Below are 70,161 nucleotides of genomic sequence, written 5' to 3' on the forward strand. Positions count from 1 at the left end.
ATCCCTTCCTAGGGGAGACAACATTTCTTACTCATCCTCCTAAGGTCCTCACAACAGACAGTTCTGGGCAGTTCCACCAAAGTTCACTAGGGCACCAATGGATCTACTGGTCTGACATACAGAACACAGGTTACTTAGTGAGGCAAAAAGTCCACATTGGGAAGTCTTTACCCAGCAGGGATAAAGGCTGGCTTTCCCACAGGCAGGAAGATAGAGTGCCTCCACCAGCCCTCCCAGACTGTAGACTCTAGTCCCTCCCTGAGCTCATGTGTACATGTAACAGGCAGTGTGGCAGGGCGTGGTGGCGCATGCCTTTAATCCCAGCGCTCAGGAGGCAGAGGCAGGCGGATCGCTGTGAGTTCGAGGCCAGCCTGGTCTACAAAGTAAGTCTAGGACAGCCAAGGCTACACAGAGAAGCCTTGCCTTGAAAGAACCAAAACCTAAACCAACCAACCAACAACCAACCAACCAAACAAGCAAACCCAGGCAGTGTGGAGTGGCTGGGTGGCTGGATCCGCAGGCGAAGGTCCTGGGAGTCCCATGAGCCTCCCAACCTTTTGAGGGGAGGTATAAGCAGCCAACAAGCTCAGCGGAGAGGGGGGGTGTTGACCTTTGCGAGGGGGGCGGGTTGACCTTTGCAAGAAGAGGGCACAGCGGAACTTGAAGTTTGGGGTTCTTGGGCTCAGAGAATAGTGATACATGACAGCGTAAGGTGCCTTGGCTCCTGAGCAGCTCCTGAGGCCAGTCACGTCCCCCAGAACAAGTTCTCTATTACTACTGTGTAAGAGAGGGTTCGGATTTCGCCTGGGTCAGTGCTGGGTGGCCCTTGCTCTGCCACCCGCCCTGCAAAGTGAGCCAAACAACCCTCCAAGTATAGCAAAACGTGGGCAACCATCAGCATCACTTTTATTGCAAATTAGTTAACAAAAAGGATGAAAAAAATACATCATTTTCATTACCTACAGTTTTGCACGTAGATAATTTTTTTAAGTTTTTTTTTTTTTCTGTAAACTACACTTTCTTTTATAAAACACGGTAAGAATCAACATCTTAGGATATGTCTGGTCATATCTACTAGGAATGGCACAGACACTACCTCTCCCCCTGCAAAGGCCGGGAGGAGCTGCCCTGAGGAAGTGGGCAGCTGCCCCCGAGCGAGCCCCCCAGCACACACTGGTTGGGAGAGGGCTTGGTGGGCAGCAGATGAGCCATCCTGGGCTGTGCTCTCAGGAGCTACTGGTTCGGCAGCTGCAGGTCACGAGGCCTGGGTCACACTGAGCTGAGCCACGCGTTCTGACGTTCCTCATCAGCCTGACACAGGACAGACTTGTTCCTTTAGATTTTTTAAACAAAATCCACCTTTAAACATGTATTTACAGATACTTACTCTGCCACAGGCTTATACTTGATACTGCAAGAATCTGCTGAGCGCCACCCTGAACCGGGAAGGGTGGCCCAGGAGCAGGCTCCACCCACATTCCAGCACACTCAAGGCGTGTCCCCACCCAGGGCAGTTGTGGGATCAGAGGCCACACAGCCCAGATTTTCTTGAGGTCTCAGTGCAGGCTACTCTGGCAATTCCACAATGCACACTGGAGCCCTTTGGCGGTCAGGTCTTGGGAGCCCAGGTCCAGGCAGAACTGTCCATCCTTAGCTCCGTTTGCATGGTCCTGTTCAAGGAGTGATGGTGAGGCACCACAGGAACAGTCCAAGGAGGCACCATACCCTGCATGGCTCACTGGCTCAAGAAGTCAGGAAGAGGACAGTGGGGCCTGGCAGGGAGAAATACTCCCAAGTCCCATAAACACCACTGTGGAGCACTGAATCCGGAAGTTTCTTGACAGGCCCTGCGTAGCACATCTGCACATGCCAAGGACACTTCTTTAAACCCACACTGGTGGCTTTAGAAACAGTATAAACCACATCATTTTTACTTGTCTCCTGTTTTAGATACAAAACTAATCCATGTGCCTAAGGTTCAAGGTCTTGGCCTGTTTCTAAACACATCTACAACTCCCAGGTGACACAGGGAGGAGGGCAGTGGGTGTGGGGTGGCAGGCATCTGGGCAGTGGGGGAATTCAATTCGGGCCATGGCAGTTTCCAGCTTCCCTTCTCCTGTCAATTTTTTTTTTCAATTTTGGAAAGAAGCAATCAATAAATAAACAGCATTTACAAATCATGAATCCTTGTTCATATTTTACAAACACACAGGGAACTTCACCCTGACCAGGAAAATCAAGGCTCTGAGAACTAGTTTATTTTCTTGGAACAGATATGTTTTCCCTAGTGCCATAGAAAACAATACATATAAATAAAAAGGCAGTGTTTCTGTGGAAAATAAAAGTACATAAATAAATACTAAAAAAAAAAAAAAATGGAAATTCTTGTCCTCTTACTTCGTATAAAAACATTTTTTTAAAAAAAGGCTCCTTTGGTTGCCCCGGCATCCTGGAGCACTGGAAACAACTCCCAACAGGGCTTGGGAACGGAAGCTGGGGTCCCGCATCCCGCATCACTGTTTACTTAAATGCCTCTGGAATGTGGGTGATCTGGGACGGCATGCTGGTGGGCGGGCTGGAGATGCCCTCGGACCAATCAGAGATGTTGGAATGCGGGGAGGAGCTGGACCACTGGTCAGGGGACTCGGGGGATGGGGTGAGGAAGGGGTGCTCTGGCACCTGCAGCTGGTGGCTGGGGGTGTTGTCCACAGGCGAGGATGAGTAGCTGTGCTGGGAAGGAGGGGTCAGGAACTGGGTAGTGGTCATGGGTGGGACCATTGAGGATGGCAGTGATGTGGGCAGGGCCTGGCTCTCCTGGGGAAGGATGGTGTGCACAGGCAGACTGCTGGGGCCCAGGGGCTGCACGTCGGCCTGGCTTGGCTCCCCACCCAGGAAGCTCCGGCCCAGATGCCCATTGGCTGCCGAGCTCACACTGAGGTGTGGCTGAGATGGTGGTTGCAGGTTCGGAGGCTGGATCTGTAAGTTCTGTGGCTGCACCTGCTGGGTCTGCACCAGGTGTGGCTGTGTAGCCAGCCGAGTGTTGGGCAAGCCCTGGTAGATAATCGGGGACAAAGTATTGGTGGAGAGGCTGCTGTGTAGTGGGCCCATCATGCCATGTTGGAGACCAGCTGCCTGGGTGCTCAGCGTGCCCGATGTCACACCTGGCCGGAGAGGGTTGTACTGGCCAGGCACTATGCCGTTCTGCAGCCGGGGAAGCCACTCACACTGGCCATTCAAGCTTGCAGGCGCACCCACGGTGAAATTCATAGCCCCTGTGCCATTGGTACTCAGCACTGTGCTGGCGCTGGAGGCTACAGGCAGGTGGGAGAGGCGTGGTGGGGGTGGCTCAAAGGCCAGCCGGCTGCCTCCAGCCAGTGCTGCCATCTCAGGCTTGGCCGCCACATTCAAGTGGCTGATGCCCAGGTGGGTGTCGGGCATGCCAGGCAGGTGGCTGAGAGGCATGGACGGAGACTGCTGGAATGGGGAGGGGAGGAGGGGTGGCGAGGCCACATCTGACAAGTAGCCGTGGGGTGACTCGAGGGAGTCCACAGGCGACAGCATGCTCGAGCTGTCCAACAGGCAGCCCTTGCCATCCTGGGACTTCTTCCTCCGAGCCTTGAGGTCCTTAGCTTCCTTGCTGCCACAGGCCAGCCCTTTGGTGCTGGGCTTCCGGGCCTTCTTGCCCTGGGTGGCAGACTTGAGGTTGCCTAGGTAGCCGTTGGGCGAGCAGAGGGTGGGAGACAGGGTGGGCGTGCCACCCAGGGCAGTGCCGTGCAGCTGTGGGCTGCGCACCAGGTTGTACTCATCCAGTAGCCGCACGATATCATGGTGCATGCGCTCCTGCGCAATGTCCCGTGGCAACCGGTCCATGTGATCTGTGATGTCCCGGTTGGCAAAGTGGTCCAGCAACACCTTGGCAGTCTCATAGCTGCCCTCACGGGCCGCCAGGAACAGGGGTGTCTCCTCCTGTAGGACATGGACAGGAGGCACGTGAGGGAGCTGGGCCTGGTATATAGAACCTGCTCAGTCACTCAAGATGGACAACCCGGGAGGAGGTGCTAGGGAAGCAGCAGTTCCTCTTCCTCTTTTCACAGTGGGAGAGGCCTATCTAGATCCAAACATCCTAGCCAACCAGGCCTGGGGAGAGGAGGGTTTGTAGTGGGGCCTCCCTGTGTTGCTCAAGATGGCCTGGACCTCAGTATCATCCTGTCTCAGTTTCCTGGTGCTAAGATGTGTGAAAAGTGTCAGATCTTGGAGTTACAGACAGTTGTGAACTGCCATCTGGGTGCTGGGAATTGAACCCAGGTCCTCTGGAAGAGTAGTCAGTGCTCTTAACCACTGAGCCATCTCTCCAGCCTCCCTCCCCCTCCCTTTAAAAAAAAAAGATTTTATTTATTTATTATGTATACAGTGCTCTGCCTACATATACACCTGCACCCCCCTTTTTAAAAAACAGACCCTAGCTATATCACCTCACACCCCCAGAGAAGGTCTGTGGGACCCTCTGTGCTAAACCATAGGGCTTCCCCTGTGTGGGGTCAGACTGCCAAATTAACTGTGTGCCCTTTACCCTCCTCCCCAAAATGCAGGTGCAAATCATTACAACTTTAGGACTCAGGAGCCTTTAAGGCACTTCCTGTCCAAAGGGTCAGCAGTGGCTATGACATCTCAGCTCCTTCCGGGCCTGCTCTGCCTGGTGGACATAACCACGCCTCTCTGTGAGGACTATAAGGGCCCCAGGAGCCAAGAGAGCCATCCACCAGGCTCTGATTCTCTTTAGAACCACTGGGCCAGCCTGGACTGTGGAGAGCCTGTGTCCAGCAGCAATGCCCAGGAGCCTGACCCCTGATGCATTTCCCAATCTGGGGCGGAGCTGGTAAAGGAGGCACAAACCCTGCCCTCCTGAGCAGCTAAGCAGAGTCCTGAAGACATAACTAGCTGTAGACAAACAGAGACACTGGGAGGCAAGAAGGAGAGATGAAGCCCAGCTCAGCATAGTTTCTGTATCTCCAAAAAGGGAGGACAGCAGTCGTAGGCCAGGCCAGGGGCCTTGCAGGCCTTGAGAACAGAGCCATCCACCCCAGTCCCTGCGCCAATCCTGAACCCCTAGGGTCACCATTCCCCCTCCTCCCCCAGGGACAGAGAGGAACAGAAGACAAGATTCAAGTAACAGTGACGCAGGACAGCGACAGCTTGCTGTCTTATCATCTCCAGCAAGAGCATGAGTTACTTTATCTGCTGTTGTCCCAGCCCCTACACTTGGGAGGCATCAGAAAAATCAGCTGTGTCCCAGACACTCTGGTGGTCCACATTCGGCTGCCCGGGAGTCCCGGTCATGCCCCTGCAGCCGAGGCAGCCCCTCTGCTTACTTTGTTGTTCTGCATATCTTTGTTGGCTCCGTTCTTCAGGAGGACAACTGCAGCATCCACGTTGTTCACTGCGGCTGCCCAGTGCAAGGCCGACTTGCCTGGAAAGGGACGCAAGGAGAGCGGTCAGACCAGACCAGGGACTGGCTACGGTCCTCAGTGGCTGGGCTGTAGCTTGGGCCTACCTAGGTCATCCACAGCATTGACGTCAGCATGCGAGTTGATGAGGTCCTCTAGCATGCCTTCCACGGCCAAGCGCGCAGCCAGGATCAGTGGGGTTGTGCCATCATGCATCCGGGCATCCAGATCGGTGGCTCTGTTCCGGAGCAGGATCTGGAAGGCGGGGATGAATTCAGGCGGAGTGCTCCAAACACAAGCCCCCAAGCTCTAGGAACCAACACCTGGACTGGGTTCAGCTGTTCCCATGACTCGGATGAGCCCCTGGGGAAGATGGGCCGCTAGGGAGCTACCCTCAACGTGCAGGAGGGGCTAGGGTTCCTACCCCAGCCCCTGGTGACAGTGGGGACTCACTGGTACCACATGTGGCCTCGTCTTATGGTCATGGCTGTCAGAACCACCTCCAGGTTAAAGGAGTCAAACTTCTGCCTGGTGTGCGGGACGGAGGGGAGGGTAACCAGGCTGGGAATCCTGCTCACGGCCCATAGCCATACTTGGAACTGCTAAAAGTCCCAGCTTGGATCACAGGTGGGAGGAGTGGGATGGTGGCCCGGGTAAGGACTCTCAGCACTGCCTGGAGTCCTGCAAAGCAGGCATCTGAACATCTGTCTGTGCAAGCAAAGCAGGCCATGCTGAGAGCTGTACACCAGGCAGGGCCTGCTCTGGGTTCAATGTATCCTGTGGCTGATCTCAACCTCTCTCTGCTGTTTTTGAAATAGAGGTCTTTCTGTAAAGACCAGGCTAGCCTTGTGTTCACAATCCTCTCAGATTCCAATGTGCTGGGTTAAGTGTATACAGCCCTGTCTTGTTTAAATTTCATCTGCAGATTGATGATGTGTTGCTCAAGTTAAGAAATAGTTAAATGGGCCGGAGAGATGGCTCAGTGGTTAAGAGCGTCACCTGCTCTTCAAGAGGTCCTGAGTTCAATTCCCAGAAACCACATGGTGGCTCACAACCATCTATAATGAGATCTGCTGCCCTCTTCTGTAAAGCACTCATATGCAATAAATAAAATTAAAAAAAAAAAAAAAAAAAAAAAAAAGAAATAGTTAAATGGCAAGTTTTTTTAACACCTGGTCTATGCCCCCATTGGGCCTGCTCCAGGCTGGCATAGAGGATGGGGCCTGGTAGCAGGGGTCACTGCCTGGCAACACGCAGGAGCAACTACTAGGGATGGTCCCTGGAGACTCAGGCAGCTAAATCCCTAAATCCACTCTGGCTGGCTCCAGGCTTCCAGGCAAAGTCAGAAGATAGGTTTGCAGGCCAAGACCAGCGGCCTCTAAAGCTCTCTTCCTGCCGCCATGGGCTATGCCTGCAGCCACAGCTCAGTGGGCTGGGACTAGGCTGCAAAGGCTGCCGCACTCAGGTGGAGCCTTGGGACTGAAGGGTCTTACTGAGGGTAGGAAGGAGCCCCCCCACCCCCTCCGCCCATCAGCCAGGTTGCCCAGAAGCACACAGCTGGGGCTTGATGCCCTTCATAACCTGGACTTCTTTCAAAGCTCGGTTCCAATAAGGAGGTGCTAGCTATCCCTGCCCAGTCACACTTGAAATTAGGGCTCGCAGGGCCCATGCCATCCAGACCACTGCCCCAGACAAGGTCAACGGCCCCAAGGATGCAGTGCCACGTACCTGGAAGACACCCTGAGCATCCGCAGACACTGCTGCATGCAATGGGGTGCGTCCCATGTTGTCTTGGATGTTGGCATCTGCACTGGCCTCCAGCAAGCGCTTGGCAGCATCTGAACGAGAGTACCGGGCAGCCAGGTGCAGCGCGGTCTCCCCTGTGCGGTCTGTCTGGTTGTGCAAGCTGGCACCCTGGTAGATGAAATCGGAGATGACAGCAGGCGCATCTTCCTCTTCTTCTTCACTGTTGCCTGTCTCGAGGCCCCCTCCACTGCAGGAGGCGATCATGAGTGGGGTGAAACCATCTGCAGAGAGGACAGAGACACGCGTGGGTGTGGGCGGGGCAGGGGTCAGCCTCAGGGAGGGTCAGTACCCATCCATGGCGTGGCAGCCCTGGGACAGCTGTGTGGACAGATACGCCTCTCAGCACACAGCGGCTACTGGGGCTGTTGAAGGCACCCGGAGTTCCTGCAGGGCAGGACCCCCATCTAGCTGCCAACCTGCACTGATGGGGTGACCGAGACCCCCCCTCCAGTTTTACTCCCTGACCTGCCCAAGATACCTTTCATCAAAGACCTACTCAGGAAAAAAACAAGAAAAATGTACGTTGGGCAACAGTGGGCAAATGAGATGGCTCGCTCAGTAGGGGAAGGCCTTTGTTGCCAAGCCTGACGGCCTGACTCTGATCCCTGGGGTCCACATGGTAGAAGGAGAGAGCCAACTCAAGTATGCTGTCCTCTGACCTCCACATGTGCACTGTGGTACACGTGTGCCCCCTTGCACTCAAATGAATAAATGCTTAAAAATATAAAATAAAGGCTGGAGCGATGGCCCGGTGGTTAAGAGCAGTGGCTGCTCTTCCAGAGGACCTAAGTTCAATCTCCAGCACCCATATGGCTGCTAACAACCATCTGTAACTCCATTTCCAAGAGATCCAATGGCCTCTACGAATTTCCACAGGCACTAGGCAGGCACAGTACACACAGACATATGTAGGCGGAACCATGCACATAAAATATATCTTATATATATATATATATACACATATACTTATATATGCATATAATTTGGAAAGTCAACACTTTAGCCAGGCATGGAGGCCACACCTATAATCCCAGTATACTGGAAGCTGAGACAAAAAAATCATATTTGGGGCTGGCCTGGCCTATAGAGTAAGACTCTGTCTCAAAAACCAAAGGGAATGAACAAATAAACACTTTGACTTTCGCAAAGCAGCATTTCATGAAAGAGTATACTTTGGGGGTAGCGGGAGCCTGGCGGTCAGCTCAGGGGAGAGGGTGCTGCTTCGACAGGCAGAGCTATCCGGGGACCCAACCCTTCTCAAGTCCTACTGGCCTCTAAGTCCACGCTAGGGGACGTGTGAGTGTGTCTCTGGTGGCCTTACCTGGTCCCCGGACGTTGACATCCATGCAGTCAGCATCCACCTCACCCTGAGGCGGTGTTGGAGCCATGGCAGACATGCGCAGGTCAGCAGCGTCCAGGTGCTGCTGGGTCCACTGCCGATGGTCAGTCTGGTCATCCAGGTCAGGAAGAACCACTGGCTCCTCAAACTGAATTTGGACAGAGTAAGCGGAGCCTTGTCACTTGGGGCCCAAGTGGGAGGGGCCACCCAGGGAACCCTGGGAGCCCACTGGACTCACCCGGAACTTCTTGGTCTCCAGATCTTCGTCCCCCCATTCGTTCTGATTGTCGTCCATCAGGGCACCATCTGACGCATTTTTCAGGGGCCTGGTTGTGGGAGTAGGGAGGTGAGCCCAGGCCTGGATGGGCCTTTGGGCCTACGGGAGGTGCTGAGTATCCCCCACCGACCCTGCCAGTCACCGTCCCCAACACACACAAGGCGGGGGGGGGGGGGCGCGAGGAGCAGTATCTACTCACTTGAGGCCCACAGAGTCCTCCCCAAGGGGTTCTCTCCGCTTCTTCTTGCTGGCCTCTGACACTTTGAAACCCTCAGGGAACCAGAGCTGGCCATGCTGCCGCCGGCGCTTGCGGGACAGCAGCACCCCACAGCCCACAAAGAACAGGAGCACGAAGGCTGCCGCAGCCACGTACATGAGGTGCAGCTGCGAGGGCAGCGGAGGCTCCACCGTCTCACCTGCGGGCAGGGGAGGCAGGCAAGCACCCCACGTCAGGCGTGGTGATGCTGTGGGCCGGTGGGGGGCGGCGGACTGGCTCCACGGCCAGTGCCTCCTCACCCACTCGCCTCCATCCCACCCCCCAAAATAAGGTCATTTTCTACGTGATTAATCAGAATTGCAAACTATCGCTAAATTCTCTCCTGCACCAGCCCGATCTGTCTGGAGACAGCGCTCACTTCTCCCTTTCCGAGGAGGAGGATTAGTGAACTTCAAATCGCTGCGCTCGCATTGAGCTGTTAAGACAAAGGATTTAGGGGGATTTTCAAGATACAAACTTCAACACTTCACATGACACCGATCAATTTCTCTCTCTCTCTCTCTCTTAAAAAAAAAACCCACCAAAAAAAAAAAAAAACTGGTAATGATTTTGAAATAATACCCAACAAAGAAAAATCAGGGGTAAAGAGAAAAAAATTCCCCCCCACTTTCTGGTGTAGGCATACATCCAAGGGGACAGCTTTTACTTATGGCTGCCACCATCCACAAGGAGGGAAGGCCATCAAAAAAAAAAAATTCCAGAAGAGCACTTTCTGAGCTCTGGAGGGCAGCTGGCACGAGGAGAGACAGTCTGCCTGCCTGTGGCCCTCCCAGACAGACTCTCCCTCCTCCACCCAAGCAACCCATCCCTGAAGAAGCACGGCTGGGGGTGGGGGGAGGAGCCGTCACATCGAAACATTTAAAAAAATGTATATGGGTGTTTTGCTTGCATGTATGTCTGTGAACCCTGTGCATGCCTGGTGCCTACAGAGGTCAGAAGGTGTCGGATGCCCTGGAATTGGAGTTACGGATAGTTATGAAAAAAAAAAAAAAATGCCACGTGGGTAAGGGGACTTGAACCCAGGTCCTCTGCAAGAGCAGCCAGTGTTCTTAATCACTGAGCCATCTTTGCAACCACGATCACTCACTCTTTACGGCCTCGATCTTGTAGGGAATATTGAGGTTGCCAAGTGAGGCAAGCGCGCCCAGAAAGGCGGCCACATCGGTGGCACTCTGGAAACACTGCGAGGATGACTGGACACACTGCCGGTTGTCGATCTCCAGGTAGACGATGGAGCTGAGGACACACAGGACACAGTGAGGTCACACAGGACACAGTGAGGTCACAAACAACACAGTAAGATCACACGCGACACTGTGGTCACACATGACATAGTGAGGTCACAAACAACACAGTAAGATCATATGTGACACAGTGTGGTCACACACAACACAGTGTGGTCACACACAACACAGTGAGGACACATGTGACATAGTGAGGTCACATGCAACACAGTGAAGTCACACGTGACACAGTGTGGTCACACTCGACACAGTGTGGTCACACACAACAAAGTGAGATCACACGTGACACAGTGTGGTCACATGTGACACAGTGAGGACACATGTGACATAGTGAGGTCACACGTGACACAATGAGGACACACACAACACAGTGAGGTCAGATACCCTCCAGCATGCTGCCTGCACACCAGCTCTAACCCTGACCTACAGCTGAGGTCACACGTGACACAATGAGGACACACACAACACAGTGAGGTCAGATACCCTCCAGCATGCTGCCTGCACACCAGCTCTAACCCTGACCTACAGCTGAGAGCACACATGACACAGTGAGGTCACACACGACACAGTGAGGTCAGATACCCGCTAGCATGCTGCCTTCACACTGGCTCTGACCCTGACCTATCACCCTGACCCTCCAACATGCTGCCTGCGCACCAGCTCTGACCCTGACCTACAGCTGAGAGCACACATGACACAGTGAGGTCACACACGACACAGTGAGGTCAGATACCCGCTAGCATGCTGCCTTCACACCGGCTCTGACCCTGACCTATCACCCTGACCTTCCAACATGCTGCCTGCGCACCAGCTCTGACCTTGACCTATCACCCTGACCCAGCGAGCACACTGGACAGCAATCGCGCTGCAATGGGAACATCTCCCTGCAGCCCCAGTGTTTCACCCTCAGCAGGGGCTCGTCCTTCTGTCCTGCATCTGTCCAGCTTTGCCCCTTAGGTGCCGCAGCACCCGTTTCCTTCACCTCAGAGAACAGAGAATGTCTTTAGGCATCCAGGGCCCTCTTGAGAGCAGTGCCTGGTGCCCACAGGGATGCAATTGTGGCTTATTCCTCAGGACTCCCCAGGGAGTGGCCTGAGGCAACAGCAGCCTCAGATGCCAGACAGCCATGACTCTTCATGCCAACCAAGTCACCCACTCTCAGGCACTGGCCTCTCAGACATAGGGCTCTAATACAGCTTCCAGGGGACAATGCATTTCTGACCTTTACCAGAACCCATGCCAAGAAAACCAGGAGTAGGAACCGTTGAGGTCAGGAGATGTGTCACCAAGCTCAAAGATGCTCAAAGAGAAATAGGTGGCAGGCTCCCAGCACCTCCAAATGGAGGATGTGGAGGGTGACACACCAGGCCTGGCTAGTGCTTCTCTGCCCATCCCCAGATCGTTTTGTGCAGCATCCTAGAGATGCCCTTGTTTGTGCTTCCTCACTGCCACCTTCATCTCCTCGCCCTTCAAGGCTTAGCAACAGGTACCTGCGGCATCCCCCCAACTGCCTTCTCTGCACTATGGATAGGGGCTGTAGAGACTGAGGTGCAGAATCGGTCTAGGATGATTCAAACCCAGGGGGCACCCTAGAAGCTTTAATTAGCTTGGTCCTCAGCGCCTGGTACTGAGTGGCGCCTCAAAACCACATGCTGGAGAAATCAGTGCAGCCTGCCAGGTACCGGGAGATGGATGCTCTCAGCATCCCACGTCCTTTCTGACCATAAAGGAAGGTGAATGAATACCACTTTGTCAGAGGTCATCTCCAGGGTTGAGCTGATCAGAGGACCCAGGGAGACACTGGGGAACAGCTCACAGCCCCAGGATCTGGGTCTCACTCACCCACGGATGTCCATGGGGTCCAGCTCCCTGCGCCGGCGCCCACCACTGGTGCCAGGAAGCAGCGAAGAGGTGGCCCAACCCACCGCGGAACGCTTGATCGGGTGTTTGCGCAGCTCTTCCTCGCGACCGTAGTAGGGGAAGATCATCTGCTGGCCTTGCGCATCGCGCTTGAAGACCACATTGGTGTGCAGCACGTGGCTGAGCTCCCGCAGGAAGTGGAAGGAGTTGTTTCGTAGCTGTTCAGGCGGGAGCAGCACCACCAACACCAACGTGCCAGCCGCCAGCCGCTCGGGCACATGCTCCGCACAGTCTAGCCCGTCCCACTCGCACTCGGCACTGTTGCAGCCCTGGTCACAATGGCCGTCGCTGAAGTGGTCCTTGCAGTACTGGTCATACAGGGGGCTGAGGGGAGGCAGAGGACACACTCAGTCCCATCCCAGCTGGAGGGTCTCAAATACACCCTGACTGGACCAGACATGGGAAGCGTGCCTGGTGCACCACCCCTTTGGTGGGAATACACATCCTGATGTTCCGTTTGGTCCTCCCCCAGATGCCTGCTGAGCCCCGGGACCCTGAAGCTACCCAGCCTGACTTACTTGCACTGTCCCTCGGCGAGCTGGCAGTCGAAGCCATCAAAAAGGCAGCCGGCTGAGTTGCACTGGCTGTCACAGTGGCCATCACTGAAATACTTCCAGCACTGCAGGGACTGTGTGCAGTTCTTCCAAGGGTCATTGAAGTTGAGGGAGCAGTCTCCGCCGTCCCAGCCACATGCGTGATTGTTACACTGCAGGTTGCAGATCTTGTTGCCAGCTTCCTCCTGGCACTCGGGCAGCTCGCAGGCCTCCTCAATCTGCGGCGGGGGAATGTCGCGGCCAGCCCCACCTGTGAAGCTGTAGTCCAGGATGTGGCACAGCAGCCCGTTGAACTTGGCGGGGCACAGACAGCGGTAAAAAGGGCTCTCGGAGGTGGGCTCACAGGTACCCTGGTTGTAGCAAGGGTTGCTCCCCACACAGGGGCTGCTGGCCGGGAACTGACACTCAGGGCCGGTGAAGGAGCCCAGGCACAGGCAGGTGGGACTGCGTGGGCCTGAGATACATGTACCACCGTTGAGGCAGCGCAAGCTGCCACAAGTGCGGGCATCGTTCTCACAGGTGGCGCCCTCGAAGCCCTGGGGAGAGAGGATGGCGCACTGGATCAGGGTGCGTGGGTTCAGGGACACCGTGCACCCCAGCCTAGGCCTGGCTGCATCTCGTGACCTGTGAAACGTGACCCTAGCCTCTCCTCAGTCAGGCCCCCCGAGACATCCTCACCCTTAGAAAGTCAGGATTGCCAAGGGCTTCAAATCGGAGGAATGGCTGATCAGGCAGGTTTTAGAGCCATGAAACCCCAGGCTGACATTGGTATATTATATGTGTACAGAGCCCTGAGTGTCAAGACCCAGGGCAAATACTGCACATTAGTGCCAGCTCAGAGTGTGACCCTCAACCCTGTCCATGCAAGGTGGCAACCATAGGAAAGGGCAGGCAGGGCGGGGACCTGGCTTTCCTGCTAAGTCCTCAGGCAAATGTAAAACTGCTCTAAAATGAACATGTACTCAAGAAAGGTGGGCCGGCACTCAGTGGCGGAACATCTGCCTGGCGTTTGTGAGGACCTAGGTTTCCAACACAGCACAGCAGTAAATCATCTCTAAACAGGGTCTTGTTCTGTAGCCTAAGGTACCTGGAATACAGGGCAGTCTTTCAGCCTCGGCCTCCAGAGCACTGAGACTATAGGCATGGATGTGTCCTGCTCACTCAGGCTTTATGAATGGGTCAAGGGAGCGGACATGAGGAAGCATGGGACCTGGTCCCTAGCCTCTGCTAGAGGCCTTCAGGCTGAGCTGACCTACTCAGGGTGAGGGTGGGTGTGGGATAGGTCTACCCAACATAAGAGCCAGGGGCCCCAGGAACCCTCAGACCAGGAACCCTGGCAGCTGCACAGGGCCAGGGGCACCTACCGCAGGGCACCTGCAGATGAATCCGCGGGCGGTGTTGGAGGCCACGGCACAGACACCTCCATTCTTGCATGGCTTGCCCCTGCAGCCATTGATGACTGACTCGCAGCGGCGTCCTGTGTGAGGGCACAGTAAGGAGCCAGCCCTGCGGACGCCTGCCCGCCCACCCATTTGGCCCACCTGCCCAAGGCACCCACCAGTGTGGCCAGACCGGCACTCGCAGTGGAAGTCGTTAACACGCTGCACGCAGTTCTGGGTGCCACGTGGGTCGCAGGGGTTGGAGAGACACTCGTTGACATCACCCTCACACCGTTCCCCGACGAAGCCTGGTGGGCAGGTGCAGCTATAGCCACCCACCTGGTCCACACAGGTGCCATTGTTGAAGCACTTGGGGCTTCGGGAGGCGGGGTCGAGTGGGGGATGGCAGTCATCAACATTAATCTCACAGTGCACACCTGCAGAGTGACCAAAGACACTATCAGAAGATGGTACTAGCTACACACTGACCTGTGTGGCCCAGTCCAGCAATCAGGGAAGATGTCACAGTACCACCCACCCTACTAAGACTTTTGTTCCCTGGTCAGTTTTGCATTCCCTTAGCCCTCCAAGGCAAGATGGAGTAAGTGTTGGCTGCATCCTGCCCATGTCACCCAGACCTCCACGCTTACCCTGTGTGCCCCTGGGGCAGGAGCACTTGTAGGTGTTGGTCAGATCGATGCAGGTACCCCCATTCTGGCAGGGCTGGGACAGGCATTCGTTGATCTCCTCGGAGCAGTTAGGCCCGTGGTAGCCGGCCACACACTGTAGAAATGGGGTGGGCCACAGCTCAGCTGGGGTGGTGGTACCATGTCCCCCACCTGACATGCAGGCCCCTACACCCAGTTAGGCCTACACTGTCAGGCCTGAATGGGGGCCTCTACCCAGCAGAGCCCAGGCAGGACCTTAAAGTCACTGTCCAAGGTGGGAAGGGGACAACACCTGGTCCCACAGGGGACCCTATCTGGGAAAGGGGTACTGGAAGCCACTGCTCAGCATGTTCCTCCTCCTCCAGCACATCTGTAATGTGACTGGGTCCTGCACAGTTGTGTGACACCTTGCTCTCACAGGACAGTGGGCTCCGACTGCCATGATACACCAGCTCCCAGTCAAAAACCTTCTGGCTGCATCACTCATGCCTAACCCTAGTCCTTCCTGCCACCCCGGGACGGCCCACACCTTGCAGGAAAAGCCGCCAAGGTAGTCAGTGCAGGTGGCTCCGTTCTGGCAGGGGTTAGGTGAACACTCGTCCACCTCGTCCTCACAGTAGCTCCCGGTGTAGCCTGCCTGGCAGTGGCAGTAATGTTTGTCTTCCTCATCCACACAGAGCCCTCCATGCTGGCACAGGAGCGTGACATCAATACCTGTGGGGACAAGATGGGCAGGAACTGAGGCTAGGGCTCCAACCCTCAGGGACCACTGCCCATGCCACCCTGACCTCGGTAGGCACCGGGGCTTGAGCTGGGGCAAGGCCAGGCGGGCTGGGCTAGTTACCTCGCTTCTGTGCGGCCACCTCGCAGGACACGCTGAGCACGTCACAGTTGAAGCCAGTCCAGCCGCTGCGGCACTCACAGTGGTACTGTGTGTTGGTCTGCCAGCACTTGCCGCCGTTCTTGCAGGGAGCTGAGTCACACCAGCGCACGAGGTTCTGAGGAGATACGCAGGGGTCAGCCCCTTCCCTACCAACTCTAACGGCTAGGGCCACCCTCCTGCCCTGGTCCCGGCCAGCTCTGAGTAGGGCACTGTTCTCATCCTTTTGATTGCTGTGGCCTTTTAATACAGTTCCTCATGCAGTGATGACCCCCAACCATAAAACTACTTCATTGCTATTTCATAGCTGTAGTGTTGCTACCGTTACAAATTATAATGCAAATATCTGATATGCAGGATATCTGACATGTGACCCCTATTGGGGTCAGGACCCACAGGTTGAGAACCAGTGGAGTAGGACTTTCTATTTATCCCCTGCATCCCCCTCCCACCAGCTTGGAATGTCACCTAAGAACTCCCAGGCCCAGGGCTCACAAACACCCCCTCCCCTGGGAGCAACCTGGGACTGGGCCCCATGTCTCTTGTTGTCACTCAAGGCCCTTTGCAAATCCACCAGCTGCCTTTCCCTGGACATCCTCCAGTGGAGGTGAGCACTGTCCCCAGGCTGCTTCGTACAGACGCCACTCAACACACTCCACAGAAGCAAACACCTGGCATCCGTGTGCCCACCTGTCTCCCTCAGAAACGACCAATTTGGCGTTTCCCCCGGAGGCTGCGGATCCACTCTGGCTCCGCCAACTCATGAGGACACCTGGGAGCTCTCCCTGCTCCTGTGTCCCCTCGCCCCCTGAAGGCAGCATGGCCCAGGGCTGGACAGCAGCGACTCTGCAACCTCAGCTCACCTGGCAGTTGAGGCCAGTGTAGCCCTGTGGGCAGGTGCACTTGTAGGTACCATAGCTGTCTTGGCAGGTGCCACCATGCAGGCAGGGCCGCGAGTCACACTCATTGACATCGTACTGGCAGTAGCTGCCCGTGAAGCCAGGTGGACACAGACAAGTGAAGGAGTTGATTCCATCCACACAGGTGCCACCATTGAAGCAGGAGCTGGAGGCAACGGAAGGCAAGGGAGGGGGAGTGAGCACACCAGGCCCTTGCTGGGACACACAGCTCGCCACCAGCCTGGCTGCAACGCTCAGATCATGATCAGAGATTTTACAGCATATGGTACGTGATGGTTAAAAAAAAAAAAAACAAAAAAACAAAAATCAAGGACAAATTAAGAATACTATAGGAAACATATCACAGGCTGGGCTTGAGATTGACATTAACTCTAAGCTTCCTGGCAACCAAGGCAAAAAGGGAAATAGATGGACCACAGGCTCTTGTTTGATAGGAGGTTGGTTCACCAATTCCTCTGGATAAACTTCCTTGTTCTAAGTCACTGAAGGTCACAATGGTCCTTTTAGGAGGGACACTGCGTATAATGAACAATGCTGGGCTCAATTCAATTAGTGCTAAATGCCCACTGGGTCTGGGCAAGATGCCTGCTTGAGATGCCAAGCTATCAGACACTTGGGTCCTCCACCATCCATTTCTGTCCCTGCCTCAGTCGAGGCCGGGGTCCCACCAGGCCCCCTGTGAGGCCGGGAGACGGGACGCACCTCTCGGTACAGTCAGGTGTGTTGTTTTCACAGTGAATGCCATTGAAGCCTGCGGGGCAGGTGCATGTGTAGCTATCCACACAGTCGGTACAGTTGGCACCATTTCGGCACGGATTACTGGCACATTCGTTGATGTCCTCCTCACAGAAGGCACCCTGGAAGCCGGGCAGGCAGTCACAGAAGGCTGTGTTGATGCCATCGGTGCAGGAACCTCCATTGTGACAAGGGTCTGAAGGGACAGAAAGATGGGCCTTAGGGTGGCCACTGGCCAAGGCGAAGAAGGTGGTGTGGGATGGCCAGGACTCACAGCAAGCCTCTGGTGACACTAGTCAATGGAGCCACCCACTCCAAGCTGACCCCAGCTCTGAGTCTGTTCCACATGCATTCCCTCCCTCAGACCCCAAGGCAGTGGGGAGACAGGAATTCAGCGAGCACCCTGATGGTGCCAGGCAGACCTCCTTAAATTTCTGCCTTTAGCTTTGATTCGGGATGGGGACAGACTCAGAGCCCTACAAAACTCCGCGAGTCTTAGGAAGGGCCATGTGTCAAGGTTGCCTACAGCCAGGCCCTGTGCCACCACTGTGAAGTGCCTGGAGACTCTGTTCCATGTCACTCAACTGGTTGGCCAATCTAGCTGTAAAGCCTTTTGGAGTCACTCTGGTCAGCCCTGGTCAGGCACACAGTGGTATTCAACAGTCACCTCGTGGCTTGTCCCTAGCATCTGGCCTGCCACTGGGCACCAGGACTGTTTTCCCACCTCAGCCTCTCAGCGGCTTCCTGCCATGTATGCCTAGGGACAGAGGCACCCGAACGCAGGGTGGACAGAACCGGGTACCACTTACTGGGCCGGCAGTCATCAATGTCGCTCTCACAGTTGCGGCCCGTGTAGCCAGCCTGGCAGAGGCAGCGGTAGCTGCCATTGGTGTTCTGGCAGGAGGCACTGTGGCGACATGGGCTCTTCACACACTCATTGATGTCGATTTCACAGGTTTGACCTGGGAGGACAAGATTCATTCGGTTACCCTTACCCCCACCAACTGAGCCTTTGCCCCAGCTGGCCCATCTACAAACAGTGCTTCTCCCCTGACCTCTGGGGAACAGAAGGCCACTAAGTCAGGATGCGAAGGGCCACCCAAGGCCATCTCTTGCTTCTGCTCACCAGAGGAGGTGGCTCAGCACCTATGACCTATGACCTTATCTCTGGAGTCTGGCCTGGAGCTGGCTGGGCCATTGACTTCTTCCACCCCACTGTCCTTGTTCCAGTCCAGTGGGACCAGGTTAGTCTCACCTTGCCAGCCCGTGGGACAGACACAGGAAAAGCTCTCATAGTCCTCCGATTCCTTGCACACCCCACTGTTTTTGCAGGGGCTGGTGGCACATGGGGCCAACACCACCTCACACGTGGCTCCTAGGGAGAAAAATATGTAGTAGAACCCAATGGGCCGAGCCCATGGCATCTCCCACGGGGTGGGGGTGGGGTGTAGGGACCCTGTATGCTTGGCTAGCCGGCTTCTGATCCTGGGAGGAGTGACAATCAGAGACAGGAAGTCAGAGACAAAGCAGAAACAAGTCTCTCTCTGAAAGTCACTTTTCAAAAAAAAAGCGAGCCAGGGTGTGGTGGTGGGGGTGGTGCGTGTCTTTAATCTCAGCACTCCGGGTGGCAGAGGCAGGTGGATCGCTGTGAGCTCAAGGCCAGCCTGGTCTACAAGGTGAGTCCAGGACAGTCAGGGCTACACAGAGAAACCCTGTCTTGAAAAACAAACAAACAACAACAACAAAAAAAAAAACAAAAAAACCCAACAACAACAAAACCCCCTCAAAAAAGCATATGACATGTGTATGTGAGTGTATAAGTGCACACAAGTGTGCACCAGAAGCATAGACGGATGTCAGGTGTCTTCTACAAGCTCTGCACCTTATTCCTTGGAGACAGAGTCTCATTGAATCAGAAGCTTGCCATTCCACCTAGGCTGGCCAGCCAGGGAGCTCTCAGGAGACTTCTGTCTCTGTTTCCAAATGTCAGGGTTGCGGGCATTTTGTGATGCCCTATTTTCATGTAACAGGTCTTATGTTTCCAAAGCAAACACTCCTTCTCCGTGGGCCATTTGCCTAGCCCCCGAAGCCATCTCTTGTCTCCCAAAAGCTGCAAAGTGATACCTGGGCCTCGCCCAAGCAGAAAACCTTAAAACAAGATCCATACTGTAACAGGTGGCTGAGCCTGCTCCCCACTCCAGGAAAAGCCTTGCAGCTGATCCTGAGGCCCTGGGTCCCAGGAGGCTCACTCTAGAGAGAGGCAGAGCTACTGTGGCTACCCCAAGCACATCCTACTTGTCAGAGAACATGGGGTGCAGCCTCATACCAGGACGGTGAGCCTATAACCGCCTGGGGGAGCCGTGTGTACCCCAGGTGCCTCTCCTTGTAATCCAGGCTAGCTTTCCTGTTTATGGCCATGGTTGGCTCTGGGAGCTAAGCAAGGAAGCCTTATCTTCCTTGTCTCCCACCATGTCCCCAGCCTGCTGGGGGTGAGTCTCCAGGGCCCCTCTCTCTCTATCGGTTTCCACGGTGACCTGGGCAGACAGGAACTTTGACAGGGTTTCCGACAATTGTGCAAAGGGAAGCAGGAAGCAGGCCAGCAGGAAGCTGGTCAGCATGGCTTGACTCCTCCTGCCAGCCCCGATAGCAACAAGACCAAGAGGGACATGGGGTGCGCCCAGCTGCTGACGGTTTCCTCGCTGACCAACGCAGGAGACAAACTCCAGGCCCTTTAACATTTGTCAAAGAAAACAGCATCCTGGCCACCAGTTGCCAGGCATCATAGGAACACTGGGCAGGGACCCTCCACCTCCACAGAGCCGCTTGGGATGTCCAGAGTCTAGCGGTGGTGGCAGCAGCATGAAGCCGCCAGTGTTCAGTGGCAGCACTGGGAGCTGCAGGGGCTGGGGGGCGGAGGGGGGCAACGTAGCCACGGCTTCCTTGTTCAATGCTTTGCACATCTCTCCTGCAGGGGGTCCACTCCTCACCATTCCTCGGCCAGTACCCATGGCAGGAGCTGCCTCTGTTCATCTCAACAGAGGGCTCCTTGTCTCCTCACACAAAGAAGCTGCCATCAAAGGAATCCCAGGCCCAGCCGACAGAGGAGGGCAGCCAGGCCCCCGCCACCCCCAGAGGAGCAGGCGAAGTGGACACTGATCAATGCAGTGTCCACCAGTTCTCTGGGCTTTCCCTAGAGGAACCCAGTGTTCACCTCACTCTAGACATGCCAGACAAACAGCCGGACACACACACATACCCTGGAGCTTTGTTCATCTGGTGACTATTCCCCAGGCCCAGGCCCAAGTGCTTCAGGACGTTAGGCCCTTAGCAGGGAGAAGAACCTTCTAGAATGCCCGGTGAGCCCATCTACTCTCAACCCCACTAGCTACCACCAGAGCCCGTTACAGCCGCCGGATGCTCGTACCTGTATAGGGCAGAGGACAGTTGCACTTGTACCCGGCGACATCATCAATGCAGGTCCCCTGGTTCAGGCAGGGGTTGGAGGCACATTCGTTGATGTTGGTCTGGCAGTTAGGGCCTGTAGGAATAGGAACAAGAGTGGGTGGGCCTGCATCCCTGCCTGAGAGATGCCAGCAGCCCCTGTACATCAGAAGAGGATGCCCTGGCTGTTTTCCAGCCCCAGGCCACCTGGGAGGACCCACCCTACTGTGTCACCCACTGCACTCACCACTGAAGCCTTCTCGGCACGTGCACACGTAGCCACTGGTCATGTCTTTGCAGGTGCCACCGTTGACACAAGGGTTCGACTCACACTCATTGTTGTTGATGTCACAGTTTGTTCCACTCCACCCAGGGGCACAGTCACACTTGTACCTACACAGATCACTGTGTTGCAGCCTGGGCTCAGTGCCCTCCTGCTAGACTCCAATTCCAGTCTGATGGCATGGACACATCTGCTGGGACACTATGCTGCCTAAGACCACACCAGGGTTCCAGACTGGGACAATGTTACCTTGACAATGTTCCAGCCCTCTGTGTAAAACTTTAATAGTTTTGTTTTGTTTGATTTTTCAAGACAGGGTTTCTCTGTGTAGCCTTAGCAGTCCTGGGCTCGATTTGTAGACCAGGCTGGCCTCGAACTCACAGAGATCTGCCTGCTTCTGCCTCCCGAGTGCTGGGATTAAAGGCATGTGCCACCACACCCGGCTAGCTTTAATAGTTTTAATAAAGACTTTAGTAGTTCCTTCCACCCACTGACAAAGGGCTGCTGCCACAGTGTGCTTAAGGTCTGTATCCTGAGCTGATGCTAGCCAATGAGGACACAGCCCAGGGATGCTGGGAAGACACTGGGAGCTGACCTCAGGACCACTGGTCTCACAGGACCACGGTTCACTCAGCCTGTATCTTCCCCAGGCTTCTAGCTGGTACCTCCCAGGTGAGTCGGCCGTACCCATTGAGACCATCCCGGCAAGCCCCGTGGATGCAGGGGTTACTGTTGCACTCGTTGACCTCGGACAGGCACGTGGGGTCGTGGTAGCCCTCGGGGCAGCGGCAGGTGAAGCCCGCGATGCCATCCTCACAGGTACCCCCATTGTGGCAGGGGCTACCTGCACACTCATCAATGTTGACGTTGCACATGCTCCCTGTGGGCGGGAAGGGGCTCAGATACCAGGCCTGCCACACAGAGCTCACCCCTTCTGGAGCTAGACCTACCTGGGCCTCGTTTTCTCTAGATACTCATCTGTGAACTTCTGAACTATGGTCAACGGTCTCACGTAGCAATGTGCCACATGACCTCGGTGCCAGTGGCATCAGCATCTCGTGTATTCCAATCTGGCCACAAAGTCACTACACTACATAGCTGAGAATGACCTGAGTGTCTGGTTCTCTCGCTTTCGATGTGAGAGCACTAGGGTTACAAACACACGCCGCTGCATGCGTGTGGTAGTGGACTTGAACCCAGGGCTCTGCGCGTGCCAGGCCAACACCCTACCAACTAAGTCATTCCTCAGCGCATCTTGACTACAGTCTTGGGACCCACTGGGGCCCAGAGACGTTAAGGACCTTATTGGATCTAAGGGTGTGAGAGGCTGAACACACTCCCAAAAGCCTGGTCTCAGAGCTATGGCCACCCCATTTCAGCCTACTGGGCCATCAAGTCCAACGCTGACAGGGGACAGAAGGCATACGGACACCCGGTTTGTGTCATCCTGCCCTTAGCCCCCTGCTAACCCTAGAGTCTCTCCCAGATCTGATTCATCTAAGGACTCTAGGGGTTGACCTGACCTCTGACCTCAGTCACTTACCTGTGTAGCCCGGTTCGCAGGCACATTCGTAGCCATCAATCTTGTCCAGACATGTGCCTGAGTCGCAGGGGTTGCTGGCACAATCGTCCAGGTTGATCTCACAGTTGGGTCCTAGGGGGGCAACATGACATGTGGTCAGCTTTCAAGCCTAGCCTTGCCTCTTCCCACCCACTGTCAGCTCTGGCCAGTCACCTGTGGTTCCCTTGAGGCATAAGCAGAGGTAGGAGTTGTCACGGTCCTGGCAGGTGCCCCCATGGCGGCACGGCTGGCTGTGGCACTCATTAATGTTGGTCTCACAGTGATGGCCTGTGTAGCCTGGCTGGCAGAGGCAGGTAAAGGTGGCCACACCATCCTTACAGGAACCATAGTGACAAGGGTCAGGGTCACACTCGTCGATGTCCACCTCACAGTGTGTTCCCGTGTAACCTAGATCACAGGGAGGGTGGGCACGGGTGAGCTTCAGGGCCAGTTACTCCTGTAACACTTAGCTGGCCACACCATGGGAAAGCACTGAGCAGGCCCAGGTCACGGCCTGGGCACTGATGGATGTGAGGGTGTCATATACCCTGGGATATTTTCATCCCTCCTGCCTGGAACCAAAGCAGGGCTAAGTTCCTGATCCTCAGGCTAAGGCCTCTCCAGTCCTCTGTCCCCTCCCCCAGATCCTGCACTGCCCCTTGTACCTTCTGTGCACACGCAGGTGTAGGTGTTGGGTCCATCCAGGCACTTGGCACCATTCTTGCAAGGCGTGCTGGCACACTCATCCACATCATACTGGCACAGGTGCCCGCTGAAGCCTGTGGCCAGCAAAGATGAGATGGTCACATCTGACAGCTGCTACCCCACAAACGCTAGGGTTAGTTGAATGCCTGACCACACAGGCTCCTCTGGAGGGTCCTTTGGCTCCGGGTGCAGCCGACCTCCAGACTTCTACCTGCTCCTTGTGTCCTGCCCCTTGGACCCTGGCCCTCTTGTTCAGCACTGCTCAGTGACTGCCTCAACAGTGGGGCCTTTTTTCCCCAAGCAGCCTCTGGTTGCTATGGTTACAGCTACACTAGGCTGTGAATGGGGCTCCCCTGGCTCGAACATGTCTAGGATGGCTGATTTACATCTCAGAAGGCCCAAGGCCTCAGTCTAGCCCTGGGGCAGCCAAGACACCTTCCCAAAACCCCTCTGTCTCTTCTTCAGTTCCTCCAAGTCCTTCCGAGCCATATAGCCCAGATCCCCACACTATGTCCTCCTCAGTCCCCATGACTTATCAAGAAGGAGACATGGGGAGAGCCAGGCAGGTGGACCCTCCTATCTCGGGAGCCCTGCAGGTCTTGGCATCCTTCTCTCCTTTACTAAAGGTTTTCTGGTGCCAGGCTCCCGACATCTCAGCACAGTCGGCTCAGTGCCCACTGGTCAGTGGGTCTCTACCTTTAGGGAAAACCTTAAAACATCCTGGTCAAGTCACAAGGCAAAGTCCTCCCTCAAAGCATTCTGGGAAGAGATGGTAAGTAGGCGGCCTCACCTTTGGGGCACTGACACAGAAACTCATTGATTTTGTCCACGCAGCGGCCGTTGTGCAGACAGGGGCTGCTGGCGCACTCGTCCGTGTTGACCTCACAGTACACACCCTCATAACCTGTGGACGGAGATGGTGAGACTCAGGGTGGATTCGGTAGGCCCTACTAGGCCCTCCCCCTCCCCCCCAGCTGAAGACCTGGGGCAGAAGTGAGCCTCTCTCATACAGCCTTAGGATGGCCACTGCAGTTCATAGCTATATGTACTCTGGGTCTATTTGCCCAACTCTGGGCATATTCTCCACTTTTTCCTGTTATCCTGGCCTGTTTCCCAGATGCTGCCAACCCTGACAGAAACTTTACTTGAGGCTATCCAGCCTTGATGCTGCCTCCCACTCCTTGCTCTTGGCAGCCCCTGAGGTGGGAGGTGGCACAGACGTACCTGGCATACATATACACTGGAACTCCCCAATCTGGTCCAGGCAAGTGGCATCATTCTGACACGGGTTGGAGATGCACTCGTTGACATCAATCTCACAGCGGGGCCCCGTGTAGCCCTGCAGACACTGGCACTCAAAGGAACCCAGTGTGTTGATGCACTTGCCTGCATGCTCACAGGGGTTGGCACCTGGTGGGAGAGGCACAGATGAGGGTTGATCTGGCCTTCCGGCCTCCAGACTACCCACAATGCCCCAGCCTGTGCCGTGAAACTGGTGGTTCTCCAGGACAGGCCACATCCTCCGTATGACTGTTCCTTCTGCCAGTGCTGCTGCATCTTCACGTACCCAGAGCACACTCATCCACGTCCTGGCTGCAGGCTGGCCCCGTGTACCCCGAGGGGCAAGTGCAGATGGCCTTGCCGTTGACAGGGTTGGTGTCGCAGTTGGAGCCTTCGTTGCAGGGGTTGCTGATGCACGCGTCGTTGAGGTGGCACAGCAGACCTAGACAGAGCAGTTGTGGTGAGCGGGCACTGCATTTCCCTACCCTGGGAATGACTGGCTGTTCCAGCTGGGACGTCCTCACCCAACACCCTGGAATGACTCTCTGTGACCCACTCAAGAATCCCACAGTGCTTGAATCACTGCTAGTGGCTTGCCATCAGTATGCCTCTCTGTTCAGCAAGGCCCACGGGGCATTGCAGAAGGTGCCAACGAGGCACAGCTTTTTTTATTTTCCTTCCTTCTTTCTTTCTTTCTTTTCTTTTTTTTTTTTTTTTTTTTTTCCTTTCCAAAGCAGGGTCTCACATATTTCAGGTTGGATTCAAGTCGGCTTCACAGCTCAGGATGGCTTTGAACTCTGGATCCACTGTTGCCTGGGTGTTGGGTTGACATGTGCCACTAGCCACAGTTTATGTGACACTAGGGATTAAACCAAGGACCCTGTTCATGCTAGGCAGGCACTCTACCAACTGAGCCACATGTCCAGTCCTGCAGCCATGTCTGAGAAAAACTGGTCTCTGCCACCTTACTCACGGGTGCCCGGGTGTGAATAATCAGGGGTGGTGAGCCAACCAAGTTCGCCTTCTCCTGGGAGACTGCTGCACTCACTCACCTGTGCGCCCATGTGGACACTCGCAGTAGAAGGAAGCTACCCGGTCATGGCAGGTGGCACCCTGGAAGCAGGCGGCACTGGCACAATCGTCAATGTTTTCACTGCAGTCCTCGCCAGTCCAGCCATTGACACACACGCAGTTGTAGCCACCATGGGTGTTGTGGCAGGTGCCACCATTCTGACAGGCGTTGGGCATGAGCTGACACTCGTCCACGTCCTCTGTGCAGTACTGACCTGCAGGGGTCACAGGACCGTCAACCTCCCCAGCTGCTACATGCTGGCCCTGGGCTGTGGGGTGGGAGCCGCTCTCTCCAGGAAGTCTTCCCAGCTGACTTGTGCCACCAGCACAAGTTACCCCGTCCTCCAGCCCAAAGGGCTGTCATCTCATGGCTGACCCTGGTTTACCTTTAACCAGTGAGCACCCCCTGAGGGCAGCCCTGTCTTCATCCCTGGTATCATGCCCAGAATGCTAGACTCCTGTGTGGCTCGCTGCTGGGGACCCCACAAGAACCAGCTGATGCTGAGCTGTGCTGCCTCTGAGTGGAAGCACGGGAGCTGCCCCACGCCACCAGTTGTCCTGGGTTTTGCAGCCTGGGCTTTTCTAGCATGGTACAGAGCTCAGACCTCTCTACCATCGTTGTGCGCAGTTCAGTGAGTAGAAGGTTGCCCCATGCAAGTCCCATGTACGTACCCGTCCACTCTGGTGGGCACCGGCAATTGTAAGTGTTCACGCCGTCCACACAGGCACCCCCATTCTTGCAGTTGTTTCCTGGGCAGTCATCCACATTTTCTTCACAGTTCTGTCCAGCAAAGCCTGTGGGACAGGGGCCAGCAAGTCAGCCTGACCTTAGCAGCCTGCTGAAGAGCCGCTGCTAGCCTCCAGTGTCTTCAGTTTCTGGCCTGCGTCTGTGATGTCCTGTTTTGGACAAGGAATCTGTCTATCTCTACGTGGCCTCCCTGCTCCTGTGTCCCCAAGTGAGCAGCTCCTCTCTAGAAAGTCACTATGAAAGAGCTGACTAAACAGATAGGGTCCAGGAACATAGTGTTCTAGAAGGTTCTGCCACAAAACCACTAACAGAGTTTCTGATGATTGTCTACACTGAACCAGTGAGGCAGCCATGAACACTTAAAACTGCTGGAGCTAAAACTGAGGCTTGGGCGCACTACGTTGGAAAGCAGAGCGGTGGGACTCAACCAGGCCTGCCAACTCAGGACCTGTGAGCCCTTTCCCTTGGGACCCAGCCAGGGCACCTGTCTCTCCCCAATAGCTAAGGCATCCCATCTAGCCTGGGGCTGGGCCCCAAGGCGTGGCCTGCAGCGTGGCCTTCATGAGAGCCTCCTCAGCAGCAAGTTAGCTATTAATCTCCTCAACTCCCGCCGGTTCAATGATCAACCCAGAAAGGTGGGTCTGGCAACAGCCAAACCTGCAGCCGGTTACTAATTAACGCCCTCTCTGGGGGTGCCTTTGAACCCCTCCTGCCCTTGGAGAACCCACCTGTTTGGCTCCCTATCAAAGATTCCCCCCTCTACCTCACCAGCTTGCACTGCAGCAAAAAGCTAGAGGCTGTGAAAAGCCCAAGGGAAGAGCAAACGCTTCTCTGGCCGTGGGGGAAGAACCAACTTGGAGCCTAGTGCCCACCGAGGGGTCAGCAAGGCCAAGCAGCATGACTCCCTTGTGCAGAGCTTTACTTTAACACAGGGCAAGGTTCCAGGCTAGAAGTGAGCCTCGAGGTGCTCTGAGCAGTGCAGAGTGATGCCGCTGGGGGAGGGGACAAGGGAGCATAGGTCCCACATGGAGCCTGGCCAGAGCCTCCTCGGCTCACACAGCACCCTCCAGGGAAACACGGAGCCTGTGAGAGCGAGGGAGCCAGGTGGGGCTCGGCAGGGCACACTGAAGCAAGAGCCACTTTGATTCCCAGGCAGGGCTGCCATCGAGCTGTGTCCTGACCTTAGTTCCCTGTGTCTCTTTCGTTCATATGGCCTTCGGGGGACCTGGTGCAGAACTACCTGAGAGCCCAAATGTTGGGCATAACTGAGCCTAGACTGAGTCCCTTCAACCGTTACTCAGGTAGACAATATTTACTTCTCCCTGCTCTGAAACAGCCAGTCTCTACACAGGGGAGCAGGTGCTCTGTCTTTAGGGGTGGCCTAGCCACTTCGCACCAACCTCTGAGACCTATCAGATGTGGTTACGTGAACCCCACTCAGCTCTTCCTTCCCTCCTGTTCACCTCCCAGCACCCTGAGCTGACCCACCCCACCCTGCCTAAGGTGGATTGGTGCCAGCTCCATGCACAAATTCCTTGCTTGGACAAGGCTGCTTTCTCGCAGCCTGCATGACAGACCTGCCAGTGTAACCTCTCAACGCAGGTTCTAGCACCTGAGGTCTCATGCGGGCACCAGGAAGGACCTGAACCCGCAGCGCCGGGGCCTGAGCATGACGAGTCTGCCCCAGGCCTCCAGAGACCTTAACTGGTCAGGGCGTGTGGCAGCAGCTGTCTGTTACCTCCAAGCTTGCCCAACGCCTTTCAGGAAACCCAAAAGCTACTGTCTGCACACAGAGCCTTGAGGCTTGCTCTGCAAGCTTGGGGCAGAAGGAAACTTCCCTTTTTCAGGGGGGAGGGTGGCCCCTGAGTTTCAAAGGAGGAGTGACCCGAGGTCACCTCGAGCAACCAAATCTATCCCTATTTCCTGAGCCCACTCCCCCCTTCCTCTCAACTGCCTGGTATGTGGGTGAGATGAGGCCTCAAAACGCTTGAGTTTCCATCCTTAGAAAGGCAACAGAAAGGACCAGGGCTGTGCCTGCAGGCCCCACCCCAGCAGAGACGGCGTACTTACTGCTGCTGAGGAAGTAATCAGCAACTTGAGGCCCCTATGGCCCTCGAGGCCCTGCTGTCATCCCCAGAGACAGGGGAAACCCCAGGGACTGCCCATGACAAGGTGCCCCTCTGACATACACTTACACGTGGATGCCAGGCAGCTCACGGGCATCTGTAAAGGCAGGCTGGCTCCCAGCCCTAAGAGGCTCAGGGTACAGAGTATCAGGGGTGCCCCAGGATGAAGGGAGCACCAAGGGAAGGCGCCTAGGTACTGGCAGAAAGAAGGCTTGGGGGTTATGCACTCAGCTGTCTGGATCTCAGCAGACGACCCAGACAGAAAGAGACCAGTGGGGCCTGAAGTGTCCCCTGGCTTCTGTGTCCCTACCCTGACCTTACACTACACCCAAGGCTCCACGGAAACTGTTCCTAAGAACCAGGTCTGTCTGTCTGTCTGTCTGCCAGGCACTCTACTGCTGGCCTTCTCTGAGCTTCTTTGAGGGGTCCCTCTGCACCCCTCAGGCTTGACAGCAGAACATGCACAGGCTTGGACGCCCAGGATGGCACCTACCTGGCAGGCAGGCGCACTCGTGGGTGGTGTCTCCCGTAGGGCGGCAGGTGCCCCCATTCTGGCAAGGTGAGGGGCTGCAGGGCACGTAGGGTAGTTCACAGTGGGGACCAGTGTGGGTGGCACGGCAGGCACAGCGATAGGAGCCAATCTCATTGTGGCAGGTGCCTCCGTGGCGGCACAGCCCGGGGTTCTGGCTGCACTCGTTCACATCTTGCCTGCAGGTGGGGCCGTGGAAGCCGGGAGGGCAGCCACAGATATATGAAGACTCAAAGGGCAGGCACTGGCCACCATTGGCACAGGGGTTGGAGGCACACGGATCGGCCTGCTGACATGTTTTTCCTAGAGGTGAGGGTGGGAGTGGGTAAGAGGGTCAGCTCTTTCCAGGGCCCTCCCTATGAGCCCATGGCAGATCTGGACACCGCAGAGGCCCTGAATTGGTATCTTCCTGGTTTTTAGCTGCAAAATATGGCTGCAAGTCACAAGAGTCTAAGTGACTGCCCAAGGTCAGGGACAGCAGTAGGAACGGCAGTCTCAAATTTGTACCTAGCTGTCTCATGGACCCCACATGTTATAAGCAATGCCAGCTTAAGGCATCCTGACAGGGAGAGAGGGTGAGACCAGGGTTATACTTTGCTCACAGAAACAGTGAGGTTTTTGGGGCCCTGGAAAAGGACAGCCAAAACTCAGATAGTTCAGGGCTGGAAAAGACCACAGTTTCCAGCTGGGCAGTGGTGGTGCACACCTTTAATCCCAGCACGTGGGGCGTGAAGCGTGTGTGTGTGTGTGTGTGTGTGTGTGTGTGTGTGTGTGTCAGAGGCAGGTGGATCACTGTGAGTTTGAGGCCAGCTTGCTCTACAAAGAGAGTCCAGTATAGGCAAGGCTACACAGAGAAACCCTGTCTTGAAAAAAACAAAACAGAACAAAAAAGACCACAGTTCCCAAGGAACCCCAAGATTTTCCTGGATAGTAGACCCCAGCTTAAGTCTGAGCCAGGAGAAGGTTTGGTGTACAAGTCTATGACAAGTCAACGTAGATAGTAGGGGACGCCTGGACCTAAGGGTCCCAGCTATGAAGTTCACAGTCTTCCCACAACCCTTACCTGACCACCCTGGGGGACAGCGGCACTTGTATTCTGTGAGAGTGAGCAGGTCACAGGTGCCCCCATTGCGGCAGGGGTTGGCCAGACAGGCATTGTCCAGAGGCGTCAGGCAGAGGGGCCCAGAGAAACCCAGGGGGCAGCTGCAGGTATAGTCCACTGTGCCGCCACGGTCCTCAATGTGGCATGTTCCCGCATTCTTACAGGGTGTGCTGAGGCACGGATTGGGGTCCTGGCATCGTTGGCCCACAAAGGCCCCGCTGCAGCTGTGGACAGATACGCAGGGCAGTTAGCTCCCTGGCCCTCCTGTCTGTGAAGGCCACAGTGACCTCCACCCTAGGCAGCAGGTCCAACTAGAATCAGCCTCTAAAGCCGAGGTGCAGCGGCTGCCTCCTGGGCAGAGAGGCTCCTGGGATGTTGAAACTTCTGGAGCACGCACAAATGCCACAGAGATGCTCACTTTCAAGTGGTTACTTTCACATATTAAGTGAAGTTCACCTCAATAAAAAAGAAAAATAATGACTGTTAATTGGGGCCAGGCTAGAGAGACAAGACCAGCTTGAATTTCAAGCCAGGCAAATTTCAAACCTGGTCTATACTCTCAGTGAGCCATGGAGAAGGGGCCCCTGTGGGCTCAGCAGAGCCCTGGGGGTGGGGTGGGGTGAAGGGAATGGACTCTGTGAAACTCTCATTTGGGAGGCTGATCAGCTTCTCTCCCAGGTTCTGTCATGAATATGCATCATCTGGGTAATAAAAGAGTTCACGGTCCCTTCGACTTTCAAACATCAATAGCATAGTAAACGCGGGAAGCAGAGCAGACTGGAAAGTGTATGTGCTTTCTTTCTATTCAGTCCCTGCCCTGTAGCAAGGGGGCTCTGCCAGGATGCAGGCTGGTGCCCACTCTCTACAACTCAGCTCCCAGACACAGGTTCCTCATACCATACCCCCGACAGTAATGTCATGGCACCCCCTTTGGGGGCACAAATTAAATTTCCAGACACAAGTTCTCTATCACACAGCCAGCAGCAGCAGCAGCAGCAGCACTGTCCTCTGAGGAGATGACGGCAGTGAAGGATGGTCCTCCTCGGCTCTTTGTGGGCACTCTGGTGGGCTGAGAGCCTGCCCCAGTCTAGACAGGTGGTGGTGGGGGGGGTTTTCCTGTCTCCAGGCTGAGATGAGCCCAAGGTCCAGCCACGGCAGCCTCCTCAGCCGCTTGCCTGCCTAGCTCCCAGAGCCTGGACCATAAATCCCCCGACCCCACTCCTGCCCCACCTCCTGGCCCCACATTCCCAGAGAAGGCTCTGGGAGCCGCCAAGCCTAGCTCTTCCCAGAGGCAAAGGCTCTGAGGCAGAACGTGCTGGCTGACAGAACCGCCCCATGGCAGGGTCACAGCCAGGTGCTGGATGGACACAGGCCCTGCCAACAGCCACTCTGCTTTCCAGAGCCTGCCCACTGGCATAGACTGCCTCTTCATCCCCAAGGGCCCAAAGGTACGGCTGCAGCATGCCCCAGTCCCCACCTCCAATGCCAGCCTGTCAGTCCCCAGGCTAACTGCTATTCATAACCAAACCCGTGGGGGGGGGCACCCAGGAGAGGCCTCCCCACTAAGGGTTGCTGGAGGCGGCTGGGGGGGCTGAGGTCAGGTATCTCAACAGAAGTACTGGGAGGCATCTGTCCTCTCTGAAGCCTCTTTCATCTGTGTCTATGGCTTGGGTATAGAAGACACAAAATGGCCACTCCTGTGACCATCTGTTGCCAGAAGCCAAAAGTCTCAAACCAACTGGTTTAAAGAAAACAAATCACCCCCCCACCCCCTGGGGAGTTAACTCAAGCCTTTGCAATGGTTCCTGCCTCACATGGGAAGTGTGTTTGGTGTGTGTGTGAGGGGGGGGGTGGGGTGGGGGTGGGGTTGGGCACAGGATGGGACATCTGGCTTCTCCTGCCTGCAGTACCCTTGGAGAGCCCCCTCTCACCAGAGGGGCCAGCCACTGAGATTCACACTTGCTTCTGTGGGGCACTGAGGCTAGGAAGCAGACACTGCCTTTACTGCTCATGGGTCCAGTTACTAGCTGACTGGAGAGGCCGCTGGGAGCCTGGGATCTGCAGGCTGAGGCTGGCCCCTAGAAGCAGCCCTCCTCTCTGGATCAATGCCCCTTTGTTGGGCAGGGTTGGCCTAGGCCCACTTGGAGAAAAGGGTTTTTTTTTTCCTTTCCCAGCCATTGGTGAAGTCTCAGGGGAGGGGGTGTTGAGGGACAGAGGGAGCTTCATCTTCAAAGCCAAATGGAGCTGCCGTCCCTCCGTCCACCCATTCCTGCAGACTAAGGGAGTGGGGGAACTCCAGCCCAAAGGCGGGAAGATTTCTCTGGGTGGGGAAAACAGGGCGAGCCCAATGCCACGCTAGGTCTCCAGCCCTTAAGCACGCCCCCTGTAGGTTTCTTAAGGTAAAGACACTGATGCAGCCAAAGGCTGCTCACAGTCTCCTTTCCCTCCACAGCACCCTCAACAGGAACCACTATCGGGAAGGGGGGGGGGGACCCGCCTAGCTGGGATGTACACTTGCCAGTGTGGCAGTGATCTGCTGGACCAGCAAGAGGGAAAACATGGCCAGTAAATCAGGCGCCGGCAGCGCGGACAAAGGGCAGCAGGGAGCAGGTGCATCTGTGGAGGGGACAGCTGCTCCTGCTGGGCGAGGCCAGACGCCAACCCCAGCGGGTGGGGCAGGAGCGGGGAAGCGGGTGGCCAGGGAAGCTCCTCCGTGGGGGAATGTGGTGGCTGAGAAGGCCCATTGTCCACCCCGCTGCTGCCCTGGGCTTGGGGACACCATAGTGCAGACATGTTGCCTAGCTGGGCCTACTAAAGCCACCACCCACCAGCAGCATAGCACAACTGGAAGACCAGCAGGGCCACCTGGATGGGACCATCCCTCAGATGCCTAGAGCCAAGTGGCAGGGTCTAAGTTAGGGGCAGTGGGGGTGGGAGCGGCTCAAAGGCCCTTCTCCTCTGTCTGTGGCCTACCTGCTCCTCACAGCATTCAGACACCCCTGAGAAGGTAGAGAGCCTTGGCCACAATCCCTTGCTGCTATATCCTCAGCATCAGTGGCCATTTGGTTCTTAACACTGGCAGGTAGATGTGAGCAGCAAGGGAAGCACCTGAGCCCTGCATAGGAGGCTGTACCCAACAGTGCCTTCACTCAGTGGGGAGTCCCGGAGCACCAGACCAGAGCCTCCCTGAGTGACCCCAGGATGCCTTCTGCTTCCCCTCAGTCATCTCCTGTCTGGCTAGCAGAAAGACCCTTCCAGGACTGAAAGGTCCTCGGGACAGGAGCCTGAACCTGTGCTCTGCAGGGCTCTACCATGCCACTCAAGGCCTCCCGCAGTGAGAACCCAGCCATGACAGGTGCGCCTTCTCCTTAACTTCCTTCTTAGGGCTCCTTAGGGCACCTCTGTCTCCACTTTCCCTCTCTTACACTACATACTCCATGGCCTGGGGTGTGCCCTGTTCCACTGTGGCTGGCTGCAGGTGAATAGCAGGCAGGCTGGGGCCCAATGAAGGGGGTGGGCTTCCGCAGACGCAGAGGAGCGAGTACAAACGGCCCCTGTGCCTGTCATCCCACAACTGCTGCGGGGCGGGCGCTTTGTTGGCGGCTTCAGTATTTCCACTGTGCTGCCTCCCACCTCCCTGGCAGCGCTGCTCCATAGAAATGTGACTCCCCGAAGCATCCGGAGGCAGATGCTGCTGTGGCCTCTCACCCGGGACTAATTCTAAATTGTGCTGTTTTCCTTTCCAAACTACATGGCCATCTGCCGCCCCCAGGGGACAGATGACGGCTCCCTCCACTCCAAAAAGAGGAGGGGCTGTGGTGGGAGTTCCTTAGATCCTGCCCTCGATGGGTTTGTGGTCAAGCAAACTGGAGAACGGACTAGGGGGTCTACTGGAGCTAAGATGGCTGGGGGATGGGGGGCCTCAGCGCTGGAGGCCTTTTACTGGCTTCCCAGAACCCAGCAGACTTTGGGGTGAGAGAAAGCACTTCCAGAAAGGAATAGGGTTTTGTGGGACCCTCTCAGCTCTGCGTCAGCTTATACGCAGTGAGATGGAACACTCAGTTTCAAAAGAGAGCCTTGTGTCTGGTGGGGGAGCGGGTTGAAGAGGGGCCCTTGCAGCAGGCACCAGCAGACCCAAGCTGCAGAGGGACTCTCAACTCTGAGCACGGCTAGGTTTGATTTACAAAGGTACAGTCCTGCCCCCCTCAAGGAACGCATTCATTGCACAGGTAAGAGCACCTGAGAGGCGGACGACACCAAGCCTCCTGCTCATTCTTCTCTGGGGCCGGGGGCCTGGACAGAGGCATCTAACCCTCCTAGGCCAGAGTACACAGTAGGTCTATGATCCAAAGTGTGGGCAGAGGGTGGCTCAGTGCGTTATTGTATACCTCAGGCTCTGCGCCACTGAGAGTACCCAGTGGTGGAGGGAGAACCCGTCTTCTTTAGTCTGCTCTACCTGTGCTTAGAGCCACCTACATATAGCTAAGGCTCTTGTTCTGCAAGCTCCCACTCAACAAGTGTGACCATGCTCTTGTACCCTGGGGATGGTTCAATGGAGATTCCCTCCCCTAGCCTGACTTTGTTCTGTTCAGCTAAAACAGTGAGGCTGGCTGTCTGCCATCCAACTTTCCCACAATGGCTCCAAAACCATGGCTACCTCTCACTCAAACAGCCCACCCAGTAGGGTTTTTACAGGGTCAACAAACCTAGCCCCATCCTTGGCAAAGGCTTCATGGGGGCAGGAGAGAGGTTCTGGGACCTCAGCCGTTCCTTAAGCACAGGCCAGTCCAACTGACCCCCCCCCCCGCCCCTAAGTCCCGGTGCCCACAGGACTTATGCATGGGCTTAGTGACCTCCTGCCTCCCTGGTACTCTTCCTGGCTCAGAAGCAGTTCCTTCAAAGTCCAAAAGACAGGAGACCCTTACTGTTAGGAAAACCCCATTCCTTCACTTCCTCCACAGACCTCAGCGCCAAGACCTAGCTTCCTACCAAACCTGCCTGGATCCAAACATTTGCCTGAAGATTGGGAACGGCCCCCTGCAGTCTCGTTTTTTGCCTACAATACCCCCCGCGACCCTGCTTCCACTCCCAGTTTGGTATACAACAATGTGGGTGCCCCTGTGGAGCTAGCACAGCTCCCAACCGGAACAGCCAGCATCCGGTGGCTCTACCTGTCCCAGCAGGGATGGCCGGCAGGAACTGTGGTCGCCTCCCAGCCTCTGAAGCCTCAGGGGCCCAGTTGCTCACTGGCTCCCCGCAGAAGCAGGAAGGTGAGAGGACAGACAGTAAAGGCCGTGGGAGGTAGGCTCTCTGGCACCAAACATCAGCTGCTGCTCAGAATAGAAGGGCAGTAGTGGATAGAGCAGGAAAATGGGTCACAGCTAGGGCAGGTGCAGCATGCCTACAGGTGGCTACAGGTGCCAGCCAGGACTGAAGCCAGGGTCTAGGCTTTCCAGCTCAGAGAGCCACTCCCAGCATACTCAGCTCTTTTGTCTTCAAATCTCTCCCCCCAGTTGCATCCTTGGGTGGTTTAAAATATGCTAGAAAAGGAAGCTCAGGAAAAGCACCCGCTTCCTGGCCTGGCTCAGGGAAGCCCTTTGTGTGGGAGACAGTTGAGGTCGGAACCTGCCCTCCAGGGAAGCCACCTTTCCCACTACAGGGAAAACAATGGCTCTCACTGCTCCCTGTGAAGGCCTCTCTGAGGGAACCAAAAGGCTCCTGGGGGGGGGGGGGAAACTAAACAATTTCCTGGAGTTAGTTTGTGGGAAGTGGTGACCCATGGGACCCACCCTGCCCCTTCCACCATTGGTAAAAGCACCACCCAGCAAACTGGGGTCACCAGGAAGCAGAGGTCACTGCTAGGGTGTGAAAAACACCTGCTTAAGCTCTTGCTTCCACTAGGGCCAGCTTCCTGATCAATGTTCCCAAAACACAGAGAGCCCCAAGCTGCAAACAAGGCTGTGAATGTCTTCCCGTGGCACGCCACAGTGCCTGCCAGCCACTCTGAGTGGTCCTGGGGACGCAGGGGAGCAAGCCTCTGTGTGTGCAGCAGTACCAAGGAAGGCGAGGGATGGCCACAGCTGACAACCACAGGCCTCTCTGGCCTGTGCAGGGCCTATAGCTTCTCAGAGTAAGAGAAGAGGGAAGCATTTCATTCAGAGAGAGATGAAGCCAGACACCCCACACCAAGATCTACACCAAAGCCAGAAACAGTATGGCATCTGTCCACCTCTGCTTCTCCCAGTAAATGTGAAGATGGAGAAAGGAAGCTGCCCAGGGGTTAATCTGTCTCCCCCATCTATCCTATGTCCCCACTGTGGCCCCCAAAAGAGGACACACACCCCCTGGCTAAACTAGTCTTCGGATGCCAGAAGCTTCACATCACTAGGCCCTCACTACAGTCCTGGAGGTGGGCTGGGCCCACTTTACAAATAGGAAGACTGAGGTTTAGCAGGTTCTGCACTGACACCCCAGATTCTGTTGCCCATGGTGGACCAGCCTTGGGTCAGAGCAGCCACAGGCAGGGCAGAGTAGCAAAGAGGCTTCTTGGGGAAGTGAGAAATACCCCTGTATCTGCAACCATCTCATCTCTCTGATCATCTGATCTCCCAGCAAGAAAGGGCAAAGCATGCAATGGAAGAGTTTGGCTGCAACACACCTTCTAGGAAAGGGGCCAGGTTCTCAGTGAGGGAGCCAGGACCTGGGATGTCCCTGTCCCTGCCCCTGCAAGGAAAACCTGGAACTCCCAACTTCTCCAAGCCCCTCAGGACCCTCCTAGCAGAAGAGTCACCTGACACCGTGTGGGCCATCCTTCCCAACTGGGGCACCATCGCTGAGGGCCATCTTCCCAACAGTGGTGGTGAAGCCCATGTCCAGCTACCCACTGGGAAAGAGCCACCGGCTGCTGGGCAGACAAAGTGAGACAGACCTTGGCTGCATTCTTCCAGGGGCTCCCAGGAAACCCCTCTTTCAGTGACTCCTTCGGATGACTGGCTGAAGTGCAGATTGCCACTTTGGTGGGGGCCCCAGAGGTCAGTCACCCCAACCCCTCAAAACTCAGCAGCACCCACACCAGCCAAATATTTTCTAACAAGGAAGAATTTCCTTGCTGGGGAGGCCCCCATACCCTAGAAGACAGCTAAGTCCCCATCCCAATCCTGGTCCCCCCCAAAAAAAATCTCACAATGTACTGGGCCATCCATGAGAAATTCCTGTCCTGCTTCAGTAAATTCTAGAAGAGAGGCAGCCAGTTGATGTACCCTGCTCTAGAGAGGGGCCCAGGCCAGTTGGTCTAGGACAAGCTTTGGGCTTTGCCTCTGTGGACACTGATGTCCCGTGCCCGGCCTCTTCCCAAGCGTCACTTCACTAGCCTGCCTATGCTCCATCAGGTCAGAGCTGTCCAAGGTCAGCCAGGCACTTTCTGTAGCCTCATAGCAACACACAGGGATCTCAAAGTGAGACCCCCCCCCAAGGACAAATGAAGCCCATATGCCAGTCAGCACCTTCAGCTACAGTGGCCCCATGGGATCCTCCACTCACCCCAAGGAGACGGGTCCTGTCATAGAAAGAGGAAGAGGGAGGCTGCAGGTGCAGCTCCCACGTTGGAAATCCTTGATCTGAGTTTTGACCAGCCACAGCCTAATTCAACGGAAGGCTAGAAGGGGACGTGCTTGGCTCAGAGGCCGAGATCTGAGGAGATAGGGTGGAATGGGGCATCCAGCCTGCACGATGGTCTCTGAAAACTATAAACCAGTCCCCAGGCCTGCCCAGTCCATCTGGCCAGATGGCCTAGCTTAGCCCAGTTGCCAACACTGTAGACTGGGCCAGACTCTGGGCCATCAAGATAGGATGCAGCCACGGCCTGACCTGACCCTGGGGCACCGCCCCACCTGATTTCGACTATCAGGCTCTGAGACAGAGTTGAGGTCACCCTCATCTGACCCCTAGAAGAGGAAGTAAGGAAGGAAAGCCCCACCTCACAGGACCAACTCCTAGTAGCCATGATCAACCAGGCCCAGACAAGAAGGAGAGGTCCACAGAGCTGCAGAGGGCCAAGCACACAGGCAGCATCTGCCCCCACCCCAGCCACCTCAGGGCAGAGCACACATACTGGAAGGCCCGCTTCACCCCCCCCCCACCCCCAAAGCTCTCATTTCCAGTAACTGTGCTGTTTCCGCTCACTAAGAACTGAAACTGAGAGGAAATGGTGGGAGGCAGGTCCCCGAGCCTGAGGCCGAGCTCCTGCCATTCAGACCTGAGTGATTGGCCCAGTTTTTACCACCCACAATTTGTGCTCCCGCAACAACCCTGGGAGCCCCGGGATCTCACAAATTGAGATCCCAGTGCAAGCTGCTTCATTGAGGGTCTCTCTGGGATCTGGTCTACAGTAGGAAACATTCCACACCAAGAACTCCGCCTGCAAATGTCCTTTAAAGCAAGGCCATGGGGCTCTGTCAGTAAAGTGCTTGCTAGCAAGCGTGAGGACATATGTGAGCAACCCTCGGCACCCACATAAGCCCGGAGGTGCACATTTGTAATCCTAGCACTGGGAAGGTGGAGGCAAGAGGCTCCTTGGGACTTGTTGGCCAGACAGTCTAGCTGAATCAGTGAACTCCAGTGTTCTGTGAGGGACCTTGTTATAAAAAATAAGATGGAGCCAGAGCCAGATGCTGTGGCGCACTCCTATAATCCCAGCACTCTGGTAGGTGGAGGCAGGAGGATCTCTGTGAGATCAAAGGCCAGCCTGGTTTATAAAGTGAGTCCAGGACAGCCAAAGCTACACAGAGAAACACTGTCTCGGAAAAAAGAAAGAAAACAGGAGTGTAATAGCACACACCCAGTGTTGACACCTGGCCTCCATACACATACCAACACACACACACACATACCTGAACATACATACACAAACATAAACAAAATATTGATTCAATAGGCAAAGTGCCTGTTCTGTAAGCACAGGACCTAAGTTCAAATTCCCAGAACCCAGGCAAAAATCTGAGCATGTTGACATGCAGCCCCAGCCTTCTAGGGAGAGAAGATAGGAGAAGGGTCCCCGACACCCTATGGCTGTCTGTGTAGCTGAATTGATGGACTTCAGGTTCAGTGAGAGACCCGATCCCCAAAAATGAAGCACTGGTGGAGCACTGGTGGAAGAAAGAAAGCCCCCATCAACCTGGCTTCCTCCCGCTCCCATGCACCCTTCATAAGCCCCCACACCCCCCAAAACACACATACACACATGCACGCACACGCACGCGCGCGCACACACACACACACACACACACACACACACACACACACACACACACACACACATGCTTCTGGGCCGTGGGAAAACCTGCTCCAGGGAACAGGCTGCCGCCCTGCTTTCTTCCTGAACTTGATTAAACACAGATGTTTCTCTAGGAAAGCCAGTGGCTTCCATGCAGCTTGCGGCTCCTCGGCCTCCCTGTGGCTGGGCTGTGATTCATACAGGGTGACCCACGTGTGGTGCTAAGGCAGGAGGCCCAGAGCCAAGCTGGGGCCTCGGTGCCTGGATATCATTTTGGAAAGACAGTCCTTTGTCCCCCTGCTCAGGACTAAGGACTCCAAGGGGTAGGCATAGCCACATCTCAAAATTCCTCAGCCTGCTGCACACACAAGACTGACAGTGTGTGTGGCGGGACCTGCCTCCCCGGCCTGGGCTGAGGCTTGGGTCAGGCTGGCCTCTGTCACTACCTGTGGTAGAATTTGTTCAGCAAATTAGCAGCATCAACAGATGACAAGGGGCTCGTTTACCTAATTTAGAAAGAGGGTACTTTAAGCACTTGAGTCGCAGCAGGGACACCCAGGCAGGTGGTGGGATAAGCCAACACAAGCCCAATGACAGCTCTTATCTGCCTGTTAGGGCAAGGCTGGGACCAGCAGTTGGCGTTGTTCCACAACTGGTCACAGGCATTCCTACCTGTGCCTCAGAAGTGGATGTAACTCAGAGAATTAGCCTCACTAATTCACTCCAGAGTGTAAATGACAGAAGCACAGGGGGAAGTGAAGAGGAAATGGGGAGGGCCCCCTAGCCAGAGCATTTCCACCCGGGGACAGTCTCTAGAGGTGAGGTCCTTATGAAAGAGCTACTCCTAGAACCCTGTGGGTTTCAGGGACATTGAGAAAGCAGCACCCAAACACTAAGTCCTTCCAACCACCCCCCTAGACCCTCCACTGGGGACACCTGTGTTGGCTAGGGAGCCAGTCCTGCGGGAGATATGACCTCCCTCTGAGTACCAGAGGCAACTGAGGGAAAGGCTGAAGTGTGGGCTTGGCCCTCTACTCTCACAGAGCTTGGTGCTCCTCCTAGGGAACAGCCAGTGCCTGTGAGAAGACTGGCAAGCCTGCTAAAAGCTCCCAAGTCCACAGAGGGAAAAACCACAATATAAGCCAAAGGAAGGCAGGGAGGACCAAAGCTCCCCCACCCCCACCCCCGCTGCCCCTGCACACATTGCCCCTGCTGGCCTAGGCTCCCTGCATATCGATCTATCCAGGTTACCATAGATGACACCCTACAATGGGCCTCACTCCAAGCTGTGGAAAGCCTATGGCACTCAGACACAGGGTTCCTCAAGTTTTACCCTTCGGAAACTAAGGCTGACCCCAGCGCCCACCTTTGCCAGCTTCCCTTCTCTTCATGACTGGGTACTTAGGCAGGGTAAGTACCCTTGTCTGCCCTAGATCCTAGGCTTCAGGGCACAGTAGGCATTCAGCTAAAACCCTCCATTGTCCTGCACTGGGCATGCAGACTCCGCTATCTCTTCCTTTGGGTTGTAAAAGGCCAAGACACTAGATGGGCGTTGGAAAGTAAGACGGGGATGGCTGTGAGTCTGCAATGGGCACTGGGCAGTGTGGGGCTTTGGGGACACTAGGCCATGATCACTGAGTCACATGGGAACGTGTCAGGCCCCACTCATGGAGCCCCACAATGCCAGGTGGCAGCTCAGGGGCCCAGGTGTACACTCTGGCCCCTTGAGGCCCTTGTCAGGACTCAGACCAGGGCTCATCCTGATGGTGCCAGAAGCTGGAATCAATCCTAACAGGAGGGCAGAGCTGGCACTCAGGGCGGCACAGAGAGGACCTGACATCATCCACACCCAGAAAGCGGCGTTCAATGGCCAGGACTTCATTCACAGGAAGTAGAACAGCAAAGGCTCAGAGACAGAGAGCAGCTCAGTGAGTACCAGTGGGGGGGGGGGTGGGCTGGCAAGCAGCTGCCTTTGGGGGTGATTAAGAATCTGGAACTGGATAGGTGTGCCGGTTGTGCAATCCATGCCTCTATTAAGCACGCTGTATTGTGCACTCTCCGTGGCTCAAATGGCATATTGCAAAACGCGTAACCTACCACCTTAAAGCCCCATCTCTCAAATCAGTCCTCAGAATCCTGGTCTCTGGGACGACTTGATAGGGTGCGGTGAGACCACAAGAAAGACATCCACTGCCCTTCTACCCTGCCAATCACTCCCCTTCTCCAGCAGGAGTGTCCCCCGCCTGAGGCCAAAATGTGCCCCAGCTCACAGAACTGGCCCTGCCACATGGCTACTCTTCAGTCCCTGGTGCTGCTACCTACAAGACCTGCCACTCTTACACCTGTAAGTTATCCCTGAGCCCAGACTAGACAGGAGGTTCTGGCACCCTCCCATGCACAGGGGGTAAACTGAGGCTGGAGCACAGCTCACCACAACCAGCTGGTCCGCGTCTTCCAGCCAGCAGGTGCCAGGGTGTGCCCTGCCTGGGAAAGAAGGGGGATCAGACACGTCCTGACCTAGTCACAAAGATGCCCTGAAGCCAGCCGCTCGTTAAAGCTGGTGATGACTGCCCCCAGCCTCTGGGAAAGGTCTGGAAAGTTCTGGATACGCCTGCACATGAAGGTGAAAGCTGATGCAAGCTGGCCTTAGGTTCCCCGCACCATGCCCCCGCCCCCCCCCCCCCCGCAGCCTCTTCACCCTTAGCCTCAGTTTTTCCCACCTATAAACTGGAGATGAAACAAGCAGGGTGGGCCAGGCCCTCTGGGAAAACCCAGCCCACTGGCACCAAGTCTGCAGGGCTGCTCAGCGCCACGCCACACCACGCCACGCCAGCCCAGCGAGTGCTGCTGCTGCTGCTGCTCTCACGTTTTTGAGGAAAGCAACGTGGACTCCACTCGACTGCAAAGCCACATCCTCTCACTATTTATAGATGACACATGAAGCACATCCCTCCCTACACGAGACAGCCCAACCCCTCAGCCCGGCCTGCCAGTGCCCTACAGGCCCCGTCTGAATATCACAGGGGCCAGGAGTAAAGGCCAGAGCCATCTTCTGCCCCGGTGGAGCTTCTATCTTTGAAAGCTTGTGGAGACCCCTCTACTGCCACCCAACTTCTGGGGATCCCAGCAGCCAGCCCTGGTTATCTACATCCTGCTAAGGGTCCTTGAAACAGGGCTCTTCTGTCTGCCTTACTCCACCCTCTTCCTGCTGAGGTCACAGCTTGCTTTCTGTCTCTCTCCTTTCGCGTTATTATTATTCCTTCAATGGAAAAACTGTTGGCTGCTGGCCAGAGGCAGGCTTGCCCACAGAGACACTTTCCTTCATGGAACACCCCACCTCTGCCAGGTGTTCCAGCACCCGGACATCTCCCCACAGGTTCCATGACAAGTCAAGTTGTGAGGCTGTTTTTCACCTGTTTTTCTAACCTCGTGTCCTTGAAGGCCAGGCACCGCACTCACAGACAGGCGGGGCTGGGACAACCTTGTCACTCCTACTGGGGAGAATGGGACCAACCTAAGATGGCATGTGACTCAATGGAACAGTAGCAGGGCCAGATGATGGAAGACATGTAATGTTCTGTTAGGTCCCTCCTCGGCCCACCAATCTCTTCCGGCCTCACCCCTGTTTCCTCACCAGGCAGGCGGGAAGTGATGGGCCAGGGATGTGGCTATCACACATACTCTGGAGAGAGGGAGGAAAGGGCATCAGCTGAAACACTCCACGGCCAAACATGACTGACTTCTTTCCCTGGGCCTGAGCCTGGCTGATCTGCTGAGAGCCCCATCAGGCCGTAGTGAGGCAGGCCCACCCACTACATGTCACATACATGCTGGATGACTCTCTTAATCCTGAATGATCCTGTCCCAGTTCTGGGCTATACCTGGAGTGGAACTCAGAATATAGTAGTTGCTTTAAAGTGTCTGAAAGACCAGAGAGATGGCTCAGAGGGTAAAGGCATTTATTTACTATACAGGCTTGACTAGCTGATTTTGATCCTTAGATCTCACAATAGAAGGAGGGAAATGACTTGTAAAAGCCATCCTCTGCCATCCATACATATGCCTGCTGTGAGCACACAGACATAGAAAGTCCAAAAAAAGGAAACTGACGGAGTTGACAACTGCAGCCATGTCCCAGGTAGAATCCTCAGGACCAGCCCGCTTGTTCCTACGCAGTAACCCAAACGGACCCACCAGATAGCACTTTTGGGATGGTGAATTAATTCATTACCCAACTTAATACAGGGAATGAGGCCCTTAAAAACCAGTCCCGTGAGCTCACCCAAAGAGTGTAAAAAGGACACAGCTGTTCCACTGCTCAACTATTCAGAGCTCTTACTCAACCCGCATACATCACCCAGACATCAATCTTGATTCTGCCCTGGTTTGAAGATGGTGAAACTAAGGTCAGACCTCTAACTTAGGGCATCCCAAGATTACCACTTGCTAGCCTGAGTTTCTCTGGGCACAGCTCACCTGATTTTTAAATGCATTTGGAATGCATGCCCTCATCATATCTGGTTTTGCTCCCTGTGAAGGTGGCCTCGGTCTCCCTAATGCTATTCCTAAGCTCTCTAAGTTCCCTCAGCTCAGAGTCTGCAGCCCCTTACAAACCTTTTGGATCAGTGAATTCATGTTTACCCACGTATAGGCCCTTCCAGCTTTTCAAATGATAGCCCTTTTCAGCATTCCCCCCAGAGCATGTTGGGCCCACAAGGAAGCCACAGTGAGCCCTAACTCTCCCCTCAAAGAGCCTCTGATAAGGCACATAGCAGCTGTTCAGTCTGTGCTCACCTACAGGGTCTAAAGCCAGGCCTTTCTCACAGGATCACTGGCCAGCTAGACCTCAGTGGTACTAGACTTTACAGAGAAGGCCCTTGGCACCAAGAGGATTTACTTTGCAATTCTGAGCCCTGAAACTCCCAGCCCATCAGCTCCTGGGGTTTGGTTCTCTGTTTGGGTAGAAGCAATATTCCACAAGGTATTAACTTGCTGTCCCTTGGCTTCACGTTTCCCAAGCTCTTCTCAGAGCAGGCAGCACCAGAAGCCAAAAAAAAAAAACCATTTGAGGTCACGGCTAGGTATGACAGAGGTCTCCAGGCCCCCTTAAGGAAAAGGGGAATGTCCTCTCCTCAGCCAGGAGAGGTGGATCCCTCTGTGTGTGCTCTGGCCAACTCTGGGGTAGGCCTCCTGAGGCCATCTGAAAGAGTGGGCAGGAACGGGAATGGAGACACCACCGTGGAACCCAGACCGTGAGCTGGGCCCCTCCGTGGATTGGCTGTAAAGCCCACCAAACTGCACAATGAGTCCGGATCTGTGGCCATCACAAGCCAGGCCCGGCTGTAGCCTCGGCCTCCAGCTCTGCTGACCAGAAGTGAGCATATCTATTTCATTTCACCGGACTTACGAAGTGAGCACAATGGGGCCTCTGTGGCTAGAACTCAGTGGAACACTGAGCCAAACTGAAGCAAAGTTTCTGCCAAGGAGGACGGGCCTCAGGATGCAGTGCAAGGCAGAGGGCCTGGCACCAAGATCCTTGTGGTGGCTTAGCTTGTACTGCAAGGGACTTGCAAGCAGCTTCCCCAAGACTGGGAGGTGGCAAAGAAAGCAGAGCACCATTATGCTTTTGGCTTGAAAGGTCTTCATACAGATGCCAAGCTATAGGTTACTGGTGGGGCTGCAGCAAGCAGACTACCCTCCCCCCTCCCCCCCACCCCACCCCACCCCCCGCCGCCCCATGCACATCTCTACCAGGTAGGGCAGCCCAAGTGACTGGCAGGCAGCAGGCCAGGCGGTGCCCATCTCCTGGTGGGGCTAAGAAGAAAGTACCCCCCACCTTCCCCAGTCTGGCAGGACCCTCCCAAGTTCTGGGTAGAAGTAAGAAGCCTTTCAGCCCAGCCCTGCAAGCAAGGCAGGCAGAGCGGAGGAACACAGAGGCGAGGGAAGGGGGGCTGTGCATTCTGGGAAGCCACGCATAATTAATCACACAGCATTAATCGCCTCCCAACAATAGCTGCTGCCCTTCTACTGAGTCCCAGCTGTCGGCCTCTGAATGGAAGGAAATAAGATTTAGGGCATCAAGCGTCCGTGAGGCTTCTGCAAGGGAGAGAAAGGGCCCCCCCCCCCAAAAAAAGCAAAAAAAAAAAAAAAGGTAGTGTGCATTCATTAGTGTCTGACAGGCACAATCGGCTTTGTCCAATAAACTGCTCACAGACCTGCTTAATTGGCTTCAGTACAGGGCGGGCTGGCCAGGGAGGTGGGGCTGCAGCCTACAGGCTGGGTACTGGAGGCAGCAGCACCGTTGTCAAGGGGATGGGCCCTTCAGCAGTTGGAATGAGGGCGAGCCACGCAGGCTGGAGCCGCCGTTTTGTGTCTGTAGCCTCCAGGGGAGGGTCCAGCCTCCAGCACCTTGCTCTTCTCATCGGGAGGAGCTCAAGTTGAAGGGCACCAGCCCCAGCCCCAGCGGACTCTTTCCCTGGCTGGCTGGTCCTTGCAGGTGGCAACCAGACGGAGATCCTTCCCAGCATGGAAGAGACCTTCCCATGCCCAGCTGAGGACCTGGGGAGGTGGGGGCGCTGCTGCCCAGACAGAAAACAGATTCCAGCCAGCACTTACCCACACCCACCACCCCGGCAGCAGTGCCAAGGAGGACCATTCCAACTGCTCCCAACCTCTCCCTAAACCCAAGGAGTTTTGTCTTAAACTAGGCAATTTTCACTGGGCAGAGGCAGGCAGATCTCTGAGTTCAAGGTCTACATAGGGAGTTTGAGGTCAGCCAGAGCTACATAGCGAGACCCTGTCTCAAAAACAAAACAAAGCAAAAACAAGCAAACAACCCAAAACCAAATAAAGCAAAACCCCCCAAACTAGAAAACAAACAGACAAACAAACAAACGGCAATTTCCAGCCTGGTACTCCCCTGTCCAGAAAGAAGGTTCTCAGGTGACAGGGGTGGGGGCTCAGACACTCAGCAAGTGCTCTACACTGCCCACCATCAAAGCCACTGTTTCGCAAGCATTTAAAATAAGAATTAGAGTACCATGGATTCCCAGGAGCCTGAGGGGCCCACGAAGGAGTGTGCCAACCTCCAGGGGCCAGAGTAGTTCCACACGCGGCATAATTGCTGGTGATTAAGTAATTGCCAGACTTTGTCCAATAAAAGTCAGCACGTGACTCGGCACTCAGCCTCTGGGCTGTCTTCCGAAGACAATGGCCCAGTGTTCTGTCCCCAGAAGGCAAGGGGCTCTGCTCTGACAAAAGCAACAGGTCCCCTCAGGGGGGCAGTACTCACACACAAGCTTCGGTGCCGTTGGCCACTTCGCACCTCCCTCCGTTCAGGCAGGCCCCACTTGGCTGGGAGCATCTCAAGCCTGGGGAAGGGTCAGAATAGAGAGGTCAGTCTGGGTTCTGGACAGTTGACTCCTTGTGGACGGTGGATGGAGACCAGAGACGCGGTGCTTGTGCACTAGAGTTACGGGGCGGGGAGGGGGGGGGGTAAAGGGGGTGGGGAGGGGGGTAGCCCTTCCGGATTAATATTCTGTTCACACTGTTGTAGTCAGGAGGGAAAGGCTGGCTAGGTGGCAGGTGTACAGCCCCACTCACAGTAAGGCGAAGTGAACGGCAACGGAAAGACTTGGGACATTCTCCCAAACTTCTTACACACAACAAGCCAAAGTGGGTGCGGATTAAGGAGCCCAGCAAAGGCCCCGATCGGTCTCCACTCTTGCCTCAGTTCAAACACAAGATTTCAAGGGGGGGCGCAAGAGGGAGGGGGTGGCCACACTCAGCTTCCCCGATCGTGGGAAAAAGCGACAGCTGCGGAGCCCGCCACCCCGCCCTCCAACAAAGCGCCGGCCCGGGAATCAGAGCGGCCCATTGTCGCGCCAGGGCCGCCTCCTGGGGCAGCGGGGCCGCACCCGGAGACCTGCCCCGCCTCCTCCGACACCCAATACCTGTTCGCAGGCATCTCCAGGGGCAGCCCCCGCCGCACCCAGGGAGGGGGGTCTTAGAAACTGCACTTGGAAGGAATTCCACCCTGTTCTCGGGAAGGGGCTATTAATCAAGCCCTTCCCACCCCCCCCCCCATCTTAAGGAGCTCCAGAAACTAAGCCCCGGTGTGGGGGCCGACCTGAAGCGTCACATAAACCCCCACTTTTAAGGAAATGGCCTCCTCTGCAATTGGGAGAAGTGTGTAGTTGGACAGTGCGACTAGAGTCTCCCGTTTCGTGAACCGGCAGGGAAATAAGCGCTCCCCTCCCCCGACCACTCCGCACGCGTTCCACTCTCTGTCGGTGCAGGATTTCCAAACTTCCAAAGAGAGTCAGTCCCACCCACAACCGTAGGCAGCAAGCCGCCTGTACATCGCCTCTCTTCGAAAGTTTGAGTCCGGCTGGAAGACAGCGATCCCGAAACCCCATACTGCGAGTCCAGGGCACATCGTCCCCGCCCCGCGCTAATCAACGCGAGCACAGCGCCCCGGACCTCACACTGAGCGCCCCAACATCCGCCCCAGCACGGGCTGGAGACGAAGAAGAAAATAAATGGTCCTAAGAAGCAACAGGAAACCAAACCCGATTCGACTCAAATCGAAAAGTAGCAGGCGCAGGCAGTCTGTCCGCCCCCACGGCGAGCCCCAGGCGCGTCTGCCCAAGTGCCAGCCATGGTGGGGCCCCCAGGTCACCGGGCGCCGAAGCCCCAGCGCCCCACACCAAACTTCCAACGTCTTCACGCGCTAAGAGCAAAGCGTGTTCCCCTAGAAGGGGGCTGAGGAGGAGGGTCCCCTTCACACGACAGGACACCAGGCTCCCGGGTCCCATCCGCCCGCTCCGACTCCCAACTTTGGCAGCTAGTCCCTCACTCCCAGGGCGTGCGCAGAGCGCCTCCGAAGTTTCCGAAGGGCGCGCGAAGTTGCGGGCTCGCGGGCGCCTACCTCTTGCGGCGAGCGCGGGCAGCAGCGTTAGGCAGAGCAAGGGCACCAGGAGCCGCGGCATGCCTGCTCGCCGGCTGCCCACTGCCGGGGCGGCGGCCTCTTGCGGTGGCCGGCGGGGATTCGAGGTTCACGCGCACCACCGGCGGTCCCGCGGGCGTCTACCCACAGCTGCCCTCTTTCCTGGCGGGCGTCTACCCACAGCTGCCCTCTTTCCTGGCGGGTGGGCGGCTCTGGGCTCTCAGGGTCTCCCCAGCTTTACTAGGCACCCCGGCTCGTTCCTTCACAGCGCTCGCACCCGCCTCTAGCGTCAGGTCCTGTGCCCCACGCCCCTGTGGTCCCTCCCGCGGCCGAGGCACTAGTGAGGCTCAGGGCCCGCGTGCGCTCCGCCCCGTGGGGGCCCGCCCCTGCCCCGCCCCATCTCGCCGCGCTCCGCCCACGGGTCCTGCGCACCCTAAAGCCCCCTCTTGAGCCTTGTCCCACCCAGCGCCTTGGTGGGCTCTGCGCCTCCCTGAGCTAGGGAGAGCGTCTAGAGCGAGGACCCTACGTTTTGCAAGACTTGGAAGCGTGGAAGGGTGTGGGGAATGGGCTCCTAGGGACTACTTCTTGTTCGAAAGTTTACAGAGACCAAAAGTTTGAGTTAGGGCTGCGGAAGGATCAGGCTTTCTATGTCACTGCCCTCGGCGACATTTGGCCAGGATTTGCATTTCAAAAGCCGAGGAGTTGCGGGTAGTGTGGGAAAGGCGAAACTGCACTGGGAACCATGTTCATCCCGGAATTAGATTTGGGGCCATGGGCAGGAGCAGCTGAAGGCAAGTTTGGGGGACTCCCAGAGCGGGAGTTTAGAGGTCGCTCCCTGACAGCATTACGTGCGTCCCTAGTCCTGGGACCCCACTCTTGGGGGCCATGTGGTCTCAGCTACAGGCATTGGGAGGATTGAGGCCAGGCACCCCTAGCCGTGACTTCCGGAAGGCTTGACCTTAAAGACTGATGGCGTCGCGCCCGCAGCCTCTGCAGAAGGGAGCTCGGGGCTCCCCAAGGGAACTCCCCATGGGCCAGTGCCTTGCTGGACAGATTGCGCGCGCTCTGTCCCCGGCGGCGTCTAGACTTTGTAAAGTCACTCTTCTCACTGGCCGACTTAGGTTGCTCGGGAAAGCGCAGAATCCCCGTATAATGGCTGCTAGCACCAGCACAGCCTCTCTCACGTGCTTTTCCTGGATCAGTTGTCTCTCCACCTCGATGCTTGGACATCCTGTGCCAAGCTGGTTAGCTCTGGGTTTCCAAGATGTCTTCCCTGTGCAGTCAAAGTTCAATGGAATCTGGAACAGACAACACCTCCCCATCCCAAAACAGGATGGTGAGTGCAACACAGGATACAGCCCCGGCTTATATAGTCCTAGGAGCCTCCCAGAGCAGGGAAATGTCTAAAAGGGCCTTAACTGCTGACAGAAACCTGCCAAGAGAATTCTGAGACAGGAGACCAAAAGGGATTTGGGAATCCAAATTCTGGAAGGTAGCCCATGGAGACAGTGGGCTCATTCCCCCCCTCCAGCCCTACCCATCTCCTTTGACACACCTTGTTTATAGAGGGCACCCCTAAAGGGCCAGTGCCAAACAGCTTGTCCAGCCCCCTCTCCTGCTCCTCTCAGAAGCTGGCCTTAAGCCTGGGGGAGTAGCAGCATGGGTCAGTACCGGGGAGAAAAAGTGCCCAATGCTGCAGAAATATTTATATAACAGATCTGCAGCCACAGAAAGCACTTTCCATAGAAGGAATGACTGGCTGTGCAGGGTTCACAGACTTAAGACTCCAAGTGCCTCTCCTGAAGCCCCCCCACCCCCACCCCCGGCTGCTGGGATGTGTGGCAACTACATCCCAGCCTTGCCAGAGCGGGCCACCCAGCCTGGCTTGGATACAAAGCAAGTCTCAGCCTTTTGGAGTCTGGAGAAGAGACACTGCACCAGCAGCAACCTTCTACCTGCCATCCTGTCTGTCCATGGGTCTGTATCTCTTCCACTCTGTCTTTGTCCAGCATCGAGTATGGCTGCACACCAGACCAGCTGACACTAGGCTCTTTTTATAGATGGAGGCCAAAGACGCAGGCAGGATAACTTAGCCGTAGAACCCTCGGACAGCTGGGCCAGAGAAAAGGCCTTGGTGGGGGCAGGGCTGGGGCCAAGCTCTTGGCAAGTGGGTGTGAAGCTATTTCACACAGTAAGCTGGAGATAATTGGACCTGCTCTTCTCTGTCTACCAGGAAAAGGGCTTGAAGGGATGGAAAAAAAAAAAAAATCCTGACCATCCAGGAGAGGGGCCTTCCAAAAACCCAATGGAAGTGAGGAAGTGAGTGCCTAGCAAGGCCACCTCAGTGGGAAGTTACTTTTAAATCCCAGTCAGGCAAGGCCAGGAGTGGAGAGGTGGAGTGGCTAGCAGCCACTTCTTTTTTTTTCCAGGGGTGGTGGTGGTGGTGGTGGTAGGGGTTTGCCTGAGGCTATTCATACAGAGAAGCCACTTAGCTCTGCACTGGGTCAGTTCTCCTCCCTCACAGGGCCTTTTTATAGCACCTGTTGAATACTCAGCAATAGGTGCTATGTGGCATACAGACCCAGAGTATCTCCGTTACAGACCATCGTGGTCTGAATATCCTGAAGGGACTAAGGTCTGCAGTGGATATGATGGGCAGCACAGAGTCCCAGGAGCACCAGGCCTAGGCCTCCCAAACCTAGGCTTCAGGTGCCTTTCCCTCCTGTAGTGTCTCACCTTGACACTTGTACCCTGCAGGACCCGGCAGTTTGGGTGCAGATTGAAGTAGGCTCCCCAGTTCTCAGGAGAGGCTCAGAAATACTCCTGGGTGAATAACTCCGAGGTCAAGCCAACTCAGGGCACACAGCCCGTCTTCACATGCCAGGGAAGGAGTATGAGCATGGAGGAGATCTGTGGTGGTGGGTGTCCTGTCCTGAGTGGGGTGCCAGCAGAACAAACAGTCCGAGAACGTTCCAGATCACCACACCTGGAATCCTGCTGTTTACAAGACTTGGGCTCAGAGATCTAACCAAGTGCCCAGCCTAGAAGGTGCTTCCTCGTGACCTCTGTATCTACCATAGCCAAGCTGCAGCCCTGGAGTGTGTATTGGCTTGCTGTGGTCCCCTCAGGCCTCCATGCCCCAGTTTGCCCCCTACTGAGTGATCTGTGGGTTCCTGTCTGACCCCCTTCACTTTAAAGACTGCTTTGAATGTTCTCCAGAGGTTTGAATGTCTCCCCATGCTTTTCGGTGGCTTGAACTATTTATTGTTCCAGACAGGCAGGCCAGAGCTGACCCCCCTGTGACTGTGTTAGTACCCAAGCTGTGCCAGTGTGAGAGCACATTCCAGGGCCCCTGTATTGCAAGGTGTCCTTCCAGTTCTGGGCCCACTTTCCAAAGCTCAGCTAAGCCTTGGTGATTCCTTGTCTGCTTGGGTCTCTGAGGAAGGGCCTGGCCTTGCTGGGTCTCAGCACCAAATACTCAGAAAGGTTTGCTGATTGAGCCATAACTTGGGGGGAGGCTGAAGGGGGAGACAGGAGACAGCAAAAAAGGTTCAAGGGTTTCTTGGTGCAGTCTCTTGACTGATGTATTGACCAGCCCTTTGGCCATGGGCTAGCCAGGACCTCCCTGAGGCCACCTACAAGGTGTGCCTGGGAGCTGGTCCAGGCCTTCTTGGTGCCCAGGAAGCCTAAGAAGAGGTGAAAGCATCCCAGAGGCAGGTCCTGCTGCACCCCCACTGTGAGGAGGCCCAAGAGTGTGTTGCCTGGGCAAGTCTCCCAGACAGGTACCTAGCTCTACGCAGGTGAGCTGCCAAGGCCCCCATGAAATACGCTCACGTTGTAGTCCTGGCCTACCGGGCAGGTTTGCCACAGTCATCCCAGAGATGGCTTCAGGCTTGACGACCTGTACCCTACCCTCTGATGAAGGCCACCTGCCTGCCCTCAGGAGTCCCCAAACTACTCAAAGAACAGACTATGAGCTCTGGAAAGTTATCAGCAGGCCCTGGGCATGTTCTGAGCAGTGCCTTCCTGCCGTTTATCCAGGCCCCAGGGTCCCTTTAGCTTCTCACACAGCCTAGAGTAGGCTCTCTCCTGAGTCCGAGTCCGTCTTCACCTCTGTTACTTCCTGAGAGCCCCGGGGGAAGGCAGTGAGTACCTGGCTGGGTTAGGGTACACTGAGAGGCTGAACAGCCCTGTTCAAATCAGGGGAGCTTAATAGAGGAGGAACCCCAGTAGAACTGTGAGACTGAATCCAGAAATTGTAGCTCTAGGCAGGGGCTGGGCCCACAGGAAGCTGTCACCATGCTATCCTGCTTGTCCTGTGTAGGGTTGTGGAGCCTGGCCAGGCCTCAGGGTCTGCCCACACATTCTCAGAGTCCCAGGATCCTGGGGCCCAAGGACCCCTACAGAGCTGGGAGGAGGGGAGCCTCCACCCTCCCTGGCCCCTTGCCCACTCCAGCTCAGAACTTTCTCCAAAAAGAAAAGGCCCCAGGGGACGAAACTGTGAAGCTCCGCCCTTCGGGCTCTGTACCAGCTCAACCTTCACCAGACTGGAGGCTGAGTCATTGGAATGGCCAGCTCCCCCCCCCCCCCCCCACCCTCCACTTCTCCCCCCCACCCAGCCCCCCACTTCTCCCTCCTTTCTTTCATCATCCCTTTGTTTTACTCCTCTTCCTTCCCTCTTTTCCTTTGTGGTGATAAAAATAGCTGGGAAGTCTTTGTCTTTTCAAAAAGAAAACCCACTTCAGTTTTCTTGGGACCGGGTGGGCTTCCACTCCGATCTCCTGCCACAGCAGAGGCCTGTGAGGCCCAGCACTCTTTCCTTCACTGCCCACTTTTGCCGTGGCCACAGTCCTGGGACCCCCCTCCCGCCCCGCACAGGATGGCTTCTCACTGGCCTGGCTTTTCTGGAATTTGCTGCAGACACATTTAGACATGTTTAGAGCTTCCGTCCTCCAGGCTCGCTTCCCCCACGGCCCACTCTTTAAAAGAAACTGGGCCTGGAAATCAGGGTTTGGGTTACAGGGAAAGCTGGGAGTTCTGGTGGTAACGTAACAAGAGCTTGAACAATAGCAGGTACAGCACATCTGGAGCTATTTTGGGGTCTCTAGAGAGAATGGGGGGGAACCCAACAATCCTTAAGTAATACCAGAATTCTTCTATATTTTTGCCTTGACAGCTAAGGGGGAAAAATGCCCAAACCAGAGGCACTGCCGAGGGTTGGCGTGGGAATGTTAGTTTAGTCAGTCTTGCTCAGGGCCATTTAAATAAAAACAGGCACCTCTGTGGCAATGCCAGTCAAATGTGCAAGCATGCTTGGTGCTTCTGGGACAGGACCCAGGAAGGGGGTTCAAGGTCTTAAGCTGCTTATCATAAGGAACATCTTTCCGGGGAGTGGCGGTCAGCATAGTGAAAATCAGTAGAGACAGGCCACTCAGTCTCAGCATCCCCTGGTGCTCAGCTCTGAGGCATCTGAGGTCTCTGTAACACATAAATCAGAGGAGCTGCCGCAGGAGTGGAGGGGGCAGAGCCAACAGGCTGGCGGCAGTAGGAATCATGTTCCCAGGGGCTCCTAGTGACAGCCAAGGCAGAGTTCTTAGCTCAGCCAGGGAGGTAAAAACCCTGGGAACCAGGATGCCGGGGCTATGCATGTGCAGCCAAGACTCAAGGCTGGTGAGCACGTGCCAGGCACCCGTTGTGCCAGGCTGGGTGCTGACAGCACTTCTGTGATCTCCCCATGGAATGGCAGTCTCAGGGGGCTTCTTAGAATTTATTGGTCTTTTCACTCTTCTGTTCTCACCAATTAAATGAATGCTGTGTCCCAACAACTGAGTGCAGGCACAGGAGGAGGGGCTTGATAGGCCATTCTGTGTGTTTGTGTGTGTGTGTGTGTGTGTGTGTGTGTGTGTGTAAGAGAGAGAGAGAGAAGGGGCGGGGAGAGAGAGAAATGGTCGGGGACAGTGAGTGTGTTGAGGGTTTCCTTGTGTTCTTCCTTGATGACACTGAGCTGGCTGGTAAGTCCCTCCAAGCTAGGGTGACACTTGGGGACAATGGGAAAGGTGGATTGCTACAGAGAATCTGGCCTGATCATATCCTCCTGTCCTCAGAGCCCGCACTCCTTCCACCTGATCTTCTTTCCCCGAAGCTGGAGGTCCTGAGCTCAGTCATGGCAACATCTGCTGCAAACTTAGAACAGCAAGTCACGGAGCCCCCTCCAGACAACAGCGAAGCAAAGCAGATGTTGTCTGTACTGAGACCTCCAGAGCCTGGGAGCCTGGGAAGTGGCAAGAACCAGGGCCACTGGAGGAGTAGTGGGGGGGGGGGGTAGGGGGGGAGGGAGGGAAGGGGGGAGAGAGGGAGCGATCTTGTTGGGTTTTGTGATGCTGTAGGGGACCACGGAGCCCTGGGAAGCTGGACAAGGTGGGGCAGCTATTGGCAGGCCAGAGTAGCCTGTCCCCACATCACTCCATGTATCCATCTGTTGGTCAGTGTATTTGAGTCCCTCATGGGGCTAGAGCTGTCTTCCCAGATCCAGTGGTAGCAGAGCTGATGCCCGGGCCAAGTCCTCTTACTGAGTCTGAGGGAAAGACTCAGCAGACAACTGTTCTTAAAGGGCTTGAGATCTGAGAGAGATACAGAAGAGAAAAAACCTGGAGGGCTTTGGGTTTTAATAAGATCCAAATGGGGGCAGTTGGGAGCAGGGTCAGGACTGTGGAGCAGGGCTGTTATTCTGTGGGTTCAGAGCCCGCCCCTTTTTAAATCTCTTTTTGCTGAGCTGGGTTCTGAGAGCTGTGGACCAAGACCAAGGGGAGCTGAGACCCTTCTTAGTGGAGCTTCTGGAAGGAAGGAAGACAGAAAGTAGGTGTCTCTAGAGTAAGAGGGAATGAGTGTGAGGTCTTAGGGTTGGAAAGGCGTGAGTGAAATGGAGTGCTGGGTGCCATTCATGGTAGTGGGCCCTAGGAAGCAATGCGTGAGCCAAGAAAGTGAGGACAAGGGGTGCATACAGACCTCTGCTGTCCTCGGCCCTATCAGTGCACTCCTGGAAGGACGGAAAACAATAAGGCTTGAGGAGACTTGAGCCCAGCCAGGCTGGACCATACAGCATGACCTCACGAAGCCTCTCTCCCCAGCTCTGCTTTGGTCATCCCACCAGAACCCTGTCTCTGCATCGTTCCTTGCTCTAGCTCAAGGGGTGGAAGGAGTTGAGGTGTGTCCCCAAAGATAGGTTGGCAGAGTCCCCTGGAATCTGTGTAGCTGTATTTGGAAGAAACATCTTTGCAGATGTAATGGATTCCGATGAGGTCCTTGTGCACCAGAGTGGTCCCCTGCTAATCCCGATGCCCTAGCAGAAGAGGAAGAGAAGGCTTCACAGGGATGCATGGGGAAGGGTAATGAAGATCCATGCAGGAGGACGAGGCACCCCAGAACCTGCAGGCAGCACCCTGTGGAAGCGCTGAGGCTCAGCCACACCTCCACTGCAGCTATTGGTCCAGCCACAATCCCAGCTCTTGAGTTGGAGGCAAGAGGTTCAATAGTTGATTCTTATCCTTGATTTTGTAGAAAAATATGGAAGCCAGCCTCAGAAATAAGGGACCCCCATCTCTGTGACAGGATGAATGAATGAATGAGTAATGTTCGAGCCTCCAGAATTGAGAAAGCATAAATTTCCACACATACCAGTTTCCTGGTAACTTGGAGTCCTGGAGGCAGGTACAAGGTGATGTATTTTCATGCTGACAAAAGTAGCTCTTGAGTGCCACAGCTTTGTCCATGGAGGCCTCGCTTTGGGTGAAATCGCATAATGAGATAGTGTCTGTAAATCCCTCCCCCCAACATGGCAGCATGCCCCAAGGCCTGGTTTCCAAAGGCAAGACCTCTTGAGTCTTGGGCCCCATGGCTTTCTAAAGACACAGAGAAGGAGCTAAGTGGTTGACTGCATCTTTAGCTACTGTGTTGGTCTGACCAACCTTCGCCAAGGAAACAATAAGACAACCAGACAGGACACAAGCATCCTAAGGTGGCCTTAAAGGTGGGTACTAAACTGGGGAAGGTAAAGCTCAAGCCAGCTAGGACTCCATCTTGACCTCATCTCTGTGAGGGGGGAGGGGGAAGGGAAACAAATTTGTGTTTACTGGTTACATATACATATACATAATGTATATGAAAATGGCTTTTCCACTCATAAATAAACTGTATGGGCCAGGCGCGCACACGCCTTTAATCCCAGTACTCTGGAGGCAGAGGCAGGTGGATCTCTGTGAGTTTGAGGCCAGCCTGGTCTACAAAGTGAGTCCAGGACAGCCAAGGCTACACAGAGAAACTCTGTCTTGAAAAACAAACGGAAAAAAAGAAAGAAAGAAAGAAAAACAAAAAGTAAATAAACTATGAAAAATAACTGCCCTGCCTGGAATCCTCCAGAGAGTTGAGGTAGGGCTGCCCTCCTTCAGATCATGGAACATGGTAAGAGACAGCACGGAAGCACCCAACTCCCCCAACTCGGTAGCCTCCCTCCGAACAGCCCAGATGGCCAGGCCTGTCCTTAAGGTTCAAATCAGTTATTTTTGCAGGTTTTTATCCAATACTTACCCCTTGGAATTGGGGTTGAAAGCAGGCAGGAGTGCGGGACCCAGCTTGCCTGTGTGGATGAGCAGGTGTGGCCAGGCCAGCTGCGCCAGCACAGGATGGTGTATCTTCCTTTTTGCCATCCTGGCTCTGGAACCGCATAGTCACAGCCTCGCAGAGAGCTCACCTCTTGCCACGGAGGGTCCTTATTTTGGAGAGAAGCTTGGGCCCTGAATGGTCTGAGAGCACCAAGGACATCTCAGAGTTTAAGGTAAGATGGACTGTGTTCCAAAAACCACTCACTCTTGGGAGCATCCTTTGACCCTTTCTGTGAGGTCAAGGTCACTGTGGTCAAGGTTCATTGGGACTCACGATAGAGTGTGTCTGAGCCCCATAGTGTGGGGACCCTGCTGTGACCAGTTGGCTTTTGTGGCAAGGTGGACTGGGGTGTGTGGCCACCTGCCATTCCCTGGACCTTAGGCCTCTGTTGCAGCTTCTGGGGTAGCTAGACATCCCAGAAATAGAGTGAGGACTCCTGAGGGAGCCTGCCCACAGCACAGTATGGACAAGACTGGGACCTCGGGTCTGTAAATATCTCTGTGAGGCCCAGCCGACTGCCTAGTAGTTCCCACTTCATTGGCTATGTACGATTATTTAAAAAACCGAGTTTAAGGACTGGAGAGATGGCTCAGCAGTTGAGAACACTTCCTGTTCTCACAGAGGGCCCAGGTTCAGGTTCTAGCACCTCTGTGGAGGCTCGTAACAGTTCCACGGGAGGTGTGTGTGTGTGTGTGTGTGTGTGTGTGTGTGTACACATAGATTTGCTTCCAAGAAGGATTCAGCTCTGAGCTGGAGATGTAACCCATTTGGGAGAGTGCTTAGCATGTGTGATGCCCCAAGGATTGAGCCCCAGCACCGTATAAAACCACACGTGGTTGTGCACACTCAAATCCAGCACTCAGGGAGCAGAGGCAGAAAGATTCCACTTCAGTTCTCCCCTCAGAAGCTTCCACAAGCCCGGTGCCTACTCAGGAGTTGGCTCTCAAGCTACACGTCCTCAGAATGATGTCTAGCAAGCTGGGGGGGGGGGTCTTACTTTGTGCCTTAGGCCCCCCTCATGGAATGGATCTGCTTTTGGCACCGTGAGGTAAGTGGGGCAACCGAACTCTCAGTGTACAGCTCTGATCCATCTGTGGTCAGTATTTTCAGTGGGCAGCTAAGATGGAAACCTACAGTGTTCCCCCCTTCTCCACCTCTGTGCTCAGAGTATGTCAGGGATGGGCCAGGCTGGCTAGCATGAGGACCAGGACAAGTGCAGAGCCCATTTTCCAGAGCCGTAACTCAGTCAGCTCAGTCAGCGTACATGGAAAGGGCCTTGGCCCAAAGTCTGTCACAATAACACCGTGTCCACTCCCTTTCTTGCCAAGCTGCTGAGACCAGTCGGGAAGCCTGCCACAGTGGCTGCCTCAGGACCATGAGCCCCCTTCCCACCTGGCCAAGTGACACTCCCTCTACAGTTGAGGACATTTACCCACCCGGCCCTTGCCCACTTCCTCAATCCAACCAGCTGTAGCTATGGCTGTGGTTAGTGGCTCCTTAGGGAAATGGCTGCCTAGAGCTCTCCCACATGTCAAGCTGCCTCTGCTGCCAGCGTCCTAGGGCCAACAGGTGTTTCCGCACACCCAGGCGCTTGGGAGGACTCAGGGCCTCACCATAGGGTCAGAGGTTCTGGGGGCCCCACAGCCAAACTGCAGGTTTTGTTTGCTCTTGGAAGAAGAAAGCTTCCTCTGGGGTGTGGGGAGAGCCTGCCCTGGGGTGACTCTCTACCACCTGCTTGGCTGAATTTTTAGAGAAGAGCAGCTCAGAGCAGAGGAAAGGTGCCAGGGGGCTGTGACAGGGGGCTGTGAGAGCAGAATAGAGAGGTGCAGGGAGACCCGGCTGGATCGCTTGGATGGAGGCTGGGTTGCAGGCAATGGGAACTTATCCAGATGTGGAGAGTGACCAGCTGTGAAAGAGTGTGGCCTGGGGTTCCACCACAATGTCTGTAAAGATCTGTAGTGTCATCGTATCTCCAGGACAGTGAGTTCCAGGATGCCTCCTGCTCCTGTGATTGCAGTCACACTTTCCTAGGGTGCCCAGCCAGCCCTGGGGTCCCTAACCCCAGCCTTCTTTCCTTCATCATCCCAGGCAGGGGGCCACCATTTTCAAGAGTCTTGTTTCCTTTGAGCAGTAGGAAAGAAGACTTTTCCCAGGATTCCAGGCTCAGTCAGGAAGGACAAACCAGAGTGTGCTGGAAACTATCCCCATCCTCACTGACAGGAGATGCCCCCACCCTAGGCCTGCCTTTTCTTCCAGGAGCCAGGCTTTGTGCACGCACTCCCTAAGTATTCATGTAAACAGGGTACATTCTTTCTTTCTCCTCTCTCTCTCTCTCTCTCTCTCTCGTGTGTGTGTGTGTGTGTGTGTGTGTGTGTGTGTGTGTGTGTGTGTGTGTTCCAGGCATGGTGGCATACACCTTTAATCCCAGCACTCGGAGGCAGAGGCAGGAGGATCTCTGAGTTCCAGGACAGCCTGGTCTACAGAGTGAGTTCCAGGACAGCCAAGGCTACACAGAGAAACCCTGTCCCCAAAACCAAAGCAACAATGTGATTAAAAGTCGAGGCTGGAGCCAGGCGTGGTGGCGCACGCCTGTAATCCCAGCACTCGGGAGGCAGAGGCAGGCAGATCACTGTGAGTTCAAGGTCAGCCTGGTCTACAAAAGCGAGTCTAGGACAGCCAAGGCTACACAGAAAAACCCTGTCTCAAACACCCCCCAAAAAAGTTGAGGCTGGGGCCAGGGCTCGGTGGGAGGGTAGAGTGCTTGTCTAGGAAGCACAAATCCCTCACTCACAAACTACAAACGGACTGGTAGCGCATGCCTGTGCTTCCAGCTCTCAGGAGGTTGAGGCAAGAGGATCCGAAAAGTCAAGATCATCCTTAGCTACACAGTGACTTCAAAATCAGCCCGAGACACAGGAGACCCTGTCAAAAAACTAAAGTGAAAGAGAAAGTTCAGATTATTCTAATGATATAATTATATGTCTAAATACATAATTACAATAATTGTAATCTGCTATCAGATTATAGCCATGCTATCTGACCACACCTGCATGGGAAACACTGGCTGGACATGTAGTAATTCACAGGCATCTCACAGTTTGACCTTCCTAGTTCGCTGAGCTCCTTTTTCCTGATAGACTCTGAGCCCTGACCTCTGGGTGGCCTCTCACCTCAACCCATACTTGCTAACCTGCAGTTCGCTATTGGGTGGTCCGGGGACAGGTAGTAGACAGCCCTTACCTCTCCTGTCCCCTACTTCCTTAACATCTCCAAACAAGATGACGACAGTCTGAGGTGTGTGTCAGTGTGGGGAACTCACAGTGCCCTGGCTAGACCCTGCCCCAGGCCCTGACTCCCGGGACTCACATTGCTCAGAGGCCTGCATAGGTGGCTGGGAAGGTAGGTTTGGATGGGAAGTGCCCATGGGACACTGTTCCTTTGGAAGAGCAGCCAAGCCGGGTTGGGTTGCTAAAGAGGACTCTAACAGCCAGCCCCAACCGTCCCAGATCCAGGCTGGCCTCTGAGACACAGTAAACAGGAAAGCCCACAGAGGCTGGAGGTCCTGAGAGAAGGAAGGATCAGGTCAGTGACATCACAGAGCATGTGAAGGCAGCAGGAAACTGACTTCCCTGTGCTGTGTCCACTACCTGGCTGCGCTGCCTGCAGCCAACACAACAGCCCTGCCCAAGTGGATGTGTCAGGAGCCCAGGCCCTGGGTTGCAGAACAGAGCCAGCTCAGTATCACAGACAAAGCCTGAGTCCCTAGCCAGCTCCCCCAGGCTCTGGCCTCTCAGTCCAGCCTCCCCTCCATGTAAACCCCAGCATGATTCCTTCAGCATATGAGGGGACTCAGGTCAAACCTGCCCCAGCCCCCCACTAGAGATGTGTGGAGAAACTGAGACCCACTCGGAAAGGAAGTCAAGGTCACCCCGAGGTTGGTGGTGCTTGTCTCTGACTGGAGCCCTGCTGTGAATGAAAAAGCTCCAGCACATCTGGGGCTCAGTCATATGGCATTGCCTAGGGTGTTCAAAGCAAAATGCCCTGGGATATTTTTAAGCAGACCCTGAAGACTGAATTGTCCACCCCCCCCCAAAAAAATGTGAGATTGTCATGTGGGTCTGATAGCGTGAGAACGACTTAGAATTGTGCAAGTTGAGCCTGAGGAGACTATCAATCCTGAGCACTTGAGGTCCCCACTGCAGCAAGGGGCTGGCAGTTTTCTCTTTTCACTCAGCTGGTTCCCAGATTCACTCCAGCGACCATGGATAGCGAGAGGCATTAGCGGCCCAGTGGGTTCCAGCGCTGGGAGTTCCTTCTGAGGAAGCATCGTGGGAGCCAGAAAGCTGGCCACCGCCGGGGACCCATGGAGGTGTTATTTATAACCCCAGACCTGGAAGGGGACCAAATGTGTGGAGCGGGGCGGGCGCCATCTAACTGAGCAGCGGGCTGCTGACAGTAACCAGTGACGCCTGCAGAACCACGGAAAGTCGGACAGCGTGGGAAAAGCTCACAGTGCTGGGCTTGGACGGGAAGAGGCAGGACTGAGGCAGGCAGAAAGCTGAGCCTCCCGTGTTGCTCCAGCCAAGGAGAGCAGTGGAGCCTGCATTCCAGCCTGTGCCTGAACACACAGGAGGGAGGTCACCGCCCACCAGCCGTGCCGGTGGGAAGCTGCAGCGGTCTGCTCTGGCTGAATTCCGGGTCTGTCTCTGGGTCACTGAGTGGGCTGGGGTGAGTGGGCGGCAGGGCAGAGGGCAGGGTGGTACCACCTGGAACAACTAATCCCCATGCCTTGGGCAGAGACGTCCCTAGGACCACGCCTCAGCTCCTGGGGGATGCAGAACCAGATGTGCTTCAGGGGAAAGAAGTGGGGGGATCCTGGACCGATCCCACATGTCCCCAGCCCTCTGGCCTCAGTGTCTGCCTCTACTGTTTCCTGCGTATTAGCTGAGAACCCGTGCCATCCTAAAATCTAGGCGCAAACCTGAGAGGCAATTCCTGAGAGCAGAGGTGGGGTACAGATCCCAAAGTGGGGTGGGAGCTGTCAGGAGTGTGAGGGCATCCCTACAACCATGAAAACTAGACTAGCGATGGGGAAGATGGGGACAAGACCTGAAGACCAGATGGCTGAGGGACCACTGGGACCACTGCCTTGGCCAGATGCTGCAGAGCCTGGCAGGGCTGGAGGACTGTCATGAACAACTCCAAGATAGCTCTGAGGCATCTCCACTTCCCTTCTCTGAGCCAAGGTGGGCAGGGGATGGATCTTTCACAGGGCCAGTCTCAGAGCTCAAGGCCTGCTCTGGCCCCACGCTGTGGGCCTGAGCTGCGCTGGTGCTTTTGTGGCCAGGGTATTTTGATGGGTTGGAGTGATTAACACTAACTCACTGGTGGGCCTCAGGTCCTGGACTGAGAAAACTGTCTGCTTACTTTCAGCGATGCGTTATCATTGCCCTGTGAGGCTTGCTTTAAGAATGGGGAAACAATTAAGTAAACAAATAAACGGGGGGGGGGGGGGGGGGAGAGGGAGAAAGAATGGGGAAACTGAGTCACCATACAGAAAAAATCAGAGATAAACCAGTGGCTACTTTGCACAGCTCAGGGCAGCAGTTTTCCCATTGCGGCTTGTGAGCCCTTGTGGGGGACCCTTTCACAAGGGTGGCCTAAGACAGTCAGAAAGCACAGATATTTACACTATGATTCGTAACAGTAACAAAATTACAGTTATGAAGTAGCAACAAAAATAATTTTATGGCCGGGTATGGCGACACAGGCCTGTAGTCCCAACACTCAGGAGGCAGAGGCAGGCAGATCGCTGTGAATTTGAGGCCAGCCTGGTCTACAAAGCAAGTCCAGGACACCCAGGGCTACACAGAGAAACTATATATATATATATATATATATATATATATATATATATATATATATATATATATATATATATATTCACAGCATTAAGCCGGGTGTGGTGGCGCACGCCTTTAATGCCAGCACTCGGGAGGCAGAGGCAGGCAGATCGCTGTGAGTTCGAGGCCAGCCTGGTCTACAAAGCGAGTCCAGGACAACAACAACCAAAAGCAAAACAAAAACAAACAAAAAAGAGTCACAGCATTAAGACAATTGAGGATCACTGGCTCAGAAGTTCTAAGGATGCTTTGGGCTTCCTGCAACTCTGATATCCTCCAAAGAAATCCTGGGGGGAGACAGCCTCCCCTAGGCCCTCTGAGGTGTACATGGTATAAAGTCTACAGGTGTCCTGTGGAAGTCCACACCCCCCTAGATCTGCCATCCTTGCCTTTGCCTAACTTAAAGAGCTCGGCATGACTGCATCTCCTCTTGAGAGCCCCAGTGTCCCAGCTCAGCACCTCCCTGGTGTTGGAGGGCATGGGCAGGGATCTTGGGGATCATCTGGGGAGCTGCTGTACCAGGCTTCAGTGAGCTCCAGCTTCAGGGGTGCTCTAGCGCAAAGGGAAGATGACCAGGCATCCGGGAAAAGCTGCTGCAGGCAGGTGGTGTCCAGCCATCAGCAGGGATGATGCGCTCTTCTCACCATTAGCCAGCTCTCTGTTCTCCGGGAGCAATGACAGGCTAAGTGGGGGCAGTTCTCTCCTGTCCTTGCTGGGCAAACCTCCCTCAAGCTGCAGGGGTGCACAGGTGGTGGTGCTGTGGGGCAGGCTCCCAAGAGAAAGCCTCCAGGCCAGGGTCACAGGAGACATCATGCTGGGTGCTCAGTCCCTGCCTGGAGCGTGGAAGCTTTCTGAGACTTCAGTAAAGTCTCTGTTACCTCCTGGCCTGGGTCTTCTCACTGGAAAACTGGAGTGGTACCAAGCTCTGGTGCAGGGTCTAACAAATTGGCCTGGAGTAATAGGCTAGACTCAGTAAGAGAAGCCAGCGTGAGGGCCATGCGCTGGGTCGTCTTCACGTGATGTGTCAAGTGTGGAAAATCCGTGGAAACAAAGCTGCTGGACAGGAGACTTCTTTGGGGGAAGAGGTGACAAATTGCGGTATTCGATGGCCTGTATATATAACTCTGGATGTTCAGTGTTGGGCAAAGGTGGCTTCTCTGTGCTACAGGAATTTCACTCATCCTGGGGGGCGTTGGATGTCGAGGTTCACCCCAGCTCGTAGCTCATGTGTCACTTGCCTTATTGAGCAAGTGAGTCAACAACCCAGGTGGAGCACCAGTTCAGATGAGGACTCCTGACTCAGTTTCTCCTCCTGAAGCACACAGGTCTGTGGGGTAGGGAAGGGTCAGGTCCTGTTCTGGAGATCAAAAGGCCTGTGTTTCCTGGGGTATCTTCAGAGGCAGGGACAGTAGGACCAGGCCTGGTAATATAGGCCCTAAATGGGGCACAGTTTGTCTAAGAGATAGGGGTAGGGGTCTGGTGGCTCGAGGGAAGGTCTGGCCCAGAGTTAACTGTTCCTGCCTCTTCCTCCTGTCCCTGTGGCTTCAGGCCTCCCTTCCTTCCTCTCACTGTCTCCCAGTGGGTCCAGAGAGCTGAAACCAGGGCCAGCCAGAGGAGAAAAAGGGAAAGGCTAGCAGGCCTGAGTCAGAGCCCCAGCTGAGCTGGGACAGCAGTAGCACAGAGGTGCCTCCCACCAGCACCCACACCCCTGCGGGCTCTTAACAGCATCCAGGGAAAGCCATCGGTGCCATGGTCTGGGGATCTCTGGAGCTTAGGGGCAACTCCAGGGAGATAAGCTCCCCCCCAAACAAGAACATTGCTGGCACTGGGAGTGGAAGCTGGCTTTCTCGCTAGGACACTACCGCTGTCGCGGTCCCAGCCTATGAGGGTAGGAGGCCTAGAGCAGCCTTTGAGAGCTCTGAGAAAGTACAGACTTGGCGCATGGAGGTATGTGGCGATGTTGATTCTCCAGCCATAGTCACTCCTGCCAGTCATGTCAGCCTAGGCCCTTGCTGCTCTGTACGTCTCTGTGGTAACGGGCTTCCTCACACTGGCCATCAGCTTTCACCTCCCTACCCGTGGCCCAGAGGCATTCAAGTCCCAGATAACTACCACACACATGCCTGGTGGTAGGCACAGCTCTCTCCCAGCCCTTGCTGTCCTTCTTCCTCTGGCCTCTTCAACACTACAACTGGCCTCTGAGGCGCCTAAGCTCAACCTACTTATCCCTCTTTTCCAGGCTCAGTCCTTGGGAAGTCCCTATCACTTTCTTTCTTTCTTTTTTAATTTACTACAATTTATTCATGTTAGTTACTACTTCCATGCCTCGGTTTTCCTCCCTCACACTAGGAACACGTGTTGGGTAGCGGCTGGAAACTGGATTCTTAATGCCATGGCCACAGAATGGTCCACTCTCTTGAGAATAACCCCCTATGTCCAGTCCCCAGAGGGGCCAGCCAGGCTAGCATCACCCTACACAGTGAGGAGGAGAGCTACCAGAGGCGTCCGGCCAAGCATTAGTCCAGGCTGACTACTGTCAGTCATCTGTGAGGATTTGGACACCAGCTGGGGAAGGGCAAAGCCTGGTACTCTTTACCCTAGCCTCTGTGTTCCCAGGACTGGGTAAAGTCACGGAGCCGGATAGACACAGCGAGTCTGAGCTCCTCGCTGCCCCATCGCCTGCCTCCTCTCTTCCCAAGTCTCTCCCCTACCTCATCCTCAGCATGCTCCTGTGACCTGCCTGTCCCCTATCCTGTGGTCACCCTGTGCAGGTTCCATACTCATGAATGATGCCCACCCAGGACTTTCTTGTTGTTACCCCATGCCCACTGCTGCAAGCCTGGGGCCAAAGTCGGGCATCCATCGGGCATCCAGGCTGCTCTCCCTGGGAATTAATTGGCTCTGAGCCTCTGTGCCTGGTCTGCCCATAACAATGCACCTCCATACCCAGCATCACAAGTAAAGACAAGCTGTAAATCCATACTCAGACTGTACCCTGAAGTAGAGATCAGCAGAGCCAGTCTTGGGGTGCAACAGAGGGAGGGCCCTTAATGTGTAGCCAGCCCTACAAGATCCCAGTTAACAAACAGAGAACTGGGGTCATTGGGCTTTGTTGCCTGCAGTCACCTCGGTTCCTGGGGTCTTGGTACCTAGTGCCTCCCTACCAGCCTGTGAGACTAGGCAGCTTCCAGAGCTTCAGCCTACCCGTAATGGGCTGCAGAGCCTTGAGCTGGCCCCACCAGAGGAAGGTGGTAAGAGAGACCCCGCAGCCCACAGGACCGTGGCCAGATACACAAGAGCACTATCTGCTCAATCCCGGGGATGCTCTGCTTCCTTCCTCCCCATCTTTCCCACCCCTTACACCTGGGCTGAGAACAGATGCCCCTCAGGAGGGAGGGTTACAGCTGCAGTCGCCAAGGCAACAGGGATACCAGAGAGCTGCTATGAGATGTGCAGTGTACACCCTGGACCCTTGTGCTCAGCAGGTCTCAGTCACTCCTAGTTGGTGTGTGAACTTCCTGTCTTCTATAAGGAGATTCAGAAGTTGGGAAGGGCGAATACTGCTGGACCAGGCAGTGTTAGAGCGTTCCCAGAGTGAGGGTCTAGGCAGTCTATTGCCTCTGGCAACACTGATGGGATACTTGTGCCCGGTTCTGGGGCACTAAGTACGCAGACACTCAGGCCACATAATGGTCTCCAGCAGCCTGGCTGTGCAGACTCCACCTCAGCCTGCTCCATAGGGGCGGAAGTGGGCACTAGGGGATCAAACTCAGACTGTCAGACTTGGCAGCAAGCACCTTTACCTGCTGAGCCATCTTCCTCTGATGTTTTACTTAGTGGTTGTTGCTATGTGGAGCAGTTATTCTGGGTAGTTGCTGCTATGTTGAAGAGTTATTCTGTGTAGTTGAGTTCATCAAAAATACTTTTCCATATTAGATTTTTGTCCATTTTTGTCAGGCCTGGGACAAGCTGACAGAAAATTTCTTCCTTTTTTCCTGTCCTGTGTGAGTACGTGCACGTGTGCGTGTGTGCGTGTGTACCATGCTGTCCTCATGAGTGTGGCAGCTTTACCCTTCCTTCTTCCTGCCCTCTGCTTCGCCGAGGCATCATCCATCCATGGCTTCTTCTCCTGGACGGCCACCAGGGACAGGGTGACACTGTGCCTCTCTGGTTACTGAGATCTTTCAGGTCTGTGTTTTCCAGTGTGAATTCCAGGAAGGTTCTACTGCTTCACCCAGGCTTTCCAGCCTGTCTATCCCAGGCTGAGTGAGCCATGTGGGCTCTCGGAACTCCTATGAGGCCCAGGTCCTTGACTAGCTGGGTTCTCATAATGAGCCAGGGATTCTAGCCCTTCCAGACAAAGTTACTTTTATGCTTTGAGGGCCTAGGAATGCAACTCAGTTAGCAGAGTGCCTGCCAAGTGGGCACAAAGCCCCGGGCTCTATCGTTATCATTGTAGAAACAGCACGGTGGTGCATTTGACAGGTAGACTCAGATGTTCAAGGTCATCTTTGATCATATAGTTTTAGGTTTAGCCTGGGCTACATGAACTCCTGTCTCCAGAAAACTAAAAATGCTTGTGGGAAAACTGTGGAGGCTGGAGTGAAAAATAACAGAAGACCCTAATTATATGTGGAAAGATGCTGGAGGCTGAAGGGGCAGGGCAAGGGACAAAGGAGAGACAGACTGGCTAAACTGCAGAGATGAGGGGAGGGATCCTCAAAGCCAGACCTCTGGTGTCCCTGGGTACCAGGCTAGGAGGATCCAAGTGAGGATGGAGCCAGTGCTCAGGGGCTGGGGGAGGGGAAGGCAGGAATCATGGGACCCTCTTCCAACTTTAGCACCAGCAGAGGGCCGGTCTGGCCTTCAGCGTGGCCAGTGGAGTGAGTACCTATCCGTTGTTGGACACTGACTGCCCTGCGGTGGATCTTGACATCTGCACCTTGCCTAATCATGGAGTCATCTGCCTAGCCTCCAGCAGAACAAGAGTCCCCCCACCCCCCCACACACACACCCTACACCCCACCCCCCCTACCCTTGGCGGGGAGCAGACAGTACAAGCCTGCCAAGCACTTTATTTTGCCTCCATCCACTTTGAAGGGTTTCTCTATTAAACCCGGGGCCTGGGCCACACCAGTTCCCTTCCTGAGACACTGAAGCAGAAGGGCTATAGCCTGGGACTCTTCTCCTGCACCTTTCTTATTCTTCGTTTGCCTTTTTTTTTTTTCTTTCTTTCTTTTTTCAGTTTTCTTTTCTTTAACATTTGTTTATTGTATATGTTTGGATCAGAAGACAATTTTTAGGAGTCACTTCTCTCCTGCCATATGGATTCCAAACATGAAACTTAAGTCATCAGACTTGGTGGCAGGGGTCCTTATCTGAAGAGCCAGATCAAAGCCCCTCTAATTTTTTTTTTTGTTCTGAGACTTGAATTGCAACATATCCAAGGATGACCTTGAACTTTTGACCCTGCTGTCTCCACCTCCTAAATGCTAAGATCGCAGGTGTGTACATCAATACACTTTGTTTATGCAGGAGTGCGCTTAGAACCTGGGGCTTTGTGCATGTTAGTAAGTGTACTATCCCAGGTCTCACTTGGCCATTTATTCACTCATTCATTCAGCGTATGGTTCCTGATCCATTTGGCACATGATGCAGAAAGAAGAAGGCAAGAAGGAGGAGCTTGCTCAGAGCCCTGCAGGCCGGCTGAGGCAGGAGATGGGGTAGAGGACCACTGTACTCTGTCTAGCACGGTGTCTTGAGGGGTTCCCAGCCTAACAGTATGGGGTCTAACCCTTATGGTGCCTAGAGCCACCAGCACTATCTATAGGATGACCCAGGCATGCACATGGGGTGAGCAGCACCAGATCCATTGGGGACCACGCACAGGAAGGGGCTTGACTAGCAGCCTGGCCCAGAGAGGGTAACCTGCCTATGTTTATCGGTGTGCTAGAGTCTGTGCCTGCTGAGTTCAGGTGGCGCTCGCCTATCCCTCCCCCAACCCTCCCCGGGCTTGGGGGGATGCCTATCCAGGCTGGTCAGCCAGCTCCTGCCCAGATCTCTGGTGTCCCATCTCACTACAGCCGGTGATAAGGGCCCAGCTCAAAGCTGCTTTGTTCAGCCAACAAAAGGACATTTCTGCAGCGTCCTGGGAGCCAGCCACAGGCTGGACACGCCAGGGAGGCCCCAGCCTGGTGGTGGCACCAGTTTGGGAAACCCTAGCCCAGGCCTGGCTGGGACCTGGGGTTGGGGACCATGCCTGCCACAGGCTTCCCAGCCTCCTGGGCCCACAGGAGGTGTCTTCTTTCTCTGCCCATGCTGGGCTCAGCCCACAGCTACTGCTATGCACAGCTCTGCTCTTGCTCTTGGCTTTGGGGAGCAGAGTCTTCCAGGTCCATGGTAAGAAGGCAAGCCACTCATCAGGGACAGGGACGTGACTTGCCAAGACCCAGAGAGAGGCATGCGACTGCCAGGTGAGCAGGAGCACCAACAGTCCCATCTAAAGGCGTATACCTGCATTCCAGAAAAATGAGCAAAGAAAGAAATCCCTCAGTAAAGAAAAGAGGCAGCAGGAGGTGGGTTGGTTCTTATTAGTCCCTGGTCTGGATTTGTAGGGGGCAAATTCTCAGGACTGGGACCTTATCCAGTAAAAGGATTTCAGATGTGATCAGTTAAGGATTTTGTCACAAGATAGGCCACGTCTTAGAGACAGACACTGGTGGAAAGAAGAAAAGAGTGAATCCTCAGGCCTGGGGCACCTCACCTGACCTCTCCTGGCCTTGGACCTCTGGTGGAGACTGGGAGGGAATGAATTTCTGCAGTTTCAGGACCCTCCGGCCTGCCACAGTACATGCAGAGTGGCGTTGGATTTTCCAAGGATGAAACAGGGTTATGGACACAGGTGTCCTGGTGTCCTGTACCCTATGGCACGGCCAGTAGCTTCCTGAAGGGAGTCCCCTAAGGACCCCTAGGAAGACTTTATCCCAGGCTTCTCAGGACCCAGGAAACTTCTTGCACTAGGGTACCTGGATGGACAGCACATGATAGGACCTCAACCCCGCTGTCCTGACAGTCACTTCCCGGTCAGCTGCC

The 70,161-nt window shown here is 55.2% G+C and overlaps 1 protein-coding gene across 1 annotated transcript; it reads right to left on the reverse strand.

The window, feature by feature from the left end:
* Positions 1 to 847: 847 nt before the first annotated feature.
* Positions 848 to 48,672, reverse strand: Notch1 (notch receptor 1). The gene is made up of 34 exons (XM_051166899.1): positions 48,491 to 48,672; positions 46,853 to 46,931; positions 30,252 to 30,514; positions 29,153 to 29,491; positions 26,458 to 26,580; positions 25,767 to 26,000; positions 25,001 to 25,156; positions 24,658 to 24,843; positions 24,224 to 24,337; positions 23,394 to 23,507; positions 22,903 to 23,136; positions 22,711 to 22,821; positions 21,855 to 22,047; positions 21,132 to 21,277; positions 20,868 to 20,981; positions 18,699 to 18,818; positions 18,253 to 18,405; positions 17,411 to 17,639; positions 16,652 to 16,853; positions 15,753 to 15,906; positions 15,438 to 15,622; positions 14,891 to 15,023; positions 14,420 to 14,677; positions 14,226 to 14,338; positions 12,826 to 13,397; positions 12,230 to 12,631; positions 10,231 to 10,379; positions 9,066 to 9,282; positions 8,828 to 8,915; positions 8,572 to 8,737; positions 7,173 to 7,471; positions 5,552 to 5,699; positions 5,370 to 5,467; positions 848 to 3,966 (listed from the first exon to the last, which is right to left on the reverse strand). Exons 1-34 carry the CDS (start codon positions 48,549 to 48,551, stop codon positions 2,521 to 2,523), a joined length of 7,599 nt encoding a protein of 2,532 aa, XP_051022856.1. The 5' UTR covers positions 48,552 to 48,672; the 3' UTR covers positions 848 to 2,520.
* Positions 48,673 to 70,161: the final 21,489 nt, after the last annotated feature.

Source organism: Acomys russatus, chromosome 24, assembly GCF_903995435.1.
Source record: "Acomys russatus chromosome 24, mAcoRus1.1, whole genome shotgun sequence".
Lineage (NCBI taxonomy): Eukaryota > Metazoa > Chordata > Mammalia > Rodentia > Muridae > Acomys > Acomys russatus.

Excerpts from the sequence above, each read along its gene's own strand:
- Notch1 (XM_051166899.1), bottom strand. The coding sequence starts at position 48,551 with ATGCCGCGGCTCCTGGTGCCCTTGCTCTGCCTAACGCTGCTGCCCGCG. Across the intron at positions 24,844-25,000 it reads CGTGGATGAGTGTGCTCTGG|GTGCCAACCCCTGTGAGCAT; the intron begins GTACGTGAAGAT and ends CTCTCCCACCAG. Across the intron at positions 22,822-22,902 it reads ATGCCTCAAGGGAACCACAG|GACCCAACTGTGAGATCAAC; the intron begins GTGACTGGCCAG and ends TTGCCCCCCTAG.